This window comes from Rhipicephalus sanguineus, chromosome 1 (assembly GCF_013339695.2).
Source record: "Rhipicephalus sanguineus isolate Rsan-2018 chromosome 1, BIME_Rsan_1.4, whole genome shotgun sequence".
NCBI lineage: Eukaryota > Metazoa > Arthropoda > Arachnida > Ixodida > Ixodidae > Rhipicephalus > Rhipicephalus sanguineus.
In genome coordinates, this window is record NC_051176.1 from 297,966,010 (window position 1) to 298,038,098 (window position 72,089).

Here is a 72,089-nt window from a genome sequence, read left to right on the forward strand (position 1 = left end):
GGGCTGCCACCCACACCCCCTGGCTACAGTCCTGGCAAGCCTTTGCTTGAGATTTCGCAGCCTGCCGCGTGGCTATATTCACTGGATGATCGGATTCAGTCTCTGGCTTGCAGCGCACGCACAGACGGCCCAGCCGGCTCGCTGTCCCTGGAAAGACAGAGTGAACGACCAAGTGCCGGTGAAGCAGCCGTTAAACTGGTTAAACTTTCGCCTGGTCGCGTGGCACCGCAGCGGCAAGGTTCCGAGCGAGCGCAGCTCACGTGTCGTGATGTCACGTCTGCAACACTTGCGCTCCGGCGGCTCAAGGTATTGCGCCTCCGAAAAAATGAGAGCAGCTTGTCTCTAGCTGTGACAAGGCTGGGGGAACAGCGGAGCTGGGCGATCCTCGCTGGACATGGCTTAACTCGGTTTGCTGCAAGTTACGCGATGCGAGGCTTGGCTTGTCTATGTTATGCGATGCGAGGCTTGGCTTTTCTCAGTTATGTGATGCGAGGCTTGGCTTGTCCTCCTTTTCTTCATCCTCCTCCTCTTCACATCACCCGTTTTACATGGCGCATACCCGCCCAGTTTTGTGCGTTACGCCACCCGGAGTTGTTCCAATCTTAAACTGCTAAGTAACGGCGCAGTGACGTCATAGCTATAGGCACAGCTGGGAGAGGATGATTTACCCTCTCACCTCCTCCTTTCCCTCCTCCGTACCCTATCATCCGTCCTCCTCACCCTCACTTTCCTTTCCCACCGCCTTGCTAAACTATACTATACAAGGCTATGCGATGCTTTACCTTCTCCCCTCCTCCTTTCCTTTTTTCACTTCCTTCACTTCAGCTTCCCACCCCTTCGCTATACTCTACTCTACCGTGCTATGCTAGGAGCATGCATGGGACATACCCGCTTTCTGTGGCGCATACCCGCCCAGCTTTGTGCGTGACGCCACCCGGAGTTTTGCCAAGCTTAAGCAGCTCCGATGTTAAAACTCGCGAACCTAAGGCCGCAGCGTCAGTGCCCCTTCCATAGCCCTTATAGATAAAGAGTTAATTTTCCTATCGGGGGCTGCATAATCATGGTTCCTTCCCTATAAGTGCTTGGAATCTGTGTGTATCAGGGTTTGCTCATTTGGTTGTTCCTTTCCTTGCTGATACCTACTGTATATTTACCGCGGTGTACGAACAATAAAACTTGAGTTGTTAGTCCGCACCTGTGTCTCGTGCGTCAGTCTTCCTGAAGTGTGCACTGTGTTTGCCTTGTGACGACCAGTAAGAGGCTGTTGTGTCGTAGAATAGACAATTATGACTCAGTCCGTACACAATATCGAAGAAGAAGAGGTGCAGCTCATCGAAGGTCAGCCTGGGCCACCTAGCGGTCTTACGTCCAATCGCGGGCTGCACGTGCCCCGCGCTCTAAGAGCGGGTGACCACCATCGGAGCAACTGCCACCTCGGGGCTCCGCAGCCAGCCCTGTCGCTGCCGTGAGGCCCCGGACCCGCCGCCTGTTCCTATGGCCTAAATCCGAATCCGACGCGAAGGTAAGCGCGTCGACGAAAACGCGGCGTCCGATCGCGATCGGCGCTTGCGTTCGGGAGTCTTCACTGTGGTCGAGATGGTCCTAGGGAAAGGAACGCTGGGCTGCTCGGCTCGCATCCGCTTTCGAGGTTACCTGGACTGTCTTTTCGCGCATGATCGCTTATCAGCCAGGTTCGCATTATGTGTCTGCGTGCCCGGCAATCTCGGATCGCATCACACGGGGTGATATTAACGGACTTCGGAGAATGCGAGGAATTTCCGACGTTGTGTGATATGATGGGCCAGTCTTGTAGCTGTTTCGACCCTTTACGCTTGCGAAGGAGCACCTGCGCATTTTTTCCAACCCTTCTCCTGAGGAGCGCCACTGTGCCATTTACGCTACTTGCAGCCCTAGATAATATAGCGGTAAAGCGCTCATGGAAGCCACTCGCGGCGAAACGCGCAGGTGTTGTAACCGACGTCTCCGCCGTATCGGCACTTACCCGACAGTTTCGTCTTCACTCACGATAGGGGCTATCACTCATTGCTGCGGTCAAGATCAGCGATATTCCTTTGTGAGGCCACGACAGATTTCACGGAGCACCGTGCGCGTTTTTTAGTGTGGCCGTACCTTTATGGCCAAGGCTCGGCAAAGCGCAATTCGAAGCCACTGTAAATCATTTAATCATTTCCGGGAAGCGATATGGGCTGCTGGTATTTTCTCTGGGCATATCGACAAAGGAGAAAAAGCTAGCGACACATGGCCCATTCACGTAGGATGATGTGTGCCACATTGACGGGAAATCTTTACTGCGCGATGGTATGAAAGAGTAAATACTTGGTTCGTCTTCTTGGCGATATACAGTTGAAGCTCGCATGACCAGGATTTGGGGACATGTGCAGGTTGTGCCATCTCTCGTCGGTGAGAGCCGTGGCCTGCCGTAACTGAATGGGAAATAGGCGAAAAAAATCACATCTGACGAAAAAAGCTAGTTACCAAAAAGGACTCCCGGTTCTATACAGCAGATACTTATTCGAACATTCTGGTAAAATTAGTGTCGCACTAAAAACCGTGTGGCTTCCCAGAGTGTTTAATATTTTACAATGGGGCCCCATGTATTTCTAATGGGCGGTGTTCAAGTGTCCTGCCCCCTATTCTGGACATTGTCCAATTCCGCCATGTTGTCGAATTCCGCAATTGGCCAAGTCTTATAGGCCCGGAGGGCTGCTACGGCCTCTCCGATTGGCTTAAAATGCCGCCATTACGAAATTTGACAAGATGGCGGAATTTGACAGGGTCCAGGATATCACCCCCGGGAAGCTACACGCTTTGTAGTGCGATACTGCAATTTTACCAAAATGTTCCAGTGGGTCTCTGCTACGTATAACCGGGAGTCCTTTATGGTAACTCGTTTCTTTCGTCAGATGCGATTTTTTCCCGCCTATTTACCATTCAGGTATGGCAGGACGCCGTTGCTGTCGCCAGAGGTGGCGCCACGTACAGATGTCCCCCAAATCGTGGGAATGGAATAGACGAAGTGACGAGGGCGCTCGAATTATTTCGTTAAATTGGGAAATTCGAAAAACCTAGAAAGGGATTTTTCGGTCCTTCGAGTTCTAAAGTTGTCACGTATCGTCACCCTACAGCTACCGCGGCGTTTTATTTGCCACAAATACACGCCCGCACGTGTAAAAAGTCCGCGAGGGTAGCCCGAGCATGAATTCCTCCCATGTCCTAGCGATACAGGCGATGTAGAATGTCACGTGGAGCTACGACAAGCTGCCGATATTGAACGACAGGGAGAACTAATGTAACTAATGTGCGAGCAGGCAGAGCAAGAAGGTTTCAAGGAGACGATCAGTGCTATCTGTCGCATAAACCATTAAATAACGAAAGCAACCACCGTGTTCCTGTGAAAGTATTTGCAGGGACGACAAACCACTACCGCCCAGCACCATTTGATATACAAAAGCGCTACTGACTGCTGCGTGCAGCCTCGGCAAAATAAAATTAATGCCGCGACTAGGGTGGCTAGATGTTTTAAAGCCATAGCGTTGCAGCGCACGTACGAAGGAAAGCCGTCTGTGCAAAGATTGCAAAGACATCACTGCATTTTCGCTCATTTATTTCCAGAAAAATTTCGTTAAATCGAGTTCAGTGCCATGAAAGCTTCGTTAATTCGCGTTGATGACAACATTGAACGCTATGGGCACCTGCCGGGGAATAGACCGGAGCCTGTGTCGACAGCACACCGATCTGTTCACCTACTCTGCTCCTGCTGCGCACCAAACATGAATAAAACACATCTGTCACCGTAGAAATATATGAAGTATACTACTACCGTAGTACGTATATAATTACCTTTTTCGAAATTGGCCTCACGACATGTCGGCGAGTTGGAATTTCACGCCCCGCTGCAAAAAGTAGTCATCGCGAGTACGTGGTGTTGGGGGGAATGAATCCTGTAAGGGCACGGTACCACAGGTTTATTTACTTGCTTTAAACAGATTTCTTAGAAGTTCTAGTGATAGCAAAATTTTGTTGCTTCAAATAGCTTACTTGGCTATAACTAGCACGAGAAATCGCATTGTTTTGTTTGATAATTATTAAAGCTTCAGTAATAACAGGTATGGGCTTCAGTTGCTCAATTGAAGCTGTTTAATTAAGGCCATTAGCAATTGCTAAATCCTGAGACAGGTAGTACATCTTCGAAAAAGAAAGCAGCAAGAAGATGATTCCGTTTAGTTTTTCTTTTTTATTTGTTCCCGCTACTCCCTGTCGGGCCGGTATTTTTGTAGCGAGGCGTTATGCTCGATTCTGTGCTAGTGTTACTATTCACCACTCACGGACGACTGATCTCGTTAATAACGTACGGGCACCGTCGCTCTGACAATTTACCAAGCTCAAAAAGCACAGAAAGACATTAGTATCGAAAAAAGGCATCGCTGCAAAATGCAGGCCCTGGAACGTGAACGTGACTGTGCGGTGGTTGTCAACGCATTTGCTGAGCTAATTTCTGTGCGACGTGGAGTCCTTGTCTGAAGTGCACTCAGTACGACGCACACGTCCTGTTCTACCCACCGGACGGACTGACGCAGCCATTGAGTGCATGCGATATAGCGGCATATGGAAGGCGGAGCTAGTCTACGCCGCGTGGGGCGTGGTTGGGTGTCAGAGTCGCGTGACTTCTGGTCCGCGGACGACACCGGTGAGTCCGTTCATTGTGAGAGTTGGGCTTAAGAACAGCTGCTGTTAAACTCCATATTATTCTCGAAGCTCCAGAGGTGAAGAGTAGAAGCATAATGAAATATTAAGCGCTAGAAAATATTCCTTGGACTTAGTAATATGCGGTTACGTACACGACGATTTACTTACCCATACGACACCGGTAAACATCTAGCTCGGCAGAAGGCAATTTCTAAGTCTTCGTGGAAAAAAAAAATACGCGGTAAAAAAAAATACCTTTGTCAGGCTTAGACAGATGTTTGTGAGAGCGATGAATTCGTCTAGTCGGTGGTTGTTCATGATTTCTTCTTGCGCTTCGTACTTCCAGACCGTACTGCGCATTACCTGTCTTGTTGTCCGAATTCGTACTCGTTGCACGTAGTATTGCAAGAAGACTTCATGAACTTAGACCGAAGGGCGCCTAACCCCCGTCAAGGGCCCAACATGTAGACGCAACATGGTTATGAAAAAAGTTTTCAACGAACCGAGTACAGTCACACAAAATTTTCATCAATGATCTTGAAGAGTAGGGTAATTCAAAAGCGCCATAGAGAGAAGCTAACAATCCGTTGTGAGGCTTGCCCACAAGTTTTGCAGGGAGAGATCTTCTGTAACGTTTGGGACGCGGCGCTGTGCAGGCAAAATTAGACAACACCGCCTGTTCGGACAGCTGGGCTGCAGCGGCGAGGAGTAGTTGGTCGCCTTATGGCCTCCCGGAACGCGGCCTACAAGGAGCTGGTGCAGGGCCGCAGGAAGTCCTCTGAGATGATGAGTCCTTTGCCGCCCGACGCCGGTCTTGCTGAGCCTGAGGAGCAGCAGCCCAGCTGCTCCAAAGCGGCCAAGAAGAAGAAGAAAAAGCGGCCGCAGGAAGACGATGATCACGAGCAGGGTGGCGCGGAGGCCGAGCCCAAGGCGACGCGAGCCAAGTCTCGCTCGCACGACTCCAAGGCCGAACTCAAGAAGAAAGACCTCGACCAGCAGAAACAGGGGGTGGACGGGGCCGATAAGAAGGCTGAGTCGCTCATCGACCAGGCAGGCACCAGCGCAGCGGTACGTTGAACAGAGTAATTCCATGAAACCACAACCTGGCATCGTCTGTAGTTCGCTGAGCTGCAACGCTCTCGCTTTTCCAGTTTTCCCGGGTTCAAACTGATGAGGATTATGCATTGAGCAAAACCCCGACGGGTCTGTCCACTTCGTCTTTAGATTCTGTAAGTACTCGGCAACTACAGACGATCCAGTGAGTGGTAGTGCGGCACTTGCGCTTTTGGTGGCTGGCTACCACAAAGGTCCGTCTTTCGCTCCCAGAGCGCGTCCAAGAAAGTGGTCACCGACATTTGGATCAACCCCAAGGAAACGGTCAGCTGGAACCTCGATTCGCTTGTCACGCTCAACGTGCTCGGTAGGGGCAGCTTCGGCATAGTCTACTTGGTGCGCCACCGCGTCAACAGACAGCTGGCAGCGCTCAAGTACATTCGAAAGAAGAACCAGAACCCAGAAAAGGTGAACCCTTTGTGGTGTCTCTCGAAGATCCCTGCGCGCGTGCGCAACCGTCGCAGAGAAGTGTTCGTCAGAGGGACGCTTTATAACGCTGCTCAGCGGGTAACTACTTCTTCACTCTGGTTTCTTTCACAGGAGCGAAAACGCGTCGAAGTAGAAAAATCTGTCTGGGAGGCCGTCACGGACCATCCTTACGTGGTCACATTTCGGGCTTACTTCGAAACAGCTAAAGGGTAAGCCTATATGAGTCTTGACGCTGCCACATCGCAAGAGGCGAGAACTATTGCAAGGCCCCTCTTAAAAACAACGCGTGCGAGTTTCTTTCCCTACCGCAAGGAAAGTCCCACAATGTTGGCTCTCGTGTTCCGAAACAGACTGTAAGATCAATCTGGGCACAGAAGAACAACGTGACTGACAGGTGGTGCTTGCTTTTCACTGCTGCTTTATTTGTTAGAAATATCACGTCATGTCTAGGGTATGACGAAAAACAAATAAACAACTAAGCAAGTAAGCAACAAACCCGGCCGTAATCGAAAGACACTATTTCAATGGGCACCAAAGAGAAAATTAGGCTGTTCTAGTAAACCGCTCTCCTACAAAACGAGAGAAATCGCTCCTACCGTGGGAAGCAGATTGGTAAGCTAAAAAAAAAAAAAAAAAAGATTCCCACGCAAGCTCAACAGGACGTCATAGATTTTGATGCAGTCTGTTTAATTTTTAATTATAGTCGGGGACAACGTAAGAATAAATGTAAGCTCGCCCATAAGTGTCCCTGTCCCTCCCAGAGAAAATTTGCACGGATACCCTGTCCAACTACATTCGCTCATTTCGGTGACGTCCTAGCGCTTTTGGAGAGAGCCTTGTAGGAGAGCTTCCTTTTCAGACACGTGTTCGTGCCTTTGGTTTTTGTTCTAAAACTTGAGCTTCCTGAGAAATATCCACATCACTGCTCAGCTAAAAGTAATATTTTAAGCAACGACGTCGACCTTTTAATTCGTAATACGCCTAGTGTTTACATTAGTAGATAAAAAGTACTTACGGTCAGACCGGAAACAACGTAACACCACTCTCTTGCACAGATGAATGGCAGGCGCGCCGCAATTCACGGGACGGAGCTTGTACTTATCCTTAGGTTGTAATCGACTATAGTCAAGATGGACTATGTTGCATTCTGAAGGTGTCATAGGCTTAGACTTTTGGGGAACCACAACAGCCCCATTACGGCAAAATACACAGACATTCGTTACGTCACGATGACGTCATGGCGCTAGGGTTTTGGCGCTACATACAAGGAAAACGATTCGCCACAGTTCTTACTTCTAGTAACCGCCTCCTACCGCAGTCCCAACTTATTCATCGTTTATACCTTAAAAGGAAAAAAAAAATCGGTTCTACCAAGGCGAGGTTCATTCACTTACGTAATCACTTTTTTGCTGGACGTCTTTGTGACTGTGATCATTGTTTGTTTGTCTTAAACATGTTGCAGACCTGTTGACATGTCGCATAGAGGGCCACTCCCAGCAGTCATGATACGCACGGTTATGTAAATATGATATATACAATAATTTCACCAGTTGCATGTAGGTAAAATTTTCGATTGCAGAATGCCGTGCGTTGGCCTTGCGTGCACGTTAGCATGCAGTGCGCATAGTTAACCCGATGTGCAAGAGAAGCTGTAGCATTGCGGTCTATCGCCTGCATTTCCGGGTTGCTTTGATGATGCGGTTAGTGAAAGAAGTTATTTGACGGTTAAAGAAGTCAGGCTAACTTAGTTCATACAATGTCACGGAGGCAGTGATTCGTAGCGTCAGCGCTCCGGAAATACAAGGCTTTTTCCTTTCTTCGCAAGGCATGCACTACAAACTCACACCTCATGGCAGTTTGATATAAATGCAAATGACTAGCCGGCAGTCTGTGCATTGACATATGTGACTTCCATCGTGCACGAGCCGCTTTGAAGGTTGGAGAAGCGATATAAATACTCGAAACAAAAAAAAGTAAAATAATGCACGGAAAGTGCGACAGCGAAGATCCCTCCACTGGGCTTGCGGCATCGCGCGCCCCTCCGTATGCGAGAGTTTCGGATTTATTTAGGCCACTAGAGGTCGTTTATCATGCGTTGTAACAAGAGTGGACCCTCGGCTGCTCATGTTTCGGCTCGACCGCATAATGCCCGCTGCTGTTGGGGGACACATGCGCCCAGTCCACTGCCATTGAGCCTTGTGTAACCAGTGGATTCCACCTAACACCAGGATGAGATTAAATTCCTCAACTGCGAAACGCGTAATACACGTGATCTCGATTAGATGGGTTAGCGATGTGTGCTTTCCTGAGTCGTGCTTTGTCGCCAGTACACGTGTGCTAGCTGGTAGCACGCGGGCGAGGCCTTGGTTTCGTCTTGATGCGCAGAACATTCTTTAAAAAAATATTTTTCTTACTGTAAAAGATAATGGCTTCATGGCAACGGTTGCCTTAATTTTTAGAGGCTCAATAGGCGGCATCGTGGCAGAAGCTTCTTTTTATCAATCATGCGATATTGATCGCTCGTCCTATTATCAGAGTTGCTCGTAATTTCCGAAACGCTAGGAAGCGCTCACAACTGCTGGTTTTCATGTTTAATCAGCCTTTTATTGCCGTCAGTGGCAGATGTACCCTGATAACCCTGCAGCAACCTCTCCCCCCCCCCTCCCCCCTTTCATTTCAATACTTGTCCTCCGCTTGCTTAGTGAGTAAATAGTGTTATCGTGCAGCATTCTCTCGTCTCCGGATTTTCCGTACATAGATGTGCAGTAGTGGTATGAATAGAAGTTTAAGTACACGGCTAAAGTAACGAGCTCATTTCGACGGCTGGCGTATGGTGCTCCTTTCATGTTTCTTGTTGGTGTACGCTGTTTTTGTTGAGAGGTGCGCGTTGGCTGTCGCAGCTGGTGCTTCGTGATGGAGTACCTACCCGAGGGCTCTATCCGCGACCTGGTGCGCAAGAAGGGCCCCTTCAAGGAGGAGACGGCGCGCCTGCTGTCGGCTCAGGTTGCCCTAGCCATCCAGCACGTGCACGAAAAAGGCAAGCACCCTTTCTTGTACTGCCATCTAGCAGGCACGCTGAAAGTGCAGTTCTATGCTGTATCTCCTTCAGGTGCCTGGGGCGCAAGTGCGTAAACTAAGACAAAAACGAAAGCGTTCATAAAAGCACTTAAATGATGTCGCACACATCTTAAAACATTTTCGATTGGACACGTTATCGAAGTTTTAATATTATGAATGTGTTGGAAGGCAGACGGTCTGTTGTCGGCGTTAGTAGGTCGCCATGCAGCGAATTAAAAACCCTTCCATACTTTGCTAACCGCGGCTGCTTCTGCTCCACAGCTCCGTCACCGACAGCCCGATGTTGAAACTGAACTTTTGATCTCCCAGGCACAAGAGCCCGACTCTAGCCATGAGGCCCCGATCGCATTGTATACTTTTATCGTGCCAGCGCCAAGTATAGTCGTTCGGGAGACTGGTGCGCGCGTAACATCGCGCAGCACGTGTGAGGAAAAGTCCATGCGCCAGTTTCTGTTTGACCACAACATCTGGAATGAAAGGGGGAGTAATAAGTCAACCACCTTACCGCAGTCTTTCGCGTCGTACTTATCTTTGCATTCACTTTTGCTCACCATTCGCTGATGCTTGCTATCGCTTCCGCAAATGTAAAACATCGCCCTCGTGACCTCAATGCGTCGACATCTCACAGTGTGCATTCGCATGAACTGCTTTCAAGTGCGTAGCGCTTTAAGGGCACGGCTTGTCGTCCACCGTCTCACGTCGCGTGGTCGCGCGCAATGGTCAATACAGTCAATGCAGGCCTAAAACAAGGCTAAAAATGCTCAAAACCAGTGCAAAATAAACAAGGTCTAAAATAGTATAAACTACAGAAATAACAAAGAATTAATCTCAATAATTTACCTAAAATCGTGAGAAGCGCGTCTGAATTATCCGGCTGATACCCGCGCCGCGCAAGAGATGGTGCCACCGCCTCGGCAAGCGCACGATTGTCAAGGGGATTGCTGGGTTGCCCGTGCTACGCACTTCCTCAGGTTTCACGGTAGTGGAGCTGTTAAGCGCAGGATTTAGAACTACACCAGCGCCTACACAAGAACGGCATTAGCGCGGGATTTAGAACTACATCAAAATCTGCACAACAGCTACATTAGCGCTACATTAACCGCAGATTTTTTTTTTTTTTTTTGGATTTCGGCATAGCTTGAAACTATCTAGTAAAAAATAAACGGCACCACATTAAAATTGTGAACTGCGCGGCGAATGAGCATAAAGATAAGCATTCTGTGCAATTGACCAACTAGATCTGTGAAAACCGGCGAGGTTGAGAAAGGTCCATGAAAGGCGGAAATCGTAATCCACTCATTTGTTCGCAGCACGAAGCCACAAAGAAAATCAATGCGGACTTCTCAGAAAGATTGCTTCTGTATTTGACGTAAAATTCGACCTGGTCCAAGGTTCGAACACGGTACCAACGCTTTTCCAGGCCAGTAGCTCTACCAAAGGAGCTAATCAGGAGGCAACAGGTCGCAGCGAGAGGGCAACTCGAAGCACAGGGACACTGAATATGGGCAAAGAGACACTGAACCCCGGGAAAACCTTAGTCCAGGTCTTGAATCCCGAACCAGGACGAACCGTTCATCAACTAAAGAAGCGGTCTCTCTGAGATATCCGTATGAATTCCTTTTCTAGCTTTGTGCTTAGAACGGGAGGGCGACAATTGCAACGTCACAAAGCATTGCAACGTCATGGAGGTTCAAGCGTGCGCTAACCATAACGCGCTTCACTGGGCTCCTCACGTGTTACGCGTGAGCGTATATGCCCCCACGTGTTAAGATTCGCAATGCCGGTGTATGAAGCTCAGCGATAAAAGTTGGCATAGCGCCAAGAATGAGGTCAGCGGCGCAGCTGTCACAGCGGATGATGGATGACCCCCGGGCCTATACCGTACTATAGAATACGGAATACTATATTGGTCATTCCAAAATACGTAGGGGCCCCCACATGTGCGGCGCGGAGAGGGACGACACGGAGAAAACGGGATGTTATTCCTTATTCCGTGGTACGGTATACACTACAGGCACCCTAGAAGAGAATAAGCGAGCTTGCTCTGCGGATGACGTCATCGGCACAGCTCTCGCACAGATGGCGCGGAGCGGAGCGGATGGCATCAGCGCCCGACATGACTCGGCGCTCGGAGCTCTGTAACGGCACTTGAAAAGAACAGTCGGTACTTCATGGCAGCGAAGTTGTATGCATAGAGTTTCCTACAATAGTTACTAGAGGGAACTCTGGCGCTAGTGTCTATGGGAGCTGCAACGCATGATGCTTCAGCCAGCATGGAAATGATGGGTAGTACACAAATATGTCTAAACTTCGTTCTTTCGGCTCCGTTTGGCTGCGCGTCGCCTGCATCCGCTTTGTCACAAAACGAAGTTCAGCAAAAGTCAGCAGTTCCACTTCACTACTTTAACCCTTTTAGGCTCACCTATTTAAATCTGGTCACGAAGTTCACAACGATCCATTCTTTTACCCGAAAGAACACCAAAACACAGCAATAAACAAAGCCACAAGTACGTTTGAAGCGGCAAGCACGAATACTAGGCAAATTTGTCTACTACCCATCATTCCCATGGTACACTCTAAGGCAAAAGGGTGTTAAAAGGGTGTGTGGTTCGTCCTTTTGGGGACTAATGGGGCTGCCACAACCATTAATCCCTTTAAGGACTAACGGCACCGGGTCTAACAGTTAGACCCCACAATGGACTAACATTTAGTCCTCACATTTACACCATACCGGGCAACTGTTAGTCCCCACAGATCACCTTAATGGACTAACATTCAGTCCTCACATTTACACCATACCGGGCAACTGTTAGTCCCCACAGATCACCTTAATGGACTAACATTTGGTCCTCACATTTACACCTTACCGGGCAACCGTTAGTCCTCGCAGTTGCACCTCGCCGGACCAACGGTCGGTCCTCTCAAACGCTCCATTCGGATGAACTTTTTATCCCAGGGATGATTTTCTACAGTTACTCTCCGCAAAACTTAATACTTTTTTGGCGTGTTTCTTTCCACGGTGAGCAACAAATGCCGCGGAAAAGAACACGCAAAATAATATTTAGTCATGCGTGTGTCACTGCTTTCGCATTCAATGCGACAACGAAAGACAAAAGTGAGACAATGAAACGTTTTATTTTTGCTATACATATGAAGTTTCTGCTTTCTTTCATTGAATTCACTACAAAATGTCCAATACAGGTCCAGCCACGTTGTCATATCTCGTACAGTCCTTTCTGTGATGCTGCTCCAACGAAAGCGACAGATGGCAGTCGTTGTACGCGCCAGGGCACACAGCATTCTGCTCGTTGTGGGCAACGGCTGCATCCTGCAAAGCACAAAAATATTGCAAATATTTAGTCACGTGACAGCGAGGGTGAAGACGCACGCACTGTGCAAATACGTGCAAGGTGAACTAAAACACGTCTAAAACATGGCACGCAAATAATTTCACCCCTGGGCCATTCCATGCCAAACGTCCCAGCCGTTTTTGGGACCATCTCAAATGTTCTTGAAAAAAAATCGTGCTGATATCTTGCATTGAAAACAGCGAATTGCTAGAATATTTCGGGGGGGGGAACATTTTTTGTTCCCGTGGGAGCCTTCCGAATTTCGCAGGATGTCGTCTGAGTGTGGTTTGTCAGAAACATTATTCTGAGAGTATCTTTGCTTGCTTCAATACCAAATTTGGTTTACTTACTAAGCAAAGGTGTTTGTGTAAGGTGTTCAAAGCTCAATAATATTACTGCAATTTTTCTGCCACAAATGCGTCCAGAAAATTTGCCAAAATGTCCTTTGTTTGCTTTTTTTCCTCTGTAATATTGCGCTGTGTATGAATATCTGAATAATGAATACTTACTCTACAAAAGGTATATTTTGCGTTAAAATTATTTTCAGAGCACTGCAGTCTTCAAATTTTGCGAGAAAAAATCGCAAACTTGAGAAAATCATCATTTTGGTCCACATTGAGACGCAATTTACATCACGTGGTCCTCCAATTAAAAATCAACTTGATACCTCAATCGAAAGCAAATAAATAGTTCTTCTTATATAGCAAGTTTTATCATTACAAGTTTTGTTTTAAGGAAGAAAATAATTTTTGAAATTCCCCATTGACGGCTATCTTCCCATTTGGATACGCGGCAGCTTCCTCGTTAAAGTGCCCCATAGACGTCAATAGGAAATTTCAAAAATTATTTTCTTCCTTAAAACAAAAATTGTAATGATAGGGTGCTGTATAAGAAGAACTATTTCTGCCTCTGGCCCTGAGGGGTATAATAAAATGAAATGAAAATGAATTTATTTGCTTTCGATTGAGGTATCAAGTTGATTTTTAATTGGAGCACCACGTGATGTAAATTGCGTCTCAATGTGGACCAAAATGATGACTTTCTCAAGTTTGCGATTTTTCCTCGCAAAATTTGAAGACTGCAGTGCTCTGAAAATAGTTTTAACGCAAAGTATACCTTTTGTAGAGTAAGTATTTATTATTCAGATATTCATACATAGCGCAATATTACATAGGAAAAAATGCAAACAAAGGACATTTTGGCAAATTTTCTGGACGCATTTGTGGCAGAAAAATTGCAGTAATATTATTGAGCTTTGAACACCTTACACAAACACCTTTGCTTAGTCAGTAAACCAAATTTGGTATTGAAGCAAGCAAAGATACTCTCAGAATAATTTTTCTGACAAACCACATTCAGACGACATCCTGCGAAATTCAGAAGGCTCCCACGTGACCAAAAATTTTTTTCTCCGTAATATTCTAGCAATTCGCTGTTTTCGATGCAAGAAATCAGCAATTTTTTTTTTCAAGAACATTTGATATGGTCGCCGAAAGGGCTACGTCTGGCGTAAAATGACCCCCCTGCGAAGCACAAAAATATTGCAAATATTCTGCGACACGTCACAGACGGGATGAGACGCACGTACATGGCAAATACGTGCAAGGTAAAAACACACGTCTAAAATATGGCATGTAAATAATTTCACCGTGATGTCATACGTCATCAAAGACGCATTTCAAGCCACACAGCGCAACGAACACTTCAAGTGCGACAGCCGCAGCCATCACGCCGAGGCGCCGCCAACCACCGTGCCCCAACGAGACGGCGAGTTTTTTGCGAGCGACGCGGTACAGCTCGAGTAAGCCCGTCAGCCGCCGCAGCCGCCAGTGAAACTCGAGCGGAACAGCGCGCGAACGCGAAGCCGACACCACGAACGCCACCAGGCTGCTTGCGAGCGAGCGAAGGGGAAGCCGCCGATAGCGGCGTCCAATTTCCACCAAATTCCTTTAGCGAGCACCAGTACAGCGAGCGAAAGCGGGGTCGACGCCGCGAATGGCGGCGAACCTCTTGCGAGCGATCGTCGAGGAAGCCGAAGGTCATGGCGACCAATCATCCGAAGCGCACCTAAAGTCGGCTAGCTGAAGCACCCGACAACCCATGCCGGTGCATTTCAAGCGCGCGGCATACAATCGAGCTCGTTGCTACCGCACAGCGTTTTGGACGAGTCGCAAAACAGCGGGGAGGCCTCTGCCTAATATTGCTAATATCGCGAGCTCGCAGCTCATCACCACGGCGAATCGAACATCCGGGCAGGCGACGACAACGGCGGCCAATATCCAGGCGGTCACAAAGCACAGGAGAGCTCACGCCCAAGCCGGCCCTCGCGGTACATTTCGTGCGCGCGATATACAACACGATCGAGTCCGTTACCGATAATCGCGATCAGTTTCGCGCACGCGATAGGTACGGCAGAATAAAAAGCGATCACTTACTTGTGAAAGAATCCAGCGCCGATTTGTGCCCCGAGTCAGATTGAAGTCATGGATCCGATAGGCCTACTGTCTTCTCGGCCGCCATTCCCAGCCGGTGGCGACGCAGTGACGCGACTACGCCGGGGATATACAGCGCGGCGTCGCGACGTGTCCAGAGCAGCTCCAGACTTCGTGGGTGTGGCGAAACGTAAAAGCAGCACGACACACTCATCCACGCATACGTGTGTATCAAAGGCAGCGAGCCGTAGTTCCTAGATCGGCGAACTCCGAGCGCGACACAACCGGCAACACGCCAGCTCGAACACAAGTTGGAAGACTGACCCGAGCGAGGAGGACGACGGTTTACCCTTGACAACGGTTTGCACACGGAACGTATCCATGCACACGGCCTGCATCTCCCGCGCCGTTCAACCCTTTGCAGACTAACTGGGTTGCACACGGCACGCATCCCTCTCCGCTTGCTCCTACGACGGTCTAACCGTTCATCGCGCAGGCTATTGGGCTCCGTTACTCCTCGTTCGGGTAATTTTGCCTTAGAGTGTAGCTGAACGATCGCAGCACCAGAGTCCCCTCTAGTTAATTTTAGGAAATTCTATGGTTGTATGGACAGAGCAGGCCTTTCTAGTTATCTTGCAGCTGAACAGCGAGCTAGAAGGACCTATATGCAGCGCAAGAATAATTGGATTAACAATGACGGCATAAATAAAAAAAAACTACGCTCACGCGAAATGGTTCACTTCGGGGAACGAGGGTCGAATTTTCTCTTTGCGCGGTTCGCAGCTAGTGCTTGTTTGCTTTCCAGAGTCGCTTTTTATTGTGTCAACGCCTTAGCTGATAATGTTGCAATTGATACGCTTGCACTTGGTGAACGATTACCGCGTCATTACCAGTAATAAGAAGCAAGGAACATGAACTCTTCACTACATCTCGTATAAAAAAAAAAACGAGCACAGCTTGCACTAAGTCGCGCAAGGCTGGGTCACAGCAGAGCGGGTGGGCAACCAGCATGTCCTGGCTTGGCTAAGCTTTTACTCTCTGACCTTTCTTTCCCGCACCTTGCTATTCTATACCATATATGGCTAGGCTTGCTCTTTTTCTTTTTAGAGCGCAGCTCTTAGGCGCCCGTTCCTGGGTTGAGCGGCGTCGCCGTCGCCGTCGGTGGTGTAACCGATAGACATGAGAAAATAAAATGAGAAAAATACCTAGGATTGAATAGGATTTGAAACCGGGCCCTCTGCGTGGCTGTTGTTCTACCACTGAGCCACGCTGGTGCTTGAAACTCATTTGAAAAAAGCCCCTATACAGGCGTCATGTCGGGCACGGAATCGCGTTAACCTATATAATATAGCGTGGCAGAAGAATAAAATAACAACCAGTCATCACACAACTCCAATTGCGCAACGAGTGTGTGGTTTATTGCTTTCCACCCACCGCAAAGTGCTCAGCCATAATTCTTCATCGTCATCAGCCACATGTAGCATCAACAGAGTGCACATAATACCTTACAGATGTGTAGCAGGGTACCTCGCTTATCCGCAGAAAGACGAATAATAGCGTAGTGGGTGCTGTCCTACTCCACAAGAAAGCTGACGCTTCAAACACAGTTAGCCTTGCCCCAACACGAAGCTGCGCTCGGAATTCGCATTAGGCAGTATCGTAATCGTCGGTGAATATTTTGTATCTGTTTACTTTTATTTCTTTATTTCTCTCTCCACTCTTTCTCTTTCTTCCTTTCTCTCTCTCTTTCTATTCCTCGCTTCCTCTTTCTTTCTATTCCTTCTGTGTCTCTATTTCTTTCTCCCTCTTTCTTTGATTCTCTCCCTTCTTCCCTTTCTTTCACTTTATTTCTCTCTTTCTTGCTATGCTATGCTTTATTCTCTCCCCTCCTCCTCACCCTCAATTCCCTTTCCCTCTCTCTTGCTATCCTATACGATACAGGGCTATGCTATATGCTATGCTAGCGTGCCTGCATTGCCAAGTGGTTAGGGCGCTCGCCTTGGGATTGTGGGAACCTCCCCAAGAAATTTATTTCGCTAAGAATTTCTCTCTTTCTCTTTCTCTTTTTTTTCTCTCTATTTCTTTCTCTCTCTCTCTCTGTATTGGTTCTCTTGCCCATCAGAGTTATTGCATCCGACGCCAGAGAAATCGGCGCACGTGTTCTGGGAGCGAAGCAGAAGAAAGAGCGCGTGCCGGTTTACGATGATCGTGTTAAAATCTACGACGCAAGGCATAACAGCTCTGCTGTAAAACTTTCGTGTCTGTTTCTTTGCTTGTGGTGTTTAACTTCCCAAAGCGACTCGGGCTATGAGAGACGCCGTGCTGGAGGGCTCCGGGTAATGTCGACCACCTGGGGTTCTTTAACCTGCACTGACAACGCACAGTACACGGCCCTCTGGTATTTCGCCCCCATCGAAATGCGACAGCCGCGGCCGGGATCAAAACGGCGTATTCCGTCAGCAGCCGAGCACCGTAACCATTGATCGACCGCAGCGGCACCAGAAAAGCTTTTCACTCGTTAATTTAATTTGAATAAAATCTGACAGTAACACAATCCGACTACTCCGGGATTTGGCGTAAGATTAGAAATAATTTCGTAAACCGATGTCACCACTGCAAATTGTAAAACGCAATCTGTGATTAGGTTGTGCCGAGGGGCGCACCAAAGCACCTATGGTGTCCTATTTGCCCGCGTCCTTTTGAACTACAATGGCTCGGCTTCAAGGTGTTATGAAATGACTCGTCATATAATACAATACACTTGCAGCTTGCACATTTAACGAAATAAATGTGAGAATACAAATTCCTTATCACATAAAAAAAATTAGAACAGCGGAAGCATAATAGTCGTGAAACCAGCTGGTTTTGCAAGAAAACACGTTAATACAGTGTTAATATAGCCGTGGCGCTAATTTGAGCCGTATGCTGCTTTGCTCCTGCTGCTACTGATACTACATGCAAGTCTGGATCCATAATATTTGTTGCTCTGTAGGAAGTAAATAAATAAGTAAATAAATAAATAAATAAATAAATAAATAAATAAATAAATAAATAAATAAATAAATAAATCCGAGTCAGCCGCATACCTTCTTGCTGTTCAGAATTTCGTCCTTTGATAACAATGCAGCTGTCTAAAAATTCTGCCATCCTAACGAAGACGCGCCCTCATTCCTCAACTATTTCGCTCTTGTAGATTGTTCTTTTATTTCTGCAACGCAGGGTACCTGCACCGTGACATCAGTTCTTCGAACGTGCTGATAGACAGCAGAGGAAACGCCAAGCTCATCGACTTTGGACTCAGCCAGGTTGGGGATATTATTTTTCTTGAAAAATATTGCTCAACGAAACGCCAGCTTTGTTGACAAACAGTTTATAATGTCCTATGGGCAAAAAAATCGTGCAGTAATGTTAACAGATAATCAAGAAGCTTTCAGCTATTAGAAGGTGGCATCGTGACATTGCATAGAAGCTCATTTTTGCAAAAATTGACACTCCCTTTGTTACTCACGCTAAGGAGAACACAGGCGAAAGCGTATGTTCTTACGAGACACAAATTACATTACTCTGACGTCCTCAGTCAGTTGTACTGCACCCCTCCCCCCTCCGTCATCTGTAGATGGTCATCTGAAGACATCGTCAGATGACGCCTTTGCGTGATGATCTCAGCATATGGCATTACTTGGTGTTCCAAGAGTGTTCCACACTCACCGCCATGGTTGCGATCGGCGCTGACTAACACTCTTAGGTTTAAATGCACATATATACCCCATAAAGTGGACGGGAGGATGACCGCCGCCGTAGCTCAGTGGTAGAGCATCGGACGCGTTATTCGAAGGTCGCAGCTTCGGTCCCTGCCGGCGGCAAGTTATCTTTTAGTCCTCTTTACTTTCTTCGTATTTATATCCTAATTACTGCAAATAACACCCCTATACTTTCTTTGGCATTATTGTCTGTTAGTTCTAATTAATATTGTGTCTAACAAAGAAAGACGGGCCCTTAAAAGTTGTCTTATTTCCTTCATTACTTGGTCCCGTGACTTTTGGTACCATTCGTCTTCACGGCGCCGCCGGGCACCGCATTTTTTTTTTCACTTATGAGACATGCAAGGCTTTCACCTTAATGAGTTAGAGGACCAAGGCCAAAAGTACACGGACGTTACACAACTGGTGTCGGAAAAGTGGCAAGACCTGTCGTATCTCTTGGAAACTTTCCACGACGTTTGAATAATTGGCGAATGCGTATTAAGTGTTTTCTGCTTTCGCCAGAAAGCATGCATGCCAACAAAATATTCTCAGCCATCGTCACATTTAACCCAAACAATCGGGACACATCGCTAGCGGTTCGCGAAAGAGACCACAAACGAAAAGCATTGGAAACTAAGCTGGCACTTTCAGGGCACCTCAACCAGAAATATTCAGCACCACCGGCAGTGGGCCCAGACGCATAAGGAACGTTCCTCTGAAATACATCCATGGTCCGGGTTATGAGACTGTATCGGACGCTGAGGGGCCTTTCATATAACGCTCACAGTGGCCCCACTGCGGCACTAGAGCCTATAGAAGGAAAAAAGAAAAATAAATAAAAAATAACGAAAGACTAGACAGGGGATTCACTATATTCGCAAACGAGATAAACGTTTTTTACAGACCATTTAGGTGAATCATTTAAAAGTTGGTAAGTTTAACGGACAAAAACGCTAATATCGGAAGGAGACGCACTGCGTTACATGAGCGACACTGTGACTTATAACTTTGTATCAAAAATATAGTCCAGACTCGACCAATTCCATCAGCATAGAAGCCCCGGAGCTCAATATTTAGCATGGTAAGCTTTCACTGTAGTAAAGGAGAACAAAATAGTATTAAGAATACGACAGCAGGACTAGATGAAATTCCAATACAGCTAATCAAACCATTTGATACAGCAGTTAGCTTTTCAAAGGCAACTCTGCAGCTCTACAAATTTAGTTAACTGTAGGGGCAAATTTCATTTGGATAGCGAGAAAGCGATATGAAACCTACTCGTGAAGGTAAAACGAATAACATTAAAGCAGGCTCATACAGGCATGTAAAATCAGCTATATATGTATAGAATAATGACAATGCAAGCCATAAAATTAGAGCAGAATTGTCTGGAGAAAAATTACATATGAGGATAACTTCAGTATCAATTGAGACCAAGCAAACGCATAGAGGATATATATTTTAACTGAGTGCACAGATATATCAATAGCTCAAAATAGAGATTTATGAATAGCGTTTCCAGATTTGATGCTGATGACGATGAAGTGTAGCGTGTATTGGCACAACGGCTGTTTGACCCAACGAGCGTCAAGTGAACATTTCTAGACATTAAGCAGTTTATGTTTACGTTGACAGGCTATGGCTATGGGATATTTCAGACACCAAAGCACAGAGAACAATTTTGGGGAGCTGCTGGAGGAAATAAGGAAAGCAAAACCGAGGGGTATGGGAAGGTCGGAAATGTGAGCGATTGGTGGAAATGTCTCAATCGCTGTTTACATTTCTGTGGAGGGCATAGAAGGACGAATGGAACAAAGCAAAAATGTTTTGACATGAGGGCCATAGGGTGCAAGAGTGTGCCCAAGGGTATTTACAGAGACAGACAAGTGCCCATAGCAATGAAGCAACATATCGAGATATCAGCATATAGAAATCAGGAATCGTTTCCTTAATGACTACACGAGTGACACTTAAAAACGGACAGCGATTACGAAAGTTCATAAAATCAAATGCGTTTCGGCTTTCACACGGGAGGCTTGCTTACAATGAAGATTAAGGTGGAATCGGTCTGGTTATGTTTGCTTTAAGATGTGACGTGGGCAACGTGCGTACACGTGTAAGAAATTGCCGTCATTGCGATGAAGTGTGCGCATCCCGTGCGTTGGCTGTGATCGAAGTTACCGTCGAGACAGGCAATTTTCAACAAAGACTCAAGCAGCACATGTACGACGTAAGCAAGCAGAAAGTATCATCGAACTCTCTGGCCGAATGCACAGAAGCAAGTCGCCATGAAATAGACTGGGATATCGCGAAGATAATGGAAGAAGAAAAGAACTGGACTTCTTGTCTTTTTCTTGAATCTCAGACAATCCAGACTACTGAGCACATAATCTAAATGACGGCAACTTGACACACGTGTACACACGTTGCCTACGTCACATCTTAAGGCAAACATAACCGGACCATCTTCCCCCTCATATTCATTGCGAACAAGGCTCCCCTGCGGTAGCCGAACGTTTCTGATTTCATACACTTTCGTGGTCGGTGTCCGTTTTTGATATTATGCATGTTCCCGACCACTCGAGTTTTCCTTCAACTCTTGACTGCGTCAATGAGACGAGTAATGACGCGGTATCAATCCAGCAGCAAGATATCCTCGCAGTCAGGTAATACGAACACTTGAGTGTACACATGAACGAAGGAAAAAACTGCCCAGGCATCCTTCAGGGTAACCTGAGGATTAAGGGGAGTCAGAATTATTAACCAATTCTGAAGTGTAACGATGCGCTGTATATATGATGAACAGAGACAAATGACACAAGAACACAGAATGCCATACCAGCTAGCCCTAGTGGGAGCACTTTTAAACGTTATTGAAAAATGAGCTCATTGGGGCTAGAATGAATTATCGTTCGGGGATTTCGAAAAGGAGCGATAGTATGTTCGTAAATGCCGTTAATGTGCTTAAAATGGGAGATATTGCCGGTGATGGAAGATAAGCGACGGTCATTGGGCTGATTGGCACTAGGGACCCACAGTAAGGCTCACGTAGCGGAGGGTGATATGGATTGGGCTTCTTTCGAAGTCGGAGAAGCATGTGGCAAAATTAAGTTTTGATACATCGATGAACAAGAATGGAAAGAAGTGGGTGTGTACTGTGCTGCACAAAGATCTGTACTCAAAGAGCGTGCATACGGAATGGAAGAAGAGGTCAAGAAAAACGACAAAGTGATTGCAGGACAATCAAATTTCTGCAGATAGCCAGGAGTCCTATAAAAGAAAGTCAAATAAAATGTACGGTAAAATGAATGTACATGGGTGTTCAAACGTTCCCAGGCAACTATTCTATGCATTCCTATGGCAGCGTGGCCTGGGAACTTTTGACCAACCCTGTACGTGTTTTACATACATGTATATATTAAAAACAACGCAAACACAACACAGAGAAAGAGGAATAGACGGGACGAGCGCTGTGCATTAGTAATTAAACCTTGTTTGAAACAGCAAGACATATAACAAAAAGGCATGCGCATCTGTGAAGAGACCATGGTTAGGCATGCGCACAACCTTGCTATAAAGCCCAGAAGCAGATATATGTATCGCGCGGATTAAAAAAAAAACAACAAAAAAACGCGACCACGAGGTACGGTGTGAATGCTGTGTTTTCGGCACCAGTGAAATAAGATCGCATATGCACTGCAGTCTCAAATAAAGATGACAAAAGATTACAGGGATGACAGTTAAGCACACTACCTGCCAGTTCATCAATTGTACAACGTCTTCTATGCATAGGGTGCCCTTGTCCCGTAGAAAAAAATGACCACCAGCCGCCCTTTGGAAATATCAAGGCGGCAATACGTTCTTCGCAGGAAGGACTTCAATTCTCCCATTTATTCGACCGCCTGTCCATTTTAATAGAATAGTTAATTATTTACTTTCTTTAGTTTATTTATACTGTAATTATTTTCTCTAGTCATCTTGAGATGTCTGCCGCCACAGAAAAAGAAATTATGAAGGCAGTGAGCAGATACTGGGTTTAGCTTATTTTTGAGGATTTTCGGATACATTTATTGAAACAGCAGCCTGCGAATTAAACGAAGTCGGTGCGCCGAACCGCTATCACGCGGCCGGGCTGACGCTACTCCTCCCCCACCCCCATTTTATTTATTTATTTTTTTTGCGTGTAATGCGAATTGGCAGGTTCGGTACTTCACATAGCGTAGTGTATATAATTGAAACAGAAGCATTATTGCACGATATATTACGTTGCCCAAAGTTTTACATTGCCCAACCTCAAAACATGCTGAGATAAATATGCAAGAGGCGCCTTTCCTCGCTAACAATAATATCTGTGGTTTAACATCCTAAAACCACGATATGATTATGAGAGACGCCGTAGTGGAGGGCTCCGGAAATTTCGACCACCTGGGGTTCAACGTGCACCTAAATCTAAGTACACAGGCCTCAAACATTTTCGCCTCCATCGAAAATGCAGCCGCCGCGGTCCTCGTTAACAATTCGCTCTACCGTTCCAGCAAGACAGCTTGGTGCCCTTTTACACACCTTCTGTCACTGTATGACACATTCGGGGAAGTTTCATGACCGTAAGAAAAGTATCTAAGTAACTTTGTACGGTGGAGGCCACGCGTGAAGTTCGATTCTTTATTTGCAAGCTGGAAGCTGGTAGTTCTCTTCGAGTAATTCCTGCCCAACTTTAGCGATGGGTAACTATATTGGCATCATTGCTTATATTTTCGCTGCAGCTCTCGCTGTAGTTTATAGATAATGTACTAAATAATTATTTTAAATAATTAATATCTTAATAATAGTACCTTTAGTGTCTCAACGGTACTTTACATGAGGGGTGGGCATAGAAAAATGGCGGGTGAGGTGTTAGGAGAAATGCTCCTGTCATGCCTATCCCGATCCTCATGTCACATAACTCGGCGCAAGTGTGGTTCGTGAATCGCAATCGACGCGGCTTGCATCTCGCGAACGCTGCGGTATTGCGATGCATAATTTTGGGCGCTCGTGCTTTGGTCAATGAAGTTGCGAGAATACAGGCCCTGATCCGCAGTGCCAGCAAATAGTGACTCAAAGGAATAAATCTGACTGCGAGTTTGATGGCTTAAGTGTTCATGCGAAAATGATTTTTGTAGTGTACGATCGAACTCTTCATCAAAGAGCAAGTCAAGCGTCTTAGCTATATCACTGTTACTGACGTCGCCATACTGAGTGGTGACGTCAGTAGTGCTGTTAAGCTGTGACACATGGTTAGACATTCCCGTTGCAAGATTACCGCACATCTTGAGACTGGTGGAACGGTGCAGCGGTCCTTACGTTGTCCGCTCGCAAATAGAAGCCTCAGCAACAATGTGTAAACGTCCACAAGGACAGCGCTGATAAAGCAAACTGTGTCTTCGAGAGTCGTCAGCAGCAACACAACGTCATGAATCAATTTATGAATGTGCTTCGGATGTAAAATACTCAACGGACAGCAAGACAACGCAACTTTTTGATAATGGTTCACTGAATGACCGGTTCGCCATGAGGACGAACGGTAAATAGGGGCAGCAGGGACAGTCAGCAAAATCCGTTCTCCATCACCGTGATCGCAGAGCGTTCGAGAAACCTTTCTTTTTTTCGCCTCAGAATACATCATATGTTATGGGGGGCGGGACGTGCAGTGTGTCTGCTAAAAGCGATGTGTGTATGTGCGCATATAGTGTGTTTTAATTTAGACATCTATATTTTTAGTACTCCATCTGCAGTAGGCACTTGAGAACGCGATGTTATCAAATGTGTAGCCATGTAGCACTCATTTGTACTTGCTGTATTTAACTATTTGAGTAAGGAGCGTCGATTTTCATTAAAAGGCGCTTACATAAAATCAGCCTTGCGCAAGTCCGGCGGTCGCACCTAGTAAGGTTCATGAGGGAGAGATTGTTTCATCCAACAGCAGCAGGAAGCTGCAAAGAAAACCAAACATGAATTCATAAGTATGGGTTTCACAGAAAGCTCCACAGTGTGATTTACCTGGTTCGGCTGTCAGACCCAGGACGAACGCTTCAGGCCACTCTCTGAAAAACGCGCGCTTGGTTTTCGGGCTGTTGGAGGGCGACGCTCCCTTTGTTTGAAGCTCCATCCTTGGTTGGAGGAGCACCCGCCGCGGTGGTCTAGTGGTTACGGTGCTCGACTGCGGAAGGTCGCGGGATCGAATCCCGGCCGCGGCGGCCGTATTTTGATGGAGGGGAAATGCTAGAGGCCCGTGTATTTAGATTTAGGCGCACGTTAAAGAACACCAGATTGTCGAAATTTCTGGAGCCCTCCACTACGGCGTCTCTCATAATAACATCGTGGTTTCGGGACGTAAAACCCCAACAATGATTGATTATTAGTTGGAGAAGGACTTAAGCGGTGCCGTATTTCTCGCACTCTGAAAATATTTTAAGCAGGTGTGGCTAAGATATAACATAAAATACATGATATCGTATTTGCTTGTGAAATCCGCTCAGGACATTCGCTGAAACCTGAAACAGTGCATTACGTGTACCGCGCTTACATGACGCTTCCTTGGTACAAACACCCTCTTTCGATCCCTAGCTTTACCAAGTGGGCTATTTTGACAATGATTAAACTAGGCGCAACGGAGACGAGATACAAACGAGGAATGCACGAGGACAGGCGCCGGAAGAATACACGAGGACAGACCGGCGCCTGTCCTCGTGTATTCTTCGTTTGTATCTCGTGTCCGTTGCGCCCAGTTTAATCATGAACCCATACCAACTTGCCCAAATATCAGCATTTTTACTATGTCAGTACAGAGATTTCAAACATGTACCAAAAGTTTTAGGATCGGCTTATAGAACACATGGTCACCGCCGGAGGGAACTGATCCACAGCCTTGCGTTCAGTAGCAGAACGCCATAGCCATGGAACCATGGGCTTGCACGGGAGAATTGCCTTTGGGATTCGTGAAAGCTGTACCACTGTGCGAATTCATGAATGTGTACTGATAGGGAGAAAGAGAATCTATGTGGGCATGTATTGCTGACCACCAGCCAGGAGGACCGGGCCCCATTTTTTACCCTCCCCTAGACTTCCCTGATATTGAAACCCTGCAAGGAGGGAATGTGACATAGTGCCAGCGCTTAGTCTGGGGCCATACACGCCGGCCGACGGAGCGCAGTCGACCTGTTGCGAAGCTTAATCGCGGCGAAAGATTATTTTGCGTAACAAACGACGTGCTCTACAGAAGCGTTAATAATTGCCTGACTTTGTAAATAAACTGTTCTGGTTTTTCTTTTCCATGTAGATTGGCACAGAAGCATGGTGTCGGTGTGGCTCTTTGGCCTACATGGCACCAGAAGTCATTAGACAGGAACTTTATGGTAAGCAGAAAATCAGTGGCACACCTGCTGTGACACATGCTTCAGCAAAAAACAACGCCTGGTTCTTCATTAGCAAGTGACGACTCTGCGCCATAGTGCAAATCCTCGGTCAACTATGTATTCAGCTAACATTTAAACTATAAGTTCAGCATATTGTCAACCTGCAGGCTTTTAGTCGTTACATAAATACTGTAATAGATAATAAAAGATGCCGATGATTGTGCAAGACTTAATACTCATTTGGGCAGCTTCAGCGTAGCAACTACTCGACGATTATGATGACATCACTGTGTCACGCAATCAACACACGGATATACATTGTTCTGCAAATGAGACCATCAGGAAGGTTATAGCTTGTCTCCAAGCGCTATAGCACGTCTCGCTACACTGGAGCTGTCCAAGGGACTTGATCAGTGCTTCATCATGTCATTAGGCGGCGTACGTAAAAGTGTTTGCTTAGTTTGTACGCGTTCAAAGGGACTTTACGGTCATCTCTCTGCCAGGACATTTTTTGTTTTAATGCTTTTTTTAAAGTTGTTATGCTTTACAAACCTTCTTCAGGTTTCTTACTTTGGAAAAGCTGTTTTCAGATGCCTACCCACGAGAATTATATGCGCCTAAATGTCGCTCAATACAAACGGATGTCAATGATTATTTTATCGCAAGTTGTAATATTCAGCGTAGGACAAATCAGCGCCGGCATAGTTGTAATAAATCGTGCCTTCGCTATGCAGCGGTGTACCCCAACTTACACTCACTAGCCGCGAACAGATGGCGGCAAAAAGTAAGTTGTGGGACCTTAAAGCAGTTACGGCGGTCTGCAGAAAAATCTTCTGGCGCTGCACAAAATTTTTTCGTGTTTTTATATGTATATGGAATGATATGGCGTCACATACAGCACAAAGTCAAGAAAGTTCGGCACGAGGGTCCTTTCTTTGCGTTTCTCAACGCACATGACGTAGTGGCCACAGATGCATTTGTCTTCAAAGATTTCACCTGCTTGACGTACCTTGACGAGCATGCGGCGCAGACGCGTCAAGCCGAGGATCATTTGCGTGGTCTGATGTTGTCAGGCCTGCGTCTTCACTGAGCTCTTCCCCTACAGGTATGTCCGCCGATTGGTGGTCTTTTGGCATAGTACTCTTCGTGATGCTCGTCGGCAAAACGCCGCTGGCGATCTACGCCGCCGAGAAAGGCGTCGATCTGCACCTGGCAAGGCGGGACATCCGCTATCGGCGTAAGTACGGAGCGTGCGAAACAGGCCTTCTCAAGGAAAGCGACTACACGCAATCAAACACCTTCCAGCCATATAACATAATTTCTAAGCTACATTTCCTTCATGATGACACAACTAGTCGCATCATTATTGGCTGCGTAACCAACGAGCTCTGAAAACTGCGTCTGACTAGCTGGTACCGAAGTTCCTGTCCACCAAAAACCTAGCGAGGCTGTAGCCAAAGTGCAGAGCAAATGTCCTCTCATCAAGAACTTGGCTAGGGTTGGCATGCAGATGCAGTATCAGGGGCGCAAGGATTCGGCAGTTGCGCTGCTAGTTTGAATGGATAAATCTGACTGCACCTGCAAAACACTCGCATTACTAATTTAGTGCTTTTTTTGTCAACCTGCCAAGTTTTTCACAGCAACTTACCCTTTTTATTCAATAAACATGGCTGGAAAGTAACAGTGGCAGCATGGGTAAACGTTGCATGCCGTACGATTCTGAGGAGAGCGACGCTTCTCCCTTCCATATTGCATTCAAGGCACCTTTTTGCCTTATTTCCCTGCGTTTCCGGCTTACTAGCACAACAACTAGGCCAGCGCCACACCCGCCTCGGATGGTAGCAGCCTCACCGTTTCGTGTCGCCCATGTAAGTAAAGGCTTGGTTGGCGGGTTTTTGTAGCATCTTTCTCGCGTGGCAAAACCCGAGGCACGCGCAGCAGTTCCCTCTCGCGCGAGCCGCAGCGCACAAGCTGGCTGCAACAAAGCGTCGACGTGAAGAATGGACATAGGCGTCTTGACGCTGCAATTTATAGTGTGCGCACTTCTTTCGTCAGCGTCTCGAGGGGAGGATGCTAGCGCCGCGATGGCCAGCGAGACCAGGGAGCGATGGCCGAAAACACTACGATCGACTGAGAGCTACACACTGCAGCCCAGCGACAGTGGCTGCTTGCTACTGCCGTGGAGCGCCATTTTCACAGTTCTCTTCAGGATGCTGACAGACCCACCGAAAGACGACCGCTTTCTTAAAGACGTCAGCGTGGCACCGGAGGATATGCCTAGATACCTCGGGGAACACCAGCCCAGCGTCAAGTTCATTCTCCTCTTCACAAACTTTGCTTGGATTCTGGTGGCTCTTGTCGGCATGGCCGTGATAGGTGCCCGCTTTGCGAACCAGTGCGGCGGCAACAGACAACAAGAGGTCGGACCGAAGTACATGTTTTACTACATAAAGCTTCTGACTGTCGTCGAGGGTGTCATCATTCTCGCCTTGTGCGCCTTCGTGGTTCTCTTTGCGGCGAATTACGGCCTCGGCGTCAGCATAGGACGTGCACCGGATTACTTCAAAAACGCTATACACGACCTAAGGGTTTACACAAACCTCACGAGCTCCGAAATGAAGGCACCGATGAAAAGGCAAGTGCTTGCAACCCGTCGGCGTCTCTCCTTCCGCGGCTTCGTCGAGTTCGTGAGGCATTCGAAGATGCCGATTGCGAAGAACTGGACAGACGATAAGCTCAGGCGTGCCTGGGATGCTACCGAAACTGAGAGGAGGCTTACTGACAAGCTCTTTGCAGACATTTCCATCAAATCAGGTGCTGAAGGGAAGGCAGCTCAAGCTAAAGCACCACCATCGCCCAAAGGTACCCCAACTGAGCAAGGGATTGCAAAGATGGCGAAACGGTTTGCGTGGTTTGACGAGATGACTGGCGTATGGGGGTATTACGCGCATCCAATACTACGTCCTATCGCCGTCTACTCGATTGCAATTGCAGCAGTAGTGGCTGCAGTAGGAACTGCAATCGGACATAAGCACCACTCGGAAGATGTGGACCCCACGAAGAGGCAAAAGATATCGGACATTGCTGGGCATACTTTGCTTGTAGCCGCGTTCATTATGCTCGTGTTTTGCGTAGCGGCTTTACTTGTTCTCAAACGTAGCACACCGCACGCAATTGCAGGTCAGTGTTATATTTGCGATATGTACAGGAGAAAGGAATACCAGCAGTTGGACTTCGCCCAAGATATAGCGTGGCCCGCTAATGACAGAGCCGACATATATGCCAACTTGTATGTAGGTGACGTGCTCCAGTACTGTGGTGGGGAGGGCGTGTCAATTACCTTTTTCATGAAAAAGAGTAAGGGAAAGCCAAAAAAGAATGAAAAGGGAAAGCCAAAGCAACAAAAACTTGAAACAGCGAAGTCAGCTTTACTGCTTCCTAGAAGAGCGCGTTTCAGCTGTGAGACTGCAGCGTCTGTTGTTGAGAAGCTGTTTCTTTCTTTGCAAAGAGGTACCGTACGTTACCACAGTTGCCCGTTTATGACCTCTGTTACCCGCCAGAAGTCGGTACTAAGGGCCCATGGACGTGGTACGGACGTTGAAAAAGTAGCTTGTCACTATTACATCTGTTCAGTACTCGAGCACTACGCGCAGTCGTTGGATGCCGACTTTTCTGCCGAGGCTGCCGCAGGAAAAGCTGCCGTCATGGCGAGGCAGCACGAAGGGCCGGGAATGTGCGCACCCGTGTTCGGCATCGTTAAAACTGGATTTTCTTTATTCTGCGACTCTTTCCTGGAGTACCTGAAGGCGATAATCCTCACACTTTTTCTAGCAGTCCTGCTATTATTCGTGGGCATGCCCGCATTACTAATGCTCTCAAAATATTATCTCATAATGATACCGCCTCCAAAACCTGTTCCAGTATCGCCTCCTCCGACTGCAGTTCCCAAAAAGAAGGCCAGAAAAAAGCATAACAAAAGCGGAGGCCGGCTTGACAGTACCGGCGGTGGTACCGGCAGTGATACCGGCAGTGGTCAACATGAAAAACAGAAGGTTTACGAAAGCCACAGTGCAAAGCTAGGCAAGCTCAGAGCCGGTCAAGGTGTCACTGGCACTGGCAGTTCGTCTAAATCAGAGAGTGGCGGATCTAAGGGTGCCAAGTCGAAACGAAAGGTTAAGGGTGCCAAGACAAAACTAAAGGCCAAGGGTGCAAAGTCGAAACCAAACGCCAAGGGTGCCAAGCCGAAACTAAACGCTGGTACGGCGGCAGAGAAAGCAGCTCTGAAGAAACGTCAATTTGACGAACTTGAGCGCCAGCTAACGGGCATTGGAGGTCTGCGTCTCTTGGAATCGCCTGATGCGTCAGAGGAGTCGGTCACACTTTCATCGGAGGCGGGCGGTAGCGCTACGAGCACTGACACGAAGTTAGAAGAGCCTGCTATTAGAGTAAAAAACGTGAAGACTCAATCGAAACCAGAGTGGTGTATCGTTGACACCAGTACGATGACGATACCAATCTCCCAATTGGAACGGGCACGTGATTTACTGACCTCCAGCACCACTGATTCTTTAGCATCTAAGAAGTGCAACATTGAGGTCATGAAGCTCCCACAAAACTCCAGCTGCCTGGTTCATGACACAGAGCCTGGGAAGGTCATTGCAGCCAGTTCAGTTGTCCCACAGCATCCAGCGAAGTCCAGCTGTGCTCTTACCGACGTAAGGCCTAAGCAGCTTTATTGCCCATCTGCTGAGAAGCCGCAGTCAGTCACATCACCTAAAGCTCCCACCGGTTGCCATCCTCGCAGAGAAATGTCCCACTTGCTTAAAAAATAAGTGAATACTGCTGCCCAGTGGTAAATAAATAAATGCTTCTTATTGCCAGTATAGCGTGGCGCGTGCTCCTTGTCTCGAATTTGGCGGGAAAGTGGCCGTACGCAGGAGGTGGCACGAGGCCACGCGTGTTCTTTTTGCCACCTGCCACAGCGCGTTGCAGTGCCATCGAAGCCGCTTCTAGGCTGCAGCAGCGATGACCCCGGTGGGGTAGAACTGCCCGATGCGCAACGACGGCAGCTTTTTACCCGTTTGGAGCGAATTCGGTCGCCGCCTCGCTTTGATGCTCGTCTCCTCTCCCAAGAATGCTCGGCTTTTGGAACGCATCGGCAACGCGCGGGGACTGTTCAGCATCTGTGCCAGCCTGGCTGAATATCAGCCGTCCGTCTTCCGATTGGCAGTGGCCCTCTTTGCCATCAGCGGCTTCTTGGTGCCCGTAGGACTTGGATTTCTGGGTTTGCGTTTCATGGGAAAATGCGGAGGCCAACGGGTTCAGGTCATCACGCCACTCTACAACGAGCTGTACAACGGACACTGCGTGGCCCTCGGCTCGCTGACGATTACGTCAGTGGTAGTCAACGTGCTGCTCGTGGGCTTCGCTTTCGGCATACAGAATTCTCTGCGCGAAGCATCAACCTTCTACGCCCGTGGCTTGGACGACCTCGAAACTTTCTTCCGTGACATGCATAAAGTGCGGAACAAGTCTCAACTTGTGATAAGGAACGCTGCGCTACAAGCGCAGAAGCTAGACTCCGATTTCAGCGAGGCCTTCGAGCAGTACCTGCTGCATAGGCTCGACGTGAACCCCTTCGAGACCAAGGGCCCCATCTGCGGTAAGCTGCTACGTGCCATGCTTGGCGAGCATGACGAGTTGCGGAACGCAAATTGTAGCGTCCTCGAACAGACGCAGCAACAGCTAGTACATAACGCCACGAAAGCGTTTAAAGAAAAGACAGTGGCCGACAGAAGACGTTTAGCGCGAGCGCTTAGGACGAAGGCTTTAACGGTGCACAATGGTGGCAACGCCAGTCGCAAGAAGCTTGCTGATGTTAAAGTCAAATTTCAAAATTTTGAGCAAAGGTTTCGATTGCGCCACCTTTTTGGATCCCTCGCTCCGCTCTTGATGATGCTTCTATCCATGGTTGTTGGCGTCGTAGCTGCTTTTTTGGTGGTCGGACTGGCCATGGGAATGCTCAACCACGACCGTGGCAAGGGGCCCACGCTGCGCAACGCCTTTTCTCACAAGGCAGGCCTCATTATGCTTCACTGTCCTGTCGTGCTGTTTGCGTGCAGCATCCTGGCTGTTCCTTTAGCTGCCATACTACTTTCCGGTTGTGTCGTCGGCGAGTGTTACATTTGCGAGCCATATCGCGGCAAGGAAAGACACATACTCGATGAAGCCGCGGCGAAACTGCTTTCTGGAGATACCGCTCTTCTCCCCAGTAAGATATTGCATTCTTGCACGGACCGGAGTAGGCGAGCACGAAGACCGCATGAGCAAATAGCTAACATCTCGGTGTCTGGGAAACGGCGACGTAGGAGTGCAGATCACGCGGCAGAATGCACCGTCAACTGTGTTCAAATGGGCGGGGACCTTGCCCTCAATACCACCGTCGACTTGAACTCTGAAATACTTCAACCAGCGTTGTCGGATTTTTACGTCAATATGGTTGCCCAAGCGGAGATGATGCTTAGCCGACTGGATGGAAAGACCAGAAAGAGCGCAGCTGCACAATGCCGCATTGTCTACAAAGTGATGAACCACGGTTACAGCTTGTTCTGCGGGACACTACTTGGCAACTACCATGGTGCTTGGAGCAGTCTCCTCTTTCTCGCTGCCTTACTTATGGCTTCCGCTGTGGTTAGCGTCCGTTTGTCCAAATTCCACCTCGTCATGGACCAGTATTGCTACGCTGGTTGGGACAAGCGCATCTTACGCAAGGCACCGAAGAGACGGAAGGTGCTGTCCAAACGGCCTGGTCTAAGGACCTCTGTCGAGAACTTATCGTCCCCTGCTAGCAGCGAGAGCCTGGAGAAGGACGGTAATACGGAAGATGACACGACTCCAGCTGAGACACGGGAGCATCTCAGCGACAGTGATGAAGACCCAGGCTCTATGGGAGGCTGGCATTCCGAGGCTTGGCTTCTCGGCTCGCTCAGCAAAGGCGCTTCTCCGTTGACAGCAGCGCACGCTGATAGCAATCCGTTAACTGCCGCTGACAACGACTCGGGGCAGACAGAAATCGTTGAGCCTGCTACCATGGAGGAGGAGGCGACCAACGGTTGAGGTCACCACGCTTGTGTTCCCCATTCCCGTTACTGTTTTTTCTTTTGTTTTTTCTCCTCGGTGCACCCAAACATTTCAACGTGTACTGTGCTTATGTGGATTTCTGTTTGTTTGCCTTTTTTCTCGTCTGAATAGTGGCCTTGATTGCGCCATTGAAAATTCCGAGGACTTTGTCGAGGTCTGCACAAACGCTGCTCAGAGAAATCCTAAAAGAGGTAAGAAAACTTATCGCATCGCAATATACGGGCAATATATTGTTGTCCCTAACTTGCGCGCGTTGAAGCAAGAGGTGTGGCAGATGCATAAATGAGTTATCAGTTTTTGAAACGTTTAATGTGACGAATATATTATGAGCCTCTTGGAGACATGTATGAACTATATATGAGCAAGTTAGGGTTAATGAGTCAGGTGAGAAAAAGTATTCGCTATTAGCAAATAGATCTCAAGAAGGGTGTCTGGTCGTCTGCCCTTTTGTTTAATGTAGCAGGAATTGGTAGAAAAATGTTTTTGTCTAAATTCAGATGCTACCATTTGTTTTGGCGAACCAGAACGAAATATGCACTTGTCTCATCACGTGTTTGCATTGGAAATTGAGAGCATCTGCTTTTTTATTAAGCGATCTCTCGGGCAGTGAGAAGAAGTTACGAAATAGTATTAGCGCTTCAGTCTTGCACGACTTCTGGTGATGTGTCATCGACACTTCAAACGCTGCAGTTTATTAGCGTCAGACGCACTTGTTGAGCATACGGGCAGGTAAAACTGTCGCTACGCTTTCTAACAAGCATACTTCTCAGCAGTTTCTCGCCTCAAGTGCAGTTTTCTGCGCTTGAGGCGATAATATTTAGTGGCACTGTAATTAAGGGCCATGACTACTCACCCACCTTTCTACCTTACTTCAGAGTACTTGAGTTGGCCACAGACGCTCAATTCCCACGTGTAAACGTGGCCTTAGTCTGGAGCAAGAGTCGGCCAGCGTGCTTGCACTGGCACGTAGCACGTTGCGCAATTGCTAATGCGGCAGTCAATATGCGTATGCTGCGTGTTGAAGTATACACGCGACGACATCCTACGTTTGGATGCCTCCTTTCTGTTGCCTCGGGATATGCATTCCGTGAAAGAGTGCAATACGTGCCGTATGTATCTTTCAAAGAGGCCGGAGTACTTACTGGGGTATCTAAACCGTTTTTTTTTCTTTTGTAGAATCCAAAAAGGAGGCTGGGATGCAGACCCGAAGGTGGATTTGACGACCTCATGAAGAACCCGTTTTACGCCCCCATCGACTGGTCAGAGGTCTCGTGTAAGTAGACCATTTTGGTGAAATATTACATTCATGAGCATCGCTTTACTCTGCTTGCGCCACGGTGCAAAAAAGGAAAGTGCTCCGATGATCGCCGGCAGCAGGTCTCGGATGATCGTTTGCGCCGGATAACGCTACAGAAGTCGGCATTCCCAGCGCCGTTTCTGTTTGGGCTTCAGCGGAAGCATTCGTGCTCTCGCACTTCATTTTTGCACTTATGCAAATGTTTCGTCCTGGAAACGATTGTCCTGGCACGCCTATAGTTGCCATTTAGTTACCCGCCGTGAGAGCTTAGCACGTAAGGTGTCGCGCGGCTAAGCTCGAGGGCGCCGGTTCGATTCCCGGTCACGACGGTCGCATTTCGATTGCGGTGAAATGCAAAGAACACCCGTGTGCTTAAATTTAGGTCGAGGTTAAAGAACCCCAGGTGGTCGAAATTAATCCGGAGTTGCCCATTACGGCGTGCCTCAATCATATCGTGATTTTGACACGTAAAGCTCCAGAAATTAAATGCGAAGCATTCTTAGCTAGCCAAAGGCACTTTGACCGTTTCTATCTACCTGACCGCCGACATCTGGGCGCTTTTGTGGCCAGTAACTTGACTTGCCAGCCACGTACGTCGTGAAACCCTATTCACCAGTCACGTGCGGCACATACCCGCATACACGGCCCTTGGTAATGCGGGTATGCGCCGCAGGTGAAACCCGAGAACACTGAAAATAGACAGTTTTATAGGATAATAATAATAACAATAATAATAATAATAATAATAATAATAATAATAATCTTTTTTTCTTTGCTGAGATTTTACGCGCCAAAACTAGGATACGATTATGAGGCAGACCTTATTGGGAGAAGAATCCGGGTGTTCTTTCGATTTCGCCCTCATCGCCCCGGGAATCGAACCCACGCTTTCGAGCTTAGCAGCGCGACACCTTACGTACTAAACTATCGCGGCGGGCAAATTTACAGTGCACATTGCGTGGTTTAAACAAGAGAAAGACCTATCGCTTGTTATAGTTGGTGATATTAATGTACGAGACAAATGCTGAAAAGCGTGCTACAACGACCCTTAGCCAGCAACCACGCGGGAGTTTCAAGAAAATGCAATCTAACGTTGCTATTTACCCGCAACGGTGGTCTAGTGGTTATGGTGCTCGACTGCTGACCCGCAGGTCGCGGGATCGAATCCCAGCCGCGGATCTGCATTTTCGATGGAGGCGAAAATGCTTGAGGCTCGCGTAGTTTTAGGCGCACGTTAAAGGTGGTCGAAATTTCCGGAGCCCTCCACTACAGCGTCTCTCATAATCAAACGGTGGTTTTGGGACGTTAAACCCCAACAATTATTAATGTTGCCATTTGAAAGAACGCCTTTCCAATGTCATTTCTGAAAGGGATTTGACGTCAGGTTTCAAGAACCATATCGATAGGGATCTCCACAATGACTTTCTGTAATATAGTTTTCGTTCCACGGTGATTATTTCAAATCATAGTGACCGCGTGAGGTCAGGGGCGTAGCCAGAAATTTTTTTCGGGGGCGGGGGCACCTCGTTGATCTGAAGTGGTGGCCGGGCAGGCAGATGCATGAGGTGCCTCGCAAAAACAAATGCTGGAGGCCAGTCCTTAGGGTGCCTTGATGCGCGTTTTGTCCGCTTTAGGGTGATAGCGGCGTCTACTGCTGCGCGGCTGCCATATTTGAGCCCACGGCGCCTTACCGGCGTCTCACCGCTCTACAGCGGCTGCGCTGAGAGTCGCGAGACTCGGGGCAAAAAATGGCGTCGCGGCGGCATCAGCTCCTTCAAAGAATGGCAACGCCCTAAGGGGGGCGCACACATCGAGACACACTACCAGTCCTGTCTCTGTAGCTCCCCGAACAAAGCGTTATTAATTGCAATAGGCGAGAAAATAATGCGAGCACCATTTATCAAAATCACAGAACTTTATTCGTTGTGAAGCCGCGGCCCGCTAGCCAAAGGTCCGCGGGCCGCGAGATTAAGACCCCTGATTTAGTGTGTAGAAGCATCCATGACCTATGCGGACTCTAGAAACTGTTTTCGCTCGCTGTCATTTCGCGCAGAATCATGATAGTTAGCGCTCATGAGAGCTGACATTTGGGAGAGTAGATACACCAATGCACAGCTGAAAACTTCGCAAGGATGAAGGAAGACTCGGACCGATGCCGGCATTTTTTCGCTACGAGACAGCGCTATTGTATCGCTATGGCGATCGCGGCCGCGACAGTTCCACCTTGACATTTGAATCGTAGTTTTGCGCAAGGGCTAAGGTTAAGTTATGCTTTGACGCTTTCGAATCCCCTTTGTGTGGAGACTTTAGACTGGCGCGTCGGCGAACGTACAAGTATTTTATTTTCGTGTACTTTGTGCATATTTTTATGCCCCTCTTTATAAATTGCACCTCGCGTTTACCATGTCTTACTGCTTAATACATTTTTAATGAATCTGTATAAGCAGGTTGAAATAAAACATTTTAGCGGGCATGCTTCGCCACCATCCGGTTATTTTCGCCGTGTTCTGTGCAGAAACATTTCTTTAATTAAACGCGCACTATTCTCTCATGAGGAATGGTGTCACGTAGTGTTCGTTTGAATCGAAGAATATGCATATGCAAGACGACACCGAGAACACAAAGCAAAAAAAAAAGAACATGAGTCGAAACTGATATGAGTTGTAACTGACATACTAGACCATCAGGGCATTTAAACATCCCTTCTGAAGGGCATTGTAGGACATTTAAACAAAGCTTAGAGTATTGTGAATGCCTTCCAGTGGTACAGGCCTGCAGAAGCATAGACGTGCGCAGGAAAGGGGGGGGGGTGAAGGTTCGTCGCATCGCCCCACCTCCCAATTATGTCAATATATGGCGCTGACATTGCGCCCCCCCCCCCCCAAGTCGCAGCGCCCCCCTCCTCCCTATTATGTCAATGTGTGGGGCTGACTTTGCGCCCCCCCATCTTAGGTGGATAGGGGGGCGCTCCCCCCCCCCCCCCCTGTGCGCACGCCTATGTGCAGAAGTATGAATCACTGAGTACAGACTCGCCTTGCGATGGAAGTATAATGTCCAACTCGACATTGGAGAGCAAGTTTCAGTTTGCTTTTAAAAGCCTAGAGAAACAGACTTAGGCCAACGACGCGGGTGCGCTTCCTAGCAGCGAAAACAGAGGGCGAAGACAGAGCAAATCGTCCCTGGTGAGAACCACGTATTCGCCTTAGGCTTTCGTCTATATTCGATTGAGCTGCCGTGGCGCCTATTCACTTTCTTGGGTATTTTTGACGACCTCTACCCACTGCGGCCGTAGAAGCACCAGGGGCGTAGCCAGGGGGGGGGGGGTTCAAACCCCCCCCCGAAATTTTTAAGTTTTGTTTGCGTATATAGGCACGCACACATACAAACGCACGCACGAACATACATAAAGTATGGTTGAACCCCCCCCCCCCCCCCCCCCCCGAAAAAAATTTCTGGCTACGCCCCTGAGAAGCACCTTCCATTTCTACACCCAGCAGCTTGAGCGAAGCAGTGGATAGGAGTTGCAGGGAACGTGAGTTACGAATATTCAACGATAAATTTAGGCCGGGGAAAACTTGCTCGATAATACCTTAAGTTCTTGCGAGATAACGTTTGGGATTTATTTGAGGAGTCATCATTTCCTCTGCATCGCCTTCTGCAATCGCGTCTTCATGGCTACCTATTGCGAGGACAGAGTTCGTGGCTGAAGCGTCACGGGAACATTTGGCGGATGTCTGGCTCTTGCCATACGGGCGCGTGTTGTTAAGTTGCGCATTCTTTAGCACATCCTTTACGAAAGAAACTTAATTTAAGCACATCTTAGCAACATTATCCCTGTTCTAAATTGCAAACGTTGCAATACATGAGGCCAACAGACAACAAATACGTGTGGTCAATTGTTTAATTGAAATATGGAGGTGATATCGCAAATGATAATGAGAGTACGAAAAGTACCATTTGGGGCAGGTGGGAACCATACCCACGTCTTGTAATACGCGTTCATGAAGTACCAATTTTTGTCATGTCGAGCCATTTTTCACATTCACTTTCCTATAGGTATTTTTGTGTGGGTTATCGGTCTATTGTAATGGCTTCGTGGGACTTGGACTAAGAAAAATCAGACATCTTGGTTTCTGCTCTCTAAAATCACGCTGTGTTGAGCAGAGTTTAGGCACTTCACGCCTGTCATGTGTTGGCGTACGTCCGCGGTGTGCGTGAATCGCAACCGAGGGCCCTGTGCTCACTCCACAGGCGCGACAGAAAAGGAAAAGAATCTAAGGTTTCATAAAAAGGCCAATAAGACCAAGCGCTGTCCAAAGTGTTCGAGTAAACGCCAGGAACAAAGGTAGCACACCTGCTTTCCTCTCTCCTATGTCTTGGTACTTTGAATACAATCCAGAGCGCCCCAAAGTGGACGCTGGGTGGCACGAAGTACGCAGTAGCCGCACACCGTATGTCAGACAGCCAGGCCCCTTCTCTGAGACGCATTTACTGAGGCACCTTTGTCGAAAAATATGCTAGCATGTTCGACGCATTCATTGCTACTGCATGCGCTATTGTTGCTCAATGTATGATATTGCCGTCAGGCCGTGCCTTTCTATGGGAAGATCTTTCGTGCTGCGAATTCTCGAGCCATAAGCAGTCACAAACGATGAAATGTGCGCTCTAGTAGCAGTGCCAGCCGATAAAGGGTCGATAATAATAATAATATCTGGGGTTTAACGTCCCAAAACCACGATATTGTTATGAGGGACGCCGTAGTGGAGCGCTCCGGAAATTTCGACCACCTGGGGTTCTTTAACGTGCACCTAAATCTAAGTACACGGGCCTTAAACAATTTCGCCTCCATCGAAAATGCAGCCGCAGCGGCCGGGATTCGATCCCACGACCTTCGGGTCAACAGTCGAGAGCGATAAAGGGTCGAGTGTCTCTCTGTAAGTTTTTTTTTAAGAACTTAGGGTTTGTAGGCGGCTACTCAATGTGCAATTACGATAGATGTAGATGCAGTTCCAGCATCGTGACCTACTGCAACTCTTCAGTCGTGCTGCACGCATGGCGCCAGCTACCACAGTGTCCCGGTGAATACACGGCGGACAGTCTAGATAATTTCCGGGTTACTTTGTGAACTGTAGGGGATGGAACACACGACAAGGGGAACCACACTACCATGTCAAAAGACGGTGCGAACACGGATACAAGATAGAAGTCAGGACAAAACAAACGCCGACTGACAGCTCAAAAGGCGCACAGCGCCGGTAAAGAAAGTAGGCTCAAAATCGTATCTGCGCACGCCCAGACAAGAGGCGATCCCTATCATCCCGGCACGCGTTGGGGTGTACGTGAGAGATAGCTGTTCAAGCAATTGATTTATTCTTTATGCGAGTTAATCGACGGTTTTCTCACGCATGCGCTACCACTATTACGATATACCAGGCTTCAACTATTAGACGCGTTTCTTCATTCCTGTGCCTGTATAAAACAGCGCATTCATCGAATTTTGGCGTGAATATACACTCACGACCATGTAAAGATAGATTAGATAGTAAGCCTCTTGTTAGCGGCCTCTTATGTTCCATTAATCTCTGGTTAACACAGCGGCCCGTCTGCCCTACGTTGAAGCGGCCGCAGGTAAAAGGAACTTTACACACCACACCTGTACGGCAAGTCCGCTTCTTTGTCTATTACCCGCTCATTCATTCTCTGCACGCGATGAATGTAAGGAATACCTACGACACGCTTGTTACTGGTGCTTTCTGCAACCGTGATCGGACTTAACAAAACCGACTTGTTTAAACGTTCAGCGACAGTGACCACTGCAACGTGCGGATAATCTACATCTAAAAGACGCGTAACCCGTGCGTTAAATGTGGCACTTATTCTGTGCCAGTTTTTCTAACAACTTTTTCCGCCGCTGTGTGCCTTTTCAGTTGTGTGTAGGCGTTTATATTGACAAGTTGGGCAGCAAGTTGGGCAGGTTGGTACAGATGCATGACTTCGAATGAGTAGAGCATAAAAAACGGATAATAATAATAATAATATCTAGGGTTTAACGTCCCAAAACCACGATATGATTATGAGAGACGCCGTAGTGGAGGGCTCCGGAAATTTCGACCACCTGCAGGTTCTTTAGCGTGCACCTAAATATAAGCACATGGGCCTCAAACATTTTCGCCTCCATCGAAAATGCAGCCGCCGCAGCATAAAAGAAAGAAACAGAGGCAAAAGACCTGTGTTTGACACAGAGACGTAGACTTGTCCTGTCTCCGTCTCTGTCTTATGCGCTACTCATTCGAAGTTTGTAACGCGCGGACTTCTGTGTCCGTGTTTGCACGCGTACCGTCCTCTAACATGAAGAAACTAGCTCAGCTTTCTGCCGTATTGTCTTGTCCTTATGCCCCTGCGCGTTCTACTATGAAGCGATTGTTCTTTGCGTTCAATGGTAACCTATTTTAGCATGATCTCAATTAAATATCTTGCAATCTGTATTTTGTAGTTCATCTTGACGCAAGATGATATCAGTGTACTAAAGCAGCGAGCTAAGAAATGCAAAAGCCTCGAGAGATGTTTTTGTACTGGAACCCTGATATCTCCGTGATCATTAAATATTTCGCAAAATGACTACAAGTGAAATCAAAGCGTGTGAGGTTTACTACTTACGTACTTACACCTGCTCAGTAACCGAACTAAGCACCATGGACTTGCTTAATGTTCTTGCGAGATCCGATGGTATGGTTAGTATGCGAGAATGCTGAAAAAATACGTAGCTGTCAAAAGAAAAAAGAAGAAAAACGGTAACAGCAGTATGTAACTGAATTCCCTAACGTGAATTTCATATGGATCGTCACTTGACTGCCATTTGTAATTCCAAGCGTTGCGCAAGCGCAAGGTCGCGAGCTCAGTGTCAGCCGCGGCAGCCTAATTTCGCGGTGACAAAATGCGAAAACACCCGTTGTACTCGGACATAAGCGTACGTCGAAAGACTCCGGGTAGTTATTCTGAGGTCACCTACTACGGTTTCACCTATGAGATTGTGGTTTAATGCCACAAAACTTCATATTTGCTTCCCAGATTTTAACATTTTTTTTTGTAAAACCAGGTTGTGTGGCACAAAATATTGGCATCAGAAAGCAATGCGAACAATGTGCATTTCCTTGCTTCTTTGCTCTGTCTCAGAATAACATGGCTTCGCCTTGTATAGTGTTACGATATAAAAGCGCCTCAGCGCACGTTGATTAGCATCAGGTTCCTTTGGGCCATCGTACATGGTATAAGCGAAAATTTAGGGGTATCGCTATACACAGACGCCTTAGTGTAACTTCTCACAATCGATGCAACGTGCTTGAATGATCTTTCGGGTAATCCATGTATGCCGATCAGAGTGCATGAGAACTTATTCTGCCTGCCTTTCAAGATGCAACAAATACTTGAAAATTGAACTCTGAGCAAAGTTTCAGCTCACTCCCATTTCCTCAGAGTAAAGGTTTTTCAATTCAATTCACTTTATTCAGACAAAAAAATCTTTTTTTTTTGCCTAGGTTGAAGGGACTAAAGGCAGATTGGCTCTGCTTAACGTATTATAACATACACTTCAGTATTCCGCTGCAGTAACTAGGGCCATTATGAACATCCGCGATGGCCACTTTCCTGCTTTATCGAAGGCACCCACAGAATTGCTAATCTTATCAGCTTCTTTATGTTTCTGCCGCTATCGACCGCGTCAGACCTGTACACTTCGACACCAATTTCGTTTTATCTAAGTCGATCTCGGGCTATTTGTTCTCCACACAATGCCGCGAATATTGCTTGCCAAGGAGCGAAGAACAAGGCAGACTCCACGCGACTATGGCAGCAGAAACCCGCTTTTCAGAAGTATTATTCGCAGTAATATTAAAGTAAGCGTTCTTCAGAGCTCGTCTGAAATCTGGATCAAGTTCGGGACTGGCATCTGCACGAAGTACGTCCACGCGCTAAAGCGGAAAAAATAAGGGCGTTATGTAGAGGGCGAAAAATATCGAGCCTACGATGTAATTGTTACCGAGCCGAGACACGAGACGCTGCCGTAAAATTGAAAAGCAACATCGTCTCGTCTTCTCACCCCTTGACTTGTAAATCCACCATTTTTGAGCGCTGAATGCAAACAAAGCCTAGCTCGCTCTTCAAACTGCAGTATTCATTTATTTGAATTGCAGTGTCTCCAGCATCGCAAACGATATACTTTTCACGAGTTCCTCACTCTAAAACCTGCGTTTAGTTCGCCCATTGCGATAGCGAAGTATTTAAACAACAGCGTTTGATCCTGTCTCGTGAAGCTTTTGTTATACCCGTGGGCGCGCCACAGAACACTGAAAGGACGGCTATAGTATTTCTAAGCTACAGAATTTGTTGTGTGCCACAGCATTGCGTGCTATATTAACCGCCGTTGCAGCTTAGCGGCTGAAGTGTCACGCTGCTAAGCTCTTGGACGCGGGTTCGATTACAGGCCGCGGCGGCTGCACTTCGATGGTGGCAAAATGGGAAAAAGAAAGAGAGAGAGATGGACGCATCCGTATAAAGATTTAAATGCACGTTAAAGAACTCCCGGTGGTCGAGCCCCGCTACGCCGTGCCTCATACCGTGATTTTCGTACGAAACCGCAGAAGTTTTTTTAATACCTTCCCTGTTTGTATATATGTCGCCCCATCGTTGGTATGCATATGACCACAGATTTAGTGTTGCTATAAGGAACTTTTGTAGCACGCCTTGAAGCACCTGGCTGTCACTGATGCGCGGTTAAATGTTTAAGCGGTGTCAGCTTCAGTGTCTAAATTTGAGGAAAGTAGGTAGATTCGGGAATCGTAATTCGTACAGGACGCACATTTAAAAGTGGTATGAAATCAATGAATGAATCAAGTATAGTTCGCTGGCAGTCACGCTTCCGCGTTAAAGGATTTTATAAGACGCAGTCGAAATTTAACCTGCTGCATACGTACCGTCTCTTTAAAAAAATATGCTATGGGAATTCTGTTGCGTTGGCGTCGACTTATTTTTGTGCTCGGTGGACGTTCGGCTGATATCCAATTAAATGACATGCACAGTTTTTGTAAGGGGTAAGTGGAGGGAAAGCGACAGCATGGGCGGTGTGCTGGGATTCGCACGAGTACGGTGGTTTAGAGCTGCTGCCGTGTTACCTGACTGCAGTGGCCAACGTGTGTTGAGCCGGTGCTTTCTTATGCGCAGGCGGCTCTCTGCCCAGCACGACAAGAGAGGAAGGCTCCAACCTGTCTACATAACGACCCCGATGCCTCGGACCACGCTGTGCAATAAAAATTTGGCACCCGCTGCACCTTCCTCATTTCTGACCCACATCTGCGCACAGCGCCACCAGAGACCCGGTTGACCTACTAGACTCCTTTGTTGCGACCTTGACGGTGCCAATATAGCTTGTTGTTGCTTTCATATGGTAATTGGGGTGAAAAAAAAAGTATATACTGCTTCGACGTATAGAAACACGCAACCCCTTCGTTTCCTTCCTAGCCATTTTCATCTCGAACTGAGAGATACCCGAGAGAGCACAGCGTACACTTTCAAAGCTCGTGCTCATTATACATACCGAGCGCACGCGCGTCCCGGGCTGGTTCCCAAGTCTTTGCATCTCAATAGCACGGCCAGCCGGCCACGTGGAAACTGGAGCCGCGGGGCTTTAGAAAATTGCTTTCCGATGCCTCTTCGCGCGCACATTTTAGCAATAGTCTCCGGGGCAGGTGTTTCTCCTTTTTTACGTGTGCCTACGAGTTGGAGAACATTCGATATGCTTCTCCGTGCAACATGACTTTTAAGACTGGGCCACGAGAATTAGAAAAACGAAGACGCTGGCTATAGGACCCGACGTAAATACGCGCACGAGTGGGTGGCCAGGGCGTCCGGCGAGATTAACTTATTAGGAGCAGGCCACTTGTTTTTTCAGGGATCACAAAGCACGCTTGTTTACGCGAATTCTGCATTCGGGTACGTTTCAGAAAAGCCTTTCGAACTTCAAAGATACTATAGCGTTACTTCAAAGAAGTGCCTGTGCAGGCATTCTTCGAGCCATACAGATGCTCTCCGACTCGTCGCTTAAGATGCGCATTCTATGGAATCAAATTTTAATTCCGCTCCCGCACAAAGTATAACAGCGGCCGAGTTCCGCAAGGCCTACATCAAAACAGCCATGCATGGATTGCAACTTCCCTAGACTTCCTGACATTTAAGAACAATGTCCGCACGATATACAAAAAGCTCATTTATAGCTCCAAGTTTGCCTCGACGAGATTACTTTTTTAAAATAAGTTTCCGATGCCGCTTGTGTCCGTCACGCCCACGCGCAGGGATTTTTGCTGCAACTCGCGCGTCAACATAGAGCTAAATTTCATTTGCGATCCACTGGCTCCAATAAAACACTGGACCTTGTTTACGTTCGCTTGCTAAACATGCGCCAAGAAAAGCCTCTGCGGCAAGTTTGACATCTGATCTTTTCTGGAAAGAGGTGCTCCCCTAGCCCCCGAGACATTGAGATAGCGTTGGCTGCATAGTAGAATTTGATATGCTGACAAGTCGAACTTTCAGGCTAATGCACTCAACATGCGTATGCTTGAGCATTCTTTGCAGCACCAATTTATCATTGCTGCTAATATTGATATAATTAACATATATGTTAAAAAAGTGGCTTCAGTGCAAATGATATCGAAGAGGTTGACAGCGAGACGGGGGGGGGGGGGGGGGGTATCAAAGCCGCTTTGAAACCTAGAACGCCCAATGCTAGCTGCCGTCAGATTTTGCTAAGGAGCGGCTACAGCGAGGGAGCCCGTGACTTTAACAGCAGCACTCTATGATGGGGCAGCAGCAACCGATACAGAACCTGCAAATCATCGTCATCACCATCAGCAGCAGCAGCAGCCGCTGCCTCTTGTGTTCACTGCAGGAGGACATGCAGATCTCCAACTCGCCCTTTCCTGCGCGAGCGAACCTGCAAATGCATTCATATTCGCCTTTTCGGTCGGTTTCATGATTGCGATAGCAGCAGCACGTGTTGCATCCCAAGAAACTTTCGGTAACTTCAGTGATCACTCTCTAACGCCGAACCAGAAAGCGTGTTTTTTAAGTTGTGCCAGAATAAGTAAATACCCTTTTTCCGCTTTCAGGTAAAAGGAAGGCGCTTAAAGTGAAGGACTAACTCTTTTAATGCTGTGTGTGCAGCTTAAAAGAACACTTATTTAAAATATTTGGCAGACACAGGGAGAAAAATGTTGAAAATGTGAGGGCTACTCGCTAAGGCTTTTGTTCCCCGCCAATCCTACTAGGCTACGCCGGCGCACAAAACCGGAAGCCGTCCAGCAGCTGTGTTTGTAAACAGCGAAAGGGTCTATAAACGTGCTCTCCATCAGCGTTCGAGGCGCCGCGCTAAAGTATTGGGTTCATTACAGGAACGTCCTCGATTGGAATCATGGTTTCCTAGATATCTCGCTTTTTCCATTGCTTTATTATACATAATTAAACCTTTGCCTTTCTTTTTCAACTTCTGCGGCGGGGGAACCGTATTTTCCTTTTAGAATGCGCTGGTGTGGCCAATGGCCGACGGCGTTGACTCTGGCAGTCCCTATATGTGAAACCGCATCTGCGTGGCCCCGAGTGACGCGCTTTTGTGAATGCCGTTGGACGGTGTGATGCATGACGCTGCAGTCAGTACGGTAATTAATTTCGGAATCAAACTAACTTATGAAATGCTAGGTTTCGCCTCTTTCACTGGTACTACAGTGAAGCTCACAGTAAGCAAACGTACAATGAGAAATTATGCCCGGCCACGGCGGCTGCATTTTCGATGGAGGCGAAAATGTTTGAGGCCCGTGTACTTGGATTTAGGTGCGCGTTAAAGAACCCCAGGTGGCCAAAATTTCCGGAGCCTTCCACTACGGTGTCCCTCATAATCGTATCGTGGTTTTGGGACGTTAAACCCCAGATATTATTGTTAATGAAAAATTATGCGTGGCTTAACTGACTTAACGTGGTAAACACCAATGTGCAGCGGGGCGGAGGGATGACGTCATCACTAACGTCAAACCACCTGCGCTCGGCGCGGCTGCACATTGCCTTCTCCCACGCCCGACCCCGCCAGCTACGCCGCTGCTCCTCCTCTCCGCTTCACCACCTGCATGGCTGCAACCAACTCCCAACTCGGCTCCCTCCTCCACTCGCATCCGCTATACTATGCAATGCCCTCCTTACTCCGGATCCTCACTTCCCTTTCCCACCCCCTTGCCATACTATACTAAGCATGGCTATATAGTATGCTTGGAGCTGCTTGGCTAGTTATAGACAGCTGCTGCGTACGACACGGACGAGGGAGGTTCAAGCTCGGCATTAGCAGCTCCACTGCCACTGTTAGAGCACCATTCGGAAGTGACGGCAGAAGTAGCTGGCTGACTCCATACATAGCTGGTCGAGGTAAACAGCGCAAAAGACGAAGACAGAGTAAAGGAGGGACACAACACGTGCGCTGACTTTCAACTGGAAACTTAATGAAGAAACACCGAACACTTTTTTGCGCATGCTCTCACAAGGCAAGGAAAAAAGAAGAAAACGCTTCTGTGTATCCCTCCTTTACACTCTCTTCGTCTTTTGGGCTGTTTACCTCGACCAGCTATGAATCGTTACCAACTTGCTCAGTTTTCAATTCTACTTAGTGACTCCATGCCTCGGAACCATCACCCTCTGACTCCCGGCTTACCACATGAATGCTTCCTCTCCGGCCACATTATGGCGTTATGCTCACGCCATACGAGCTAGAAAAGTGGCGCACCTACGCAAGACGACGCGCCACCGGTCAGACGTCCCTATTAAGCCGTATTATGATCCAGCGCTAAACAATTAAACACATGATGTGGGAATGTTCGGAACATGTACGGCGAAAACACCTCCGCCGCGAAAAGATACCCGAGCTGCGAGGGGTGGATCGGACCGGGGCGTGGCTTATAGAGGACCGTCGCGCCAGCGCCTCTCCTGGCTTTTGCCAGTGGATCGGTGCAAGTGCATAGGTTTACCCCGATACACATACTTCCCTTTTACGTATAGCTCGATCGTATTAGGCCAGAAATACTTCTAATCAAATAAATCATAATCACTACTGTATTGACCAATTGTATGTAAATATAAGTTGGATGAAAGCGCTGTGGTTGTATACGTTTTCCTCCTCTTAGCGATTTTATTTCTGCACAGCGTGCTACTCGTGTAATGCTCCGATACCTACGTCTCTCTCTCTCTTTGCATTTTGAATGCTTCTTGAGGTTGTGTATCATTCTTAGTAAATTTTCTATTGTACCTTCTTCCGTCCTTGTAGAAATGTAGGCATTCAATAGTAAAAAAAATAATAATAATAAAGTCGGCTTCGCACTAGTGGTGCCAAGCGTGAAGGAAGAGCGGAGCCCTCATTGTTTCTCTCTTTATTCTTCTCTCTCTTTCTGTCATTCTTTCGTTTTCTGTGTTTCTTCCCTTTCTTTCTATTTCTCTCTTTCTTTCTATGCTACGCTTTACTCTCTCCCCTCCTCCTCGCATCTCTTCTCCCCAACCTCAGTGTGGTATACTATCCTATACAAGGCTGCGTTATGCTCTACAAGTGTGGTGAGTTAGAGAGGTGAGTATATACAGACCCGTCAAGTTGGCGCTGTGCTATAGCCGCGTCATTCATCACTCTTTTTCCTCCCTTTTCCCCTCCCCCAGTGTAGAGTAGCAGGCTAGAGCATACTATCGCTCAGGCCGACCTTTCTGCCTTTCTGTAAATAAACCTCTCTCTCTCTCTCTCTACAAGTGTGCCTGGATAGCTGAGTGGTTACGGTGCTCGCCTTCGGATCGTGGGTATGCGGGTTCGAATGCCGCTTCGTCAAGAAATTTTCTTCGCCAAGAATTTCTCTCTCTGTCTTGCTGTCTCTCTCTTCTTCTCGCTCTCTGTACTTGTTCTCTCGCCCATCAGAGTTATTCCATCCCACGCCGGAAGAATCGGCGCACGTGTTCTGGGAGCGAAGCAGAAGAGGAAGAAGAGGACAAACATAGCGCTTGCCAGTTCATGATGACGATAGTTTTCTGTACGCGGATTACAACCAACGGATGGCATAAACAGCTCAACGGTTAAGGAAAAGCTCGAAGACAAATTTCTCCATTTGTTCATTCATTTATAGCGACATCAGACTGCTGTTCCTTTTGTACAGGCGGCGCATACCTACTACGGCACATCGGTCAAGAATCGGGAGGTTCGCATGGAAGGCATTTAAAGGGAAGCTGAAGCACTTAAAAAAAAAAAGACCTTGGAGTGGGTATGCACAGTTTGATCCCTGCTGAATTCGAAAAATCGAAAGCCTTTGTTAGAGTTCTCAAAAGTGAGCGCAAATGGCATTTTCTTTTCTGGCAAAAAACAGCGACTGCGGCCGCAGGCTGCTTGAGATGTTGAGCGAACGCGATGACGTCATCTTCGGCATGGCGCATCATCTGCAAAAGCAGCATTGTTAAAGCGTGGCCTCCGGCAACGGCGCGCAGGCGGAGTTAGTCACGGAGGCCACGGTTGAAGATACGAGACGCTTCTTCAGATTGCGCTCGGCTGTTTGTCGTTATGACAGATGTTGTAATCCAGTTGCAGAACGTTCAGTGGCTCATACTTACTTGAGCCTCGGGTACATAAATATATAGCGCTCTCGCAGTTCAAATCAGCGAGATGCGGGAACCTTCCGTAAGAGTAAGAGTGCAGCGCGGCTCCGTCAAAGGAACCGAAAATGACGCAATTCGTTTCCACGTCGGCACTTTCAGTGCGCTCGCGTGGGCGGAGCGAGGCAAACTTTTCTTTCGCGTACTTTAAAGCTCCTGCTGCAACAACCATGCAAAAAATTACGACATCGTCGACAATAATGTCGGTCCTTGTTAACCAGGAAGTTTTACCGACTTCTAAAACCACTTCAGCTTCCCTTTAAGACGTTAAAAAAACATAGAAAAATTACTCCATCTCCCACTCAAGGGAACCATAAGGGGATGCGAAGCAGCATTGGGGGCGCACACCAAGATTCCGTTACGTTCACTCGGCGTTTCCGTTAGTGTGTGAGGTTTGTATTTAGTGTCTGTGTTATCATTACGTTGTGTTTGTGCGTTGCTTTCCGTTAGCGCCGAGTGAACGAGTGGCGCCGACGTTGGCGTTACAACTCATCTGAACGGGAGCGAAGCGAGAATGACGGAAGCCGACCAAGTGCACGCGCCTTATACAGATGAAATGGGGGAGGGAGAGGAGAGAGTGGGTTACAGGCTGTATTTGGCTGCGGCGCGGCTGCATCATGTGGAAGGAGAGGCTGCGCACGGCTGCAGCGGGGGCGGGGGGGGGGGGAAGAGAGGAGAGAAGGCGACCGAACACCTGCGTAAAGGAGGCGAGCGGGAGAGAGAGTACGCGCATGCGCAGTGGAGCGAGGACGCCACCACCGACGACGGACACAGCCCAGAGCAAAAGCTGCTTCGCATCTAAAACTGATCTACAACCGAAGGTCATGTCGTTTGACAATACTGAACTCAAGAAGGACTTCGTGATACGCACGTTACAACAACGATAAGATCATCGTCCTCGTGCGCTACAATATCTTTTACTACGGTCTCGGAAATACGCGCGTGCACAGATACTCTCGGAGTGTGCGATGCGCACAAAAACAAGCAACTAGCTCTCTTGCGCGGATGCTTCCCGGTAGAGTAGAGGTTTACGCACCAGGCTTCGAACTACACATTACCGTACGAGGACACATCCGGCGATGCAGATATCCGATGCAACCGGTGATGCGTGATCAGGGGCGTAGCCAGAAATTTTTTTCGGGGGGAAGGAAGGGGGCACCTCATTGATCTGAAGTGGGGGTTGGGTAGGCAGATGTGATCGAGTGTCATTTTATGCTCGGTATGCCATGGAAAAAAAAAAAATTCGGGGGGGGGGGGGGGCACGGGCCCGGTGTGCCCCCTCTCCTGGCTACGCCACTGCGCGTGATTGTGTACGGACAGAGCAAGCCCAGGCTTTATAGTGGATCGCAATGAAAAAAAAAAGAAAGGAAACTAATAAGAATGTAAGAACATCGTACAGAAAACTGAACGAGCCAAATAATGAAAGGAGGCTGACGTCGTGCGTACTTGCGGTGAAGCGTCCTCCGCACTATTGACGCACGCGAAATGAGCTGTTGCAAAAGCACGCTGTCATACAAATAGACACAGCAGGGTGACCGTGATATCGCCAGCTGCGAGGTATGTGTAGCGCGACAAGCGGATTCTGCTGCACGCTGACCACGCAACCTCGACCGTTGGCCACGTGCAGAGCAATGGCAGCGAAAGATATTGGGATGAGTCGCCGAAGGTAAGCGCACGAGCATTTTGTTGCTTAACTTCGAGACCGTTCCTCTTAATTGCTATTAACTTTAGTCTATAATGTTGCGAGTATATCCGCTTCCACAGTCACTTTATCGAAAAGAGCGCTGACCTTAACCAAGGAGGTTTAAAAAAAACTTCTGGAGTGGAGGTCCCCTATGCGCGCCCACGCGAGCGGGTGAAGTCTGGGAAACCGGTTGGCAGCCATCTTGCTCCTGGCAAGAGGGAGCGCAGCTTGATCGCGGCCAGCGTAATTGTGAGCTTCTGCGGGCGCATTTCAGCATGAGAACTGGATAGTTAGTGTCACTTGTTTGGCCGAATTTGATTTTGTCCTGCAAGATTGCAGAAGGCAGTTTTTTGCGCCATAATACATGGGCTGAAGCGTGCCTGATAACACCTAGAATTCGCTTCCAGCATTGTCGAAATGAAGCACATGGTGGAGTTAATAAGTGGTACATAAAATTTTATTCATCCCCGGCTTTTATACAATTTCAAAAGAAAAAAGAAGAATATACAATGTGGCTTATACGTGACTCGATAAAGCAACAAATTCAAAATAACTTCAAAATGCATCATAATGCAGTCACGAAACTAACCGTATGAAACATGCGCCCTTAAAAACCAAACACAGCAAAAGAAAAGATACAAAAGCAGACTAGTTGACCAGTTTGCTGCAGGTCTTGTTTACGCATAATGTAGACAATCATGAAACTAACCATATGAAACACGCGCCTTTAAAAATAAACCAGCTAAAGAAGAGATACGAAAGCAGATGAATTGACTAGCTTGCTGCAGCTCTTCTTTGCGTTCGTCTACAAATTTTTAAAAATAACAGTCCTTGTCAGCCGCGTTCTTACTCCGCTCTGGAAGTTTTAAATGCGAAGCATTTCTTAGCGAACCTTTGGCACATTCAGCGTTTCTATCTACGAATCTATCTACCTAGCCGCCTACGCCTGGGTGCTCTCATGATCGCCTTCTTAAGTTGGTGTAGACCAAAATCGGCATGGGAGGGTAAGAGGTTTCGACGAATATGGCTGTCGGACCATCGCGTGAATAACGGGGAAATCCTGTCGCGTACGTCGTCAAACCCTTTCCTCCAGACATGTGTGGCACATAGCCGTTTACCAATGGCCGCGGTGTATGGTTATGCGCCACAGGTGATACCTAGGAACGGCGAAAACAGACATTAGTAATTTAAATGCGAGAGCGTTAAGAAAGACCAACATCGGCACCGTTTACCCGACGAATCGAAAGAATAAATATTAGGATCACAGCAGGAATCGAACCCAAGAATTCTGCGTGGCAATCAAGTATTCTACCACAGAGGAACGTCAGGTATATAGACTGGTTTGGAAAAACAGCCTATGCAGGCGTAATGTCGGTGCACCGTCAAGTGTGGTTGTGGTGCTGGCTATCTAATTTTGCAAGAAAGCAATGCACAGTACGTATGTACTTCTACGATACCGGCGTCATATCAGATTAACCTCTGTGGTTCCAGTGTTGGCTCCGCTTTTATAGCAGTGTAATAAACATTACATTCGTATACCTATGTTTCAGCAAGCTATATTGAAGCCTTGCTCGACCCCAGAGGAATACATTAACGACAGTTACGTATGATATCCACATGGTTGTACCATAAGTGCACTTAGTTTCGATAATACTGACGTATGTGCTCTAACGTCAGGGCTGTCATTACACTGCACCATAAAGTTACCCTTTAAACGTCAGTGTTGTCGATGTGCCTGGTAAGCCGACGATGTGCAAACAGCTACTACACTTACAAAAACACGTTGATCCACCACGTAACGCTTAGCTCAAAGCCATAAAATACAGCATAGAAGTACTCGCTGACTGCTTCGCATGAAACAGTTTCCCAAAACGCGTGCGATCTGCCGAATTTTTTCCGGTTGATTTCTTTTGAAATGTGGTGAAGCCTGATTTTACAGCGAAATCTGTTTTCTGATCACAACGGCAGTGGGGTCTTTGTCCCCGCCGCCGCAGGTGTCCGTAACCACTATCGCGCGATGTAAGAAAAAAAAAAATGAAATAAATAAGAATAAACTGGCTCAGGTGGGATTTGAACCCGGGTCTGCTGCGTGGCAGTCGAGTATTCTACCACAGAGCCACGCTAGTGACTCGAACTGCTTTCCAAAAACATCCTTACAGGCGTTATAACGACCAGGCGTCACACAATGCTAATTTAGCAACAAGTGACCGGGTTGTGAATTGCTTCAAATCCATTACAAAAGGCTCAGCCATAATTCTTCGTAGTCATCAGCCACAGGCAGCATCAACAAATTTCACATAATGCCTTACAGATGTGTAGCGGGGACCTCGCTTATCCGCAGAAAGATGAATAATGGCATAGTGATTGCTTCCCTACGTCACAAAAATTATGATTTGCGGCGTAGTGGGTACCTTGCAAGTGTACTTGTATTAGTTTCCCCAAGAGAGTTTAGAACGGGCTCTAGAAAGGCCGCTGTTCCAGCTTTCGCTGTGACTGTGCTGCGCGCTGAGCGCAGGCCCGGCGTTTTTATGTACAGCTTGGCAATCTTCGACAAATTGTAAATGTCGTTATCGAGTGGATCGCAGTCCAAAAAATGATACATCCACAACACTCGCTTGTCACCAAAAGAGTGGAGAAATTCGCCATCTGTGGAACTTCCGCGCGGACTCAAGCGACGACCGACACGTTTTCTGCCTGGAGCAATATGGCGGTCGTCAGCTTCAGCGGCGGCGCGCCGCGTCCACTCCATAAGTTTTTTTTTCAACCTCCTTGATCTTAACGAACACGGCGACAATAGCTTTTCAGCTGAAATTTGAACACAGTGCTAGGACGGGACACAGAACAATAGAGACAATACAGGGCGCTGACCTACAACAACGCCTTTATAAAAAACGCAAATTAGATAGCGGAATGTCACACACTTCCGATTGGCATTCAATGAAACATACGTGCGAGCTTTTTCGAGCAAGATTTGCAGCAGATTCTTGCACGTTCACTCTGACACACAATTCACTTAGTTTGTCGGGTGCGCTAAGAACAACTGAGAGGCAAACTTTTTCAGTCGATGGGACACTCCATGGTTGTATGGGATGACTGCCAACTTAATCCGCCCCGCCACGGTGGTCTAGTGGTGATGGCGCTCGACTGCTCACCCGAAGGTCGCGGGATCGAATCCCGGCCGCGGCGGCTGCATTTCCGCTAGAGGCGAAAATGTTTGAGGCCCGTATACTCACATTTAGGTGCACGTTAAAGAACCCCAGGTGGTCGAAATTTCCGGAGCCCTCCACTACGGCGTCCCTCATAATCGTATCGTGGTTTTGGGACGTTAAACCCCAGATATTATTATTATTGCCAACTTAAACTGTTCAATCACTTCACGTTCGTTCACTGGTTCTAGCGTGCGTGTTTCCTTCAGAAGTGTTTCGCACAGACCGAACAACATGTTTGTGGGAAATTCTGTCTTAGTCAACCTGTCAGCCTGCGCAATAAAACTGGCGCCTATTTGATGCGAGCATGATCGGTTCAGGGCATTCCCGAGCGCCGATGCGACAATGCCCCTTTTGATGACCTTTGAATGTTCTGACGAGAACGGCAACAATTTCTTTTTTGAGCGGGGCGAGTACTTCGAACAGGCAATAATCTGGCTCTGCATTGTGCAAAGTGTGGTTGCACGCCATACTTTGATGACCCAAGGGTTTTGAAAAGACAAGAGGATGAATGCGCGAGAGAGATGTTCGAAGCTCACGTAATTCACGCGCGCAATGACTCATTAGTAAGCATGGCTTCCTGCTGGAAAAAGAGCATGAATATCTTGATCACTGACTGTAGTTTTCTCGCATGTGCCATAACTGAGTCCTTGTCTTCAAAAAAAAATTTTTTTTTCGAGGGTATATGTTCCGCTACGGCGAAGTAAACTCGTTGTTAGCCAGAGCCCTGCATTGTCGCTTCTATTCTTTGTTGCAACCTCGCGCTGTTTTCAAGTTTTAGCATGTGTAAACTAAAGTCCCTAGATTTATTGCACTTCGTTGTTAAGTAGCGACAACCGTTGAAGCGCCGCCGACGAGTATCATTGGGTAGCGCTCGTTTTCGGTAGCCATGTTCTTCTAACGCTTTTCCAGCGCCTGGTGAAATAGCGGGACTAGGGTGCCTAGCGGGGACACGTCCCCCGCTCACCAATGACGGGGGATTTGCGGGGCAGAAATGCGCGTCGCGTTTGCGTATTGTCCGCTGAAAGGTGCGTGGCTAATGTATACTTAAACGAACGCGGCTTTGTAAATCTTCTAGGTTAGGAAGAATATGGTGGCAGACGCCGGCTGCGCTTGAGAGAAGGTCGGGGGAGGAGCAGTTCTTGGCTACTTATACATAGTGTTCATGTGACGTCACTTCCGCCGCTCTCGCAGTATCCCGCCATCCCTGGGTACCGCAGTTCACGTTCTGCAGCGCGGGGTGTTGAGGTGTTGTCAGCTGTTGCTGTGCGCGATGTTGAAAATCAAGCGGTGCGGTTTTTTGTTGTCGTACTCCGACGACCTCATCGGACCAGGAAGACCTCGATTGTTCGCTCGATATGAGACTATACGATCAAGATGTGTGATACGTCGACCCGTACCGGATTTCCATCAGCAGAGATGCCACCGCGGACTACGGCTTGTTGCCCGCTACGACCTACGTGGGCATGTTTAATTACCTCGTTTTCTACAAATTACGTGGGCGTGGCCCAACAACAAGTGAAAGCCCAAAGTCCCTCGAGACCCACAATATTTTAGAATAGGATGAGTGAAGCGAAGCAGTTCCCATCGAAAACGAGTCGTCGTGCAGAGCGAGGCAAATTTACAGGAGATGCGGCCCACGCCACCAAAGTAGTTCATGCAGCTCGAAATCGAGACTTCCCAAGTGTTTTAAACAGTGATGATGCTGAGGCTCTTTGACGGGCATTTGTGGAAACAGCTGAGGGAAAGTGAGTGAGTGAAACAACTTTATTGACGATCCGGCATAAAAAGGGGGAAGGGGTAGGGGAAAGTGTCAGCTGGGGGAAAGAAATTGTGCGAGTGTGAGGTAGAGACTTTGCGGGGTACGTAATGCCTGTCACTTTTTTCCGTCCCGTATGTTTTTTCCACTTTTTTTTACTTTGTATTTTTACTTCCGTTGTTGTGCGCTAATGTACAGTGAAGCCCCTGAAACTGATGGAGACTGGTTTAGGGAATTAACCAACGGTTAAAAAGAACGGAGTGCTTACCTGACCCTCCACTCGAACCGATCGGAAGGTTAACCTATAGGGGGACTTATTTGCGCTATACTTCAAACCACCAATGAATGAAGTTTGTTTGTTTCACCTCCGTTTTCACAGTTCGTTTCAATGCAACCCCCAAACCCCCACGATTGTCATCACGATTTCAACAGCCTCCCTAACCCGCTGACTGTGCACGCATTGGTCGTACGTGCCGAAGTTTTTGGGCAATCACGGTAAGCTATCTCTGTTAACAGGTAAGTGCTTCGATAGAACTTACCCGTAAGGAAGTTACGTCTGAAGACACGAATATTATCGAGGTTCTTCAAGTCATTTCTGTTAATCCGCGCCAGCCAAACACGCCGGTGCTTCTCGGAAAGTCGCAGTGTGCATTGACAATGTCGGGTGAGAGAACACCGCGACGCTTTGTTCCCTGTTCGTGGGCTGCAAAATCGATTTGCTTCACCAGTAGCTGATAAATACACAAACTTGCATCGTGAGGGCGAACTGAGCGGGCGCAAGCACGAGGAAATAACACGGCAGCGGTCGGCGACAGCGTCAGTAGGTACCCAGGCATGTCGGTGGCGCATTCCGGAAGTGACGAAGGGGCACTGCGTGACGCACGTGCACACTATGTATAGGTAAAAGAAAAAAAAATCTAGGTACTTTAGTATATAAACAAGCCCGCATTAAAACACTTTTTCAGCGTTCGCCGCTTACGGGAGAGAAAGCGCGCTCTGTATCGGAAAGCTCTATATGTTTAAAGAAGTACACATACATTCGCGAATACGACCTGACTTTGGATGTAGAACTGCATACACTTGTTACCAGAACAGAAAAAAAAAAATGCTGGCGGCTACCATTTAACCACCGAACTTTGAGCTGCGAGCATGTTCAAAGCTCCACGAATGTTCTGCAGGAAGAACGCACATGGTTTTTATCGCATGATATTTTGTGCAATTGCGCTGGACAACGCTTGCACCAGATGCGCGCTCTGCCTTTTGCTTCACTCTTTGAGCCCACATGTGGTCATCATCAGGTGCACCGGTTACAATACGCAAAAGCGCAAGAGTCAGCCTTCATACAAATGCCTGGCGAATCTGTAGAAAAGCTTTCAAGTGCACAATGTGTGGCATAGCTATCCGCTTTAAATACCGACGTGTATATATGCATGTGCGAAGACCGCGCAGTTTGTTGCGTGCACGCCTTGTTTTCACGTGTAAAGTACTTCACTACGTATTGGTGCTGCTAGAGACTTACACGTACATACACTGCTAAACGAAAACCTACTGACGCGCTCATTCGAACACTGTGTGCGTGAATTTGCTTAACTGAGCTCTTGCTACAAGAAGCGTGTTTCACTAATTATCTCTGACTGTAGAACTCCGTCGCGGGTGGATTTCTCACCGAGCCTTTGGGAACAGAGACGGTTCAAGCGTAAATTTTACTCAGTTTTTTTTTTAAACAGACGCGCGTCGTGCCATAAACGTTTTTTTTTTTTTTTGTCACAGTGCAAAAGTTCCTCCTATAGTGTTCTCGGACTCGCGCACGGCATGTCAGATCCTGCTCAGCCACCCTCGTGTCTGAACAGGCGAACAGTATTGTGAACGAAGCACTTCAAAGAACCCAGAAGAGCAGCGAAGGCTCTCCGAGTTCTTCAGGATTAAAATAAAGTTCTTGTCATGTCATGTCGGATTCCGGCGAGATGGCTCAGAGAAAATTGCGGGTTCGGTTCCAGGTCGTGGCGACCGTGTACCGGGGATGGAGAACGCAAATAGAGCCGGAGCTCTCCGCCTCACTGTGCCAGTAACATGCGGCAAGCGGCGCTCTAGACGTGGGCAATGTGCTCTTGAGGTTAGTAATGAAATCACACCCGTCATTAGTTTTAGCCTGTTGCATATTGTCAACATTTATTCCGTAATGTGCACCGAATTTCATTAGCGTGGAGCTCTAGTGACGCGAGCATAGCAGTATTAGCTTCTTGGAGGGTTTCTTTCATTGGCGGGTTATTTCGTTGTTCATTATCAATTCACTGACAAGAGTTCTTGTTTAGACAACAGTCGAACATAAAATTCAGAAGGGTTGCTGATCGGGCGAATTGGTCATCCATGAACGTAGCGTGTATTAGCGCGGTACATAAAGGAAAGGGACATGACACAGACGTAGAGATATAGGCAGGCGCGACCTATCTACTTCGTCTGTGTCATGTCCCTTTCTTTTATGTACCGCGCTAATACACGCTACGAACATAAAATAACACGAAAAACAAATACGGGCACTGCGCTGCAAACCTGACGTTTTACTGCTATGTGAGTGACACTGGTGTGAAAATTAAGCATGCGTGGATAAAATGGTGGGGGGAAGAGGGGCTCATCAGAGGAATAACATTTCAAGGTCGAAAGCGTTAGCCACACTGGACAAAGCAAAATAAAAGAACAAAGGGAAGAAGAATGAGAAACAGGATAAATACAAGAAAACGTATTTAGAAATTCTAATCAAAAGTTTATGAATTTCACCAAACACTCAATATTCTTTCCTTCGGGGCTTCTTCATTGGACTGCAGCAAAAGGAACGTCTACATTTCTCTCCGCGAATTCCTGAGTGACAAAGTGGCCGTGTTAGTTGATTGATCAGAATTAATGATTCGTTAATTCGAAAAACCAGCAATTATGTATTCCAAGTTATTTTCACATTGCTAAACTTTGTTGCTCTTAGTGAGATTACTTGCAAGATCTGCAGTCCCGGACGTTATTCTATTTCTAATAAATGTTAAAAAAAATTCCGTTCCCTTGGCGTTTTTTTGCCTAAATTAGGTTGACCGCCTGCTTCTTGACCAATCCACCGTTATGGGTAGGCATCATTTACCGAGGAACAAACAAGCGAACAGTTTAGTTGATGCAACCCTCTTTACGGCAATGAGATGCATAAAAAAACTGCCTATGTGAATGGCACCAAAGGGCAACTGACGCGTATACGTGCCCCTCATCCTGTGAATCTTAATCGCTTTCAGATTTCCCGAGTAAGTTTGTCTCTGTGCATGCGCGCCACATTGATACTAACCAGTTCGGGTAAGCAGCCCAATTTTTGAAGTTCAAAGACTAATTATTTTTCGAGCAATGATAGCTCTGCTCATTCAGCTTTGTGTGGAGACACCTGCCAGATTTGTCCCGACATAATATATATATATATATATATTGCGTTTTCTTTCGTGAAAACTCAGCTCTCGCCACTTTTCTATCAAGCATGCTGATAGCTCGCACACCATTCGTGACCGGAAAGTGCCGGACCGCGGTGATAACGCAAGGAAAGCACGCGCGGTAGGTGGTGATTATAGCAGCATGGCAGGAATACTCCCCGAATACTCTATTTTTTCTTAGTATTAAGAGTGCTCTATCACTCTGATACCCGCACGCCGTTTGGGAACGGGAAGCACCGGCCACGAACGGTATGGTAGCGCCGCGATAACGTAAACAAAGTACGATCACTGTATGGCAGAAAGACGCCCCAAATACTCCTTTTTGGTATTCTAGTGTAGCAGGTCCATGAGAGCAGACCATTCTTCGCATCTGACGCAGTGGTTTTTTTTTTGTTTATTTGCACACCCGTTCTTTCGATGCATGCCCGTGTTACCCTGCCTGGACAGCGGTTCAAGCACGTTGGCGCCGAAAAGTATACATTTATGACAACCTCTTTGCCTACTTTTCGCAAACTTTGTGGATTTTTCGGTGTATGAGGGATGACTACTGGTCTCGTCTCCCAACGTAAATCAGACCATGGCGTGCCATATTCACGGTCAGTGGCACTGCGTGCCCTCCTCTTTCTTTATTCAGTACTGCAAGGCTTGTGCAGGTCCAAGCAGGGTGAGTAAGAAGATAAACAAATCAGATATGAACAATGCTAATAAAGGAGCTCTTCTTGAGGGGCCAGTTGGTGAAGCATCTCAAAAGGAAAGGCGCAATTTTAGACACCACGCTCGTATAGTTATCTTACTTTCATGGCGTCTAAAATTGCGTATTTCCTTTAAAAAATTTGATAAAGGTTCATAGTATCAAAGGGAGGCGGAAGACAATAAAGAATTGTTCTAATCGATTATATACAGTGCTAGGCAAAAAAGAAAACTTGAATAAATCTGTTCGTGTAAAATATAGTGTCATTGAATTAGGATGATGGCGGTAAGTAAGCCTCAATGTTGAAGACGAAAGATAAGCTGAGCGGTTGATTGCTAAGTGCCGATTCCAAAGTAAGAAAAGAAATTAGTTAAATTAAAAAAAAACGTGTTCGCACACGCGATTGTGTATTGGTGCGCATAACGTTGTCTGCTCGAAATGCCGTAAATACGGTGACCAGAGTCGAGTCTCAACATGGCAGCCGCGATTTCACTCTTTAACTAAGACGCTAAGGCTGATTATAAAGCTCCGTGAACTGTGTGGTTCACCACGCGGCCCGCATTCTCTGACAGGAAACGCAACTGATCCTGTCCTGATAGCGCTGGGCGCCGGCACGCTTATTCCCATCATGCTCATTTTATTTGAACTGTCGTATTGTCGAAACTATAGCCGTTGCCCGATGAAACATTCGCGAGTTTTCTCTCCAGCAATATCTGTATGAAGCTATACTGTCGTTGCTATCTCTACCATAGATAACTAAAGAACAAAGAAAGCTAGAGTAATTCGCTGATAACGCCGGACGGAATGCTACTACAATATCTTGTTATTTTGGTGTTCCGCTGAGGGCGCGGGCAAATGCGACTTTGCCCTTGTTCGATTGGCACGCACGGTGCGGTCTATCACAGGCAAAGGAACAAAACAACCTGGTAACTGATAAGAAAGCTTGTCGAGCCACCCGGAGCTCTTATAGTGCGGGGTGCGTGTCGCTCGTATACGTATATGACCTCGCGGCGTTTTGTGTAGCACAAGAGCTTATTCAAGATGGAACGCTGCAGCACCCCAGGATAGGCGCATAGCAGAGCCGCAAACAGGGAATCGATTCTCGTTTTGTTGTAATCGAGCAAGCGAAATTTATTAACGTGTATGCGATTCCACGTGCCAAAGCCCCTGTATGAGTGAGACACGCGTAGTGGGTGATTGTGAATTAAACCTGACCAGCTGGGGTGCTTGGTCGCGCACCTAAACTCGTGCACATGTTTCACTCTCATCGAAAAGAGGCTACCGCGGCCGGGATCCAAGCCAGGATCTCGAGTTCAGCAAAGCAACGCCACAGCCATTAGTCTACCGTGGCAGGTAAGTCCATTTACTCCCACCATCGGACACTTGAATTTTCTTTCTATATTGAAGAGCCTCGAAAGGAGGCTATCCTAAAGCACTGCACGGGCCGTGATTCTCGGTCTGGGCCCGGCCCGGCTCCGGCATTCGTTGAAGTTTAACCGCCCGAACCCGGCCCGGTAACTCAAAGCGAGAGCCGGGCCCGCCCGAACCCGGGAAAAACGTTCACGCCCGGCCCGGCCCGGCCCGACTGCAGATCGGGCGCGACAGGGGTGATGATGAATGTAGGTGGTGTTGCCCGAACATAGAATCGACAGCAAGGTGTAGCAAATATCTACGTTTTGTTGGCGCATGCTACGCTAACAAGTATGCTTTAACCTAGGGTTATTCCTTGTACAAAAGGGTCTCACTAACAGTTGACCGGACATACTGGGTACGATGAATGGTTATTCGGCAGTGGTAAAATTGCCATTTTTTTTTTTCTGTAAGTACAATGGGAACCATCAATGACATCTTGTAGCAGATATTGTAGCAAGAAAAGTGATTTGCAGAATGAGTTCAGTTTCAACAGGGAGCGCAATAAGAGAACAGAACGCTCTCTTCACTTTGCTTTTATTGCGCTCTGTGTTGAAATTTAAAGCATGCTCTACCAACAAACCCCATTGTGCACCCTTCTGCATATGTAGCACCTGTCTAGCACCTTTCACAGCAAGATAAATAGAGGAAAAAAGCCAAATTTATTACCTTTGTTGTAAATACGCTAACCTAGATGAAAATTGTAACCAACTCCGTGCACCACGTGTACTTTTCGAAATACGTATAAACAGCCGAAAGGAAGGAAAAAAATTGGGGGACCCTTAAGCTTCGCCTTTAAGAGTTGAACGCGATAGCGAAATCCGGCCCCTAGTGCGCACTTCAACCACTAAGTGCATACTTATTAATGTGTATTGTTACACACACACACGCACGCGCGCGCGCGAATTTTACAGGCTTTCGATCAAGGAGGTTTAAAACAAAATTCTGGAGTGGAAGCTCTCGAAACGCCTTGCCATTGAAAGTGAAGCCAGCTTTTGCCCACCAAAGAGTTCGCAAACATGCTCTTTTCTGGTGGTGCCTACTTAGAGATCAAATGGCTTTGATCTGTTATTGTAAATGCTACGTCAATTATAAAATAAAAGATCCTTGTTGCCGACAAAAGTAACCCGTCGAGTGCAGTATTGACGATTGATGTCCAATAAAATTTGCCATGACTTTGAAGCTTACTTACGAAAACTAGTAACACAAAGACACACTTACAGCAGTATCTGACCCATAAAAGTTACCATAATTAAACTTCTCTGGCGTGCGTGGAAAACGTTCGCTTTCCTTCGCCAAACGCTGATGGTTTATCGTGCCCCTAGAAAGATGGCGGGTGCAGCCGCCATCTTTTGGTGGGCACGGCTTCACTATTGCGCAATAATCGCCACTCCAGCAATTTTTTTAACCTCCTTGCTTTCGATCTAAAGCAAGAGTCGCATGGCCTCCAAGATATACGCCGCGCGCCGGCCCTCTCGGATGCAATGAAAAGTCGAGACATATTTCTCACAATGCCTCACAGATGGCAGCACATTATCTAGCGTTTGCTGCGTTGGCTTGATATGTTTTCCTCTAGATGGACATAGTTGTCCATTTTTAGAGCTGTTTGAAAGTTCGTGTGTGTATTTAGCGGCGATGGCTGCACTATCCCGGCGTTTTTCGACGTAGTTTGATTGCCTCGCGAATGCGCCTACCGTATGGGCTCGTTTTCGTCGTGACACCTGCCGAACAAAATGCGTCGAGACTCCTTTCACTACATGACATTTATGTAGTGTTTTTGTCCGAAGCAGCTGCAAGCAACATCGTGGCTTTGTGGTAAGACACCTGCTTGCCACGCGAACGGCCCGGGTTCGATCCTCATTGGGGCCGAAGATTTTATCGTTTATTTTATTTGCTACTTTCTCGATTTTTCGCTCACGGATGATTTTCCGCTCACAACCAACGGTGCCGACGTCGACAGCGGAATTTCTGCGACACAAGCTCTCTAACGCTACCGCGTTAACACAATTTGCCATAGCATTCTTCCCATATATCACACCACTGCTAGTATATACAGTCTATAAGTTTTTTTGTGGCATAGTTTACAGTTCATTTCTTCTCATGTTAATGTGCGAAAAGTCAAATTATCGAGAGATTCCAGCTGTAAGCACGCCATGCGCTGTTGCATCCGATATCCTGCCGCGCTAAAGTTTCTTGAACTGTTTGCACTAGCCGCAGGGGCTCACAAAATCTGCCTTTCGAATTGTGAAGGCGTCGGCAGTCGTTGTTTTAAGACTTTCGCCGCTGGAGCAAATTTTGCCGCTTTCGCCGCTGGAGCTGTTCATCCCTTCATTTCTCTCCTTACTGAACGTCGTGCCACTCTTCAATATAATCTATAAAACTCCTCTTTGAGGGCTTCTGCTTGGAGGTTTCAGCAGTGTATGTTATGCACAGTTTGTGCTGTGCTCTTTTTTTCATGTTATAATGGTGTATGCCTTGCTAATGATATTGTACCGGTAGATAAGGTGGCGATTGGATTACGCGTGTAGGACTGGCAGGAGGTGGACGAAGTCATTTTGATCTATTTTCGGGGTATCGTTCCAGTTTGGAATAAAGGCACGAATAAGCTTATCCTTGACCCTAGCAAGGACAAAAATAAAGTTATGTCTCTCTCTCTCTCGACGTTTACTCCTTGGATGCATATGGTTCGAGGTAAGGGCACATCACCCGGCACGGAATTCGTAACTGTCTTTTTTCAAGCCAGATATTTCGTCAAGTGAATATACTTGGCCCCAATACATTGTTTAATATACGCATGCTATTCCTGCACATTCCAACGCTTTTGCGGCAGTATCTTGTAGCTCTCGCACCATATAGCGCAGGGGTCTCAAACTCACCTCAGCCCGCGGGCCGCAGTCATGCAATTTAGTCCCGCAAGAGCCGGGGCAGTGCAGAAGGTAAAAACGGCAGGGGGGGGGGGGGGGGAGTTTGTACAAATTGTCAGCAAACGTTGCCATTTGAAAGGACACCTTTCCCATTACTCATATACGGGTCATTTCTGAAGGAGACTTGGTGCCGGGATTCCAACAACATGTCGATACCGTCGCTCTCCAAAGTGACTGAAATCTGGACGCTGATTCTGATATATAGTTTGTTTCACGGTTGTGTTTCAACACATGGTGACGCACCTGTTGTGCGTCACCATGTGTTGAAACACAACCGTGGCGCGTCACAATGTAACTATTGCTCACTAGCAGTGCTCGGGCCGAATGAGGAGCGCATGCGCGCACGTGTTCTTGCCGCCGCCGCTGCCAAATCCGGCCACAAATCGCCTTCGCGGGCAGCGTGTGCCCCCCAGCGACGCATAGCTAGGCCGCGCGACTGAGCGTCGCGCCCAAACTTGAGCCAAACTTGAGCTTGGGTTCCCTATAGCTTGCTGAGTCATAGGAGTACATGTGTTGTAAGACGGCAACTTGGGCGAGTTGGCATCGGTTCATATTTCATAGTAACAGCGCACAGCAAAACGAACAGACTGATAGGAGAATAAAAGACGCACACAACAGCGCTTGTTGTGTGCGTCTTTTCTTCTCCTATCAGTCTGCTCGTTTTGCTGCGCGCTGTTACATTGAAATATGAAGCACATGTGTAATTTTTATTACATTGTTATAAAAGCAGATAGCCAAGACTTCGACCAAGGCAAACACCACCACCAAAAGTGATGTTAGGCGACCGTCAACAGAACTTCTTATGCAATACATCTATTTACGATTTGTATACCGCGAGGTTGGTGACCTGGAGCCGTTGCATCCTGTTTGTCATCGTTTGTCTGCTACATTAAAATCGCCAAGTATAGCAAACGGTATGACTTTTTCTTCTATAAACCCTGCAAGGTGTCTTATAAAATTTGAAATATCTATTCTCGCCATTCGTGGGTTGATATAGACTCTGTATCTCGTGTGACTCATACACGCGTACCACGGACTGTGGCATGCGGGTACGAGTGTACGTGACTGGGGGAAAGGATTTAATGACATACAGGACAGGCATTTCATGTTATTAATGTCATGGCCTGTTAATCATGTTCGTCATGCACTGATACCCTCCTACGACAATGTTGGTATACAAGGAGATTTTATTGTATTTTTTAGACAATACAGTTTTTTTTTTTAAATAAAAATGCAGTGACAGTATAGCCGCAAGGAAAGTGGCGCATCGCGCCGATTCTGGATTCTCATGTACGGAATCAGAAAAAAAGCTATCAAGGTATATTGGTTATACAGATGGATTTTGCTGAGAGAGATGGAGAGAGTGAGAGCCAATTCGCGCACGGAAAAAGTGTGGTTACAGAAGCAGCGTATGCAGTGGGTGTGAAGGGAGTAAACAGAGGGCACTAATGACATGGCGCGACTTTGCAAGTTTGATATCTTTGAACGCATGGCTGGACAGCAATATCAGAGGAAAACGTATTCCTTTATTTATTACTGGGAGCTGAGCAAGGAGAGCCGAAGAAAACCGAAGAAAAGTGCAAATGCTAATGTCTTTCTTGTTCGTCCCCGTCGCTCATGCACGCCTGATGTGTAGCAAATCGAATGGGACATGTGCAACTTATCTCTGTCGTTTTGTGCGCATAACTATTTTACTAGTATTACTATTATTGCTGCTATTTTTGTCGTTGGAGAAGGAAGAAGAGATGTCGGAACAATTGGCCGATGTAGAGCGCGTGTTGTGTGGTTGCTATAGTGAAAATTGCATTCCTATTTTAAAGCTACAAATGTGTCCGTATTGCATTTAGGCAGTTGCGAATTAGTATAAATTCACCAGTTCACATAACGATCCTGAATGACTACAACAAACTAAGTATAATGAAAGCGAGGGAACTAAAACAAGGGCTACATAAGTCAGGCGTCTTCTCGAATAATCTTGACCCATATCCACAAATATTTCTTGTGCTAAAATTGTTCGTAAGAAAACATTCCAGCCAATGCTGATACTGGACATATCATTAGCGAAGCCGATGGCAAAAAGGAAAGGGAAGTTTCGTGAATTCGGCCCTATTCTAATGCGATGTATGGAGCGTAATACTCAACAATGCAAGGAAGCGGCGCAATCACGATACTAAACCGCACCTTCAGAGACAACAGGAAAACTATGCGGCTCCAAGACACATTACTTAAACCACTGCGGAACGCTGCAAAGAGCATTTAACAGAACTCAACTACCATCATTTCTCCCCCTTTGTGTTTTCCGGGGTGAAGTAATTAATTTCTTGCTCCTTTTCTCAGTTCTTTACGCTGAAGATAAGGATGAACCACATTTATGGCACGTACCCACTGAAGGCTATGGAATATCTCTGAGGGCATTCACTTCGTCGTCATTATTTGGTCTTCCGAGTGGGTCTTATTCCTTTCAGTGGCAGTATTCATTCAGAGGATGACCTATATAGCTTATGTGTCTTTCGCATTGCTCCAATGCGCAACAAGAAAGTAACAAAGAAATCTTTGGACAGTGTGTTTGTGTACGTACGCGAGATAAAAAGGAAATGTAATGGTCACCAGAAGATAAACGCTTCAAAGGTGCTAATTAAATTCAATTGGTACGGCATTATCATTCCATGTGTGATAATGGCGTCCTGAAATACCAGCTTGAGCGGAGTATGTTATCGTGAGAAGCTGGTATTTCTTCGTATACGTCGTTTCTCGCGTGCCTCGTGCGTGGAACATCCCACGAGGCAGGTGGATCGGCATCGCCAGATGCGCCGGCTGGCCGGTGCGGCAGCGGCGTAGCCTCGCCAGCTTCCCGGCCGAGACCTGCGGCCGCCCAGCTGACCGCGTCGGCGCTGTTGTTCCAGGACCACACACTTGTTCGTAATCGCGCGCGCGAACGTCGGCCGAGCGGCCCCCGTATCCACACCTCGCCGCTATCATGTCAATTATCGGGCTTCGCAGGAGCGAGGGACTTTATCAGCCAGAATGCGCTCTGCAAGGCGGTATCGGAGCGGTGGAGACGCCATTCAAGCTGTATGGAGGGCGCAACAGTTAAACGGAAGAATCTGTAAGTGCTTCGCTCGAATTTCCCCCGTGCACATATGTATCGATAAAGATACGACAGTGATGACGCATGCGATGTTGTAATAGATTGAGCGCATTGGATGAGTCGTTGAGGTGCACAACGTAGACAGCGCACGACCGACGCCGTTTGTGCATTCTGCCACATTGTTTAGCTTGCTTCGATAAACGTGTGCATAATGAATTTTATATCGCCATCGTAATGCACTGTTCTGCAGACTGCAAGATGGAACCTTTTCCACCGTTAAATCAGGTGATCACGTTTTTGTAGTACAACAATCTTTCGTCTCCTAATCGTGTAGCCGTCTAAGGAAGTGTGTTGACATCTTACGGCAGTCCGCTTGTTTCTTGTGTTTCTCGTGAATGCAGAGATCAAAAGGTGTTAGTACAGTGCCAGAGAGTAATGCACGCCAATATAATCCTATTAAATATCGCTCCTAAGCATCGTGATTTTCCTTACCTATTTATTACGACAGGACAGAAAATTTTCCTCATTAGACAATGCAATGTGTACAGTAAATCTAAAGATTGATGAGGTCGAATTGTGTTCGAGCCCGACGCTGTATAAATGACATGTTTAAGTGTTTTGCAAAGGCTGAGTGTAGAGAATGCTTTAGAGAAAACCAGCACGATTCAATTGAAGCATGCGGATTCCCAATTGCCAAAGGTTATTCTACCGTTCTTCGTAACATTGTACCGCGTGAAGCCTCAGAAGCAGTGCAAGTGCTGCCGCTGCCGGCAGCAGCCCCTCTATAAAGCCTGACAGCAGCGTCGTCGCGTGGTCCGAATCGCACTGCAGCGACGAGATCACCGGATGACGGTGGCGGTGTGCCCGCTGAAGGCCGACACGTATCCGCTGGCTCGGGGAGGTGTCAGGGTACAGCGGCGGCTATCTGGTTACGCACCTATGCAGGGCGACGGTGTGTTTCGCGCGCCGATCACTGTCAGTGTGCCTCTCCAGAAGTGCGAGTGCGGCAGCACGGTGTAAGTTTCGAGGAAGCCTTCACCTGCTAGTTGTACTGACTGCACTATGCAAGGCATCGGTGCTCAGGCGGGTGTTCTGCGTCTCGTCTCACACTTAGACAGGGCTATCTCCACCGGGACATTGGAGCTTTAGTTAACCATTACCCAGGGCGCTCTGTTCCGGTTACGTGCATCTACCAGTGTAAGTTGAGCTACTTATGCATATCAATGCAGTGTCTACTCACGGTATTGGAAGGCAAACGCACAAAACGATTTTGTCGGTGTATTGCACGGATGTCTTTCCAATATCATGAACCTTTACCAATTGGCGCAGCATTCAGATGCTCTAAGTAGTGCCCTTCTTGCATAGTTTCTTCTCATTCTAACTTTTTTAACTGCGTGGTCATCTTTATTACATATAGCCTCTGTTTCATAATGTCATCAGATGTCGAGGCTTGATTCTAGCATGCAAGTTAAGGCGTTAAGCGTTGTGCCTATAATGCCGAGCTACTGGCATCGGTCAAGAGAGCTCTTCGTATCTCTAATTAAGCGATGACCAACGACAACTAGCACATTTATTCTGCATATGGCACAGCCATTGAAACATTTTGTCGCTGTCATGTCATAGACATCTAGCTTGTCTTGACCTCGTTTCAAACGTTTTGTTTCCGTGATGCGTATACGCATTATTTCTGGTGGCTTTACAATACAAACAACCAACGCAAGGAAGCTAAAACGAGCTTCCGTTCTCGTTTTGCAGGAGTGGTCCCCACTGAGCATAGGGTTACTGAATTGCGTTAGTGTCGAGTCGTTGCAACGCCGTTATGGATGCCGCAGGAAATTCTAAAAGCAGTACTGGAGAACTGAAATCATGAAACAACTGACTAATGGTATTTCATGGTGTTGATGATATTTCATAGATTTCACCCATGGAATAACATCCATGAAATACCAGTTTTATGGATTGATGACATTGAACTTTTGGCCAAAGAACGCTAGACTCATGGCACAAAAATCATGAAATATTAGATTACGTGCTCTTGACGTTACCATAAAGGTCTACGCGAAAAGTAAGAACTTGTTATCTGTCTACTATATAATTTCTTTTTAAATTAACAGCCAGAGTGCTTACATGACGGTTGCAAGAAAGGTGACAGGACATACTCTGCGATACTCTCCAGTGGCGTAACCAGAATTTTTTTCGGGGGGAGGGGCGCATGTGATTGTATATATATATATATATATATATATATATACGTGTATGTGTGAACAAAATTGGACAATTTCGGAGGGATCGAGGTTTGAACCGTCACTACGCCAGCCAGTGATACTCTCGTACAGCTTACTGGAGTAATAACGGGAAAGCTACAGGGCGGGGCAGTTACTGCTCCAAGCATTCCATTAGGGTTAAAACAGACCCTTTGGCTTCTAGTTACTGAATAGATATTGAATCATCGTAGCTTCCACATGCGATATTTCCGCATTCATCCTAACGCGGAAGGGAAAAGCGAAAAAAAGCCGTATTTGACACTTATTGGAGCACATTGTCTTAGTTTCCTCTTGTAATGGGCTGCATCCCATTACCATTCCTTCATATGTGGTTCTCGGTGGATCCGGCGGAGCGCTGCAATACTTCGCCAGTTGCAGCCGCTTCGCGTGAGCGCAGTGTTTGGAAGCCGTGGCAAGCAGCGCTCCGCCTGCTCCACAAAGAACCACACCCTGAACGACTCTTTACCGGATGCACTCACCATGTGTCACGTATACGCACCCGCCCTCACTCTCACCGACAGCAGCCACGCGCTCCGAGTATCGTGTTTCAATCGCCGAGCACTGTATGTCTGATAAACGTCGGTACGCAAAGTTATGCTTCCTCGCACGCTCAACAACCTGCAAACCGAAATGCAGCTGTTTGCTGCATATATATAATTACACACATCCACATAAGCAATTGTATGAGCCTTATCGTTGTGGTTTCTCTACAAAAATTCGGCAAGTTTAAACGGCAGCAACTACGTTGCTCATGAAAACCTAGCATTTTGTCATAGAAAACACCGGCGTGACAGGCGCGATAGCTAAACGAGCAATATTAGCCGCCTGGAACGCGAGAAATGCGTAATGTATTTATTCGATTATAAGTAGATTTCTTTTTCTGGAAGTGTTAACCACAATTAACTATCGACCTATATTCGTGACCAAAAAACACTCGACCTACATTCGAGACCAAAAAAAGCTCCACCTACATTCGTGACCAAAGTTAGCGAAAATACCGAGCTAATGGAGGTGCACTGTCGTGCTCGCCATTTTTCAAGCCGCGCCGGCTGCACTGGTACATAATATGCAGTAGGGAAGACTGTTGCACGCGATATCTTAGATGACAACTCCTTCTGTACATCAATTTGAGTATTGAAACACTAACACGCCTAGACATCGCGTGCCACTTGGCACCGAATTTCTGACGCATGAGGTAAACCGGAGATGTACCTTAATTTTAACTAAGACTAAAAATAAAATGTTACTTTACTAACTTTTTATTTCGCGCTAGGGCGCTCCTCAATCTGTATCATTGCTGAGGACAAAAAGCAAACCTGTGCAGTTTGACGACTCGCGCACAAAGCTTCTCTCATCATTCATTTTTTTCCTTTAGCTTAAACAGCACTCATAGTTGCGTTTCCACAGGGCTCATTGCTTTACATTCTAAGTTATTCGTCTGTGTAGTTTACACGCTTGACAGCAATCAGCCTGCATAGTGACAGAGTTTAATGCAATGAAAATTCCTTGGAACGCGGGTTGTCGCTGGGGCCAGCGTTCCGACAAGCGGACATGCCTCCTTCTTCAGGCTTGAAGAAGACAAGGGCGCTTGTTCAAACGTTGGCGCCAAGGATTTTTCATCGCTTCAAGTTTCCCCTGAACTTCTACTTTATTTAGAGTTTGTTGCTGTCGCTCAAGATATTCTGGGGTTTCTCTTTATCAGGAACACCGTGCTAGGGGACCGCAGTGGGGTACCTTAACGTGCACATAAATCTGTGTACGCGTGTCTTCTTGGATTTCGCCACCCGGGAATTTCGTCGTGGGCGGGTATCGAACCCGCGGCCTCGAGCTTAGCATAACAACACCTAGCCTTCAAGCTACGCCACGGCGGGTGATGCTGTCTCTTTAACACTAAAATAGCAACACTTACGGAATGACTGCATACTGGCTGCGTACGCAGTACCTCCCCCTCGCATTATTTAATTTTTCAGAGCTATCGTTAACATTGACAGAATCCCGCCATATTGCAAATGTAGTTACCTCATCAGTTTTAGTTTCTTCAGAGGACTGATGTATGTTCTCTCTGACTGGACCAAGTTGCCGCCACTGCATCAGTTGACAATATGGTGAAATTTGACAGTGTCCAGCATAGCAACCGGAACCAACGCACAGCAGCTGCCGCCATCAGCCAAACGAATGCAAATTAACGTACTCCAGTAGGAAACTTGCCGTTTTTAGGCCCGCGA

The 72,089-nt window shown here is 47.3% G+C and overlaps 2 protein-coding genes across 2 annotated transcripts in view; both read left to right on the forward strand.

Annotated features, from left to right (window-relative positions):
- The first annotated feature begins 1,395 nt into the window (after window positions 1-1,395).
- On the forward strand, window positions 1,396-43,989 carry LOC119379337 (protein kinase C iota type-like). Its single transcript, XM_037648615.2, has 11 exons — window positions 1,396-1,522; window positions 5,364-5,775; window positions 6,034-6,228; window positions 6,361-6,458; window positions 9,150-9,286; window positions 18,329-18,414; window positions 26,168-26,243; window positions 27,349-27,480; window positions 33,495-33,574; window positions 34,560-34,656; window positions 43,897-43,989. Exons 2-11 carry the CDS (start codon window positions 5,431-5,433, stop codon window positions 43,947-43,949), a joined length of 1,299 nt encoding a protein of 432 aa, XP_037504543.1. The 5' UTR covers window positions 1,396-1,522; window positions 5,364-5,430; the 3' UTR covers window positions 43,950-43,989.
- Window positions 43,990-61,150: 17,161 nt separating this feature from the next.
- The window catches only part of LOC119379338 (uncharacterized), a 12,887-nt gene continuing 1,948 nt past the window's right edge, over window positions 61,151-72,089 (forward strand). Inside the window, exon 1 of the mRNA XM_037648616.2 lies at window positions 61,151-61,531. The gene's annotated coding sequence lies outside the window, so the exon portion shown is untranslated. The remainder of the gene's footprint in view (window positions 61,532-72,089) is intronic.

What these genes read in the sequence shown, in the direction of transcription:
- LOC119379337 (XM_037648615.2), top strand. Translation starts at nt 5,431, where the DNA reads ATGGCCTCCCGGAACGCGGCCTACAAGGAGCTGGTGCAGGGCCGCAGG. An exon ending in TACTTCGAAACAGCTAAAGG is followed by an intron (nt 6,459 to 9,149) that starts GTAAGCCTATAT and finishes TGGCTGTCGCAG; the next exon opens with CTGGTGCTTCGTGATGGAGT. An exon ending in TCAGAGAAATCCTAAAAGAG is followed by an intron (nt 33,575 to 34,559) that starts GTAAGAAAACTT and finishes TTTCTTTTGTAG; the next exon opens with AATCCAAAAAGGAGGCTGGG.